Source organism: Nycticebus coucang, chromosome 19, assembly GCF_027406575.1.
Source record: "Nycticebus coucang isolate mNycCou1 chromosome 19, mNycCou1.pri, whole genome shotgun sequence".
In the NCBI taxonomy this organism is placed as follows: domain Eukaryota; kingdom Metazoa; phylum Chordata; class Mammalia; order Primates; family Lorisidae; genus Nycticebus; species Nycticebus coucang.
Genome location: NC_069798.1, coordinates 12,018,587 through 12,074,113, shown reverse-complemented (window position 1 = coordinate 12,074,113; position 55,527 = coordinate 12,018,587). Strand labels below are relative to the sequence as shown.

At 45.5% G+C, this 55,527-nt stretch overlaps 2 protein-coding genes across 4 annotated transcripts; one reads left to right on the top strand and one right to left on the bottom strand.

The window, feature by feature from the left end:
* The first annotated feature begins 9,817 nt into the window (after positions 1-9,817).
* On the top strand, positions 9,818-21,399 carry TYMS (thymidylate synthetase). The gene is made up of 7 exons (XM_053571153.1): positions 9,818-10,127; positions 12,251-12,324; positions 15,347-15,521; positions 17,700-17,801; positions 18,561-18,736; positions 19,110-19,181; positions 20,838-21,399. Exons 1-7 carry the CDS (start codon positions 9,923-9,925, stop codon positions 20,973-20,975), a joined length of 942 nt encoding a protein of 313 aa, XP_053427128.1. The 5' UTR covers positions 9,818-9,922; the 3' UTR covers positions 20,976-21,399.
* Positions 21,400-21,854: 455 nt separating this feature from the next.
* ENOSF1 (enolase superfamily member 1) lies at positions 21,855-54,906 on the bottom strand. Of its 3 annotated transcripts, XM_053571150.1 has the most exons (17): positions 54,734-54,870; positions 50,951-51,058; positions 48,848-48,956; positions 42,920-43,035; positions 41,953-42,039; positions 41,592-41,618; positions 38,870-38,942; positions 38,716-38,754; positions 38,187-38,269; positions 36,450-36,484; positions 33,678-33,765; positions 32,153-32,287; positions 26,520-26,561; positions 25,638-25,767; positions 25,232-25,331; positions 22,793-22,874; positions 21,855-22,377 (listed from the first exon to the last, which is right to left on the bottom strand). In XM_053571150.1, exons 1-17 carry the CDS (start codon positions 54,815-54,817, stop codon positions 22,276-22,278), a joined length of 1,440 nt encoding a protein of 479 aa, XP_053427125.1. In that variant the 5' UTR covers positions 54,818-54,870; the 3' UTR covers positions 21,855-22,275. The 3 variants fall into 3 exon arrangements, with proteins under 3 accessions (XP_053427125.1, XP_053427126.1, XP_053427127.1); XM_053571151.1 differs by lacking the exon at positions 50,951-51,058 and having other exon boundaries at positions 54,734-54,906; XM_053571152.1 differs by lacking the exons at positions 42,920-43,035; positions 50,951-51,058; positions 54,734-54,870 and having other exon boundaries at positions 48,848-48,910.
* Positions 54,907-55,527: the final 621 nt, after the last annotated feature.

Sequence of the window (55,527 nt, the reverse complement as noted above, 5' to 3'; positions counted from 1 at the left end):
CGCCTCTTGCAATTTAACCTTTACCATGTGGCTCTTCCATGAATGTGCATTTTCACCACTGGACCATATACTTCCTGAAGGTGGCAATATTTGAGACTATTTGCTCTCCACTTAATCCCAGAGGCCTAGGATCATGCCTGGCACAGAGCAGAGCCTCAATATCTGTTGAATAAAATTAGTACTGACAAGTGCGGATGAATAGAATGCAACAAGAAAGACAGTGGGTGGAGGTGGAAAGCCAGGCTGGGAGAGGTCGAGAGGACTTTGAACACCAGGTGGTGGAGTTTGAACTTTACTCTGTGGCACTGGTGAGACGCAATAGGTTTTTGAGAAATAAAACAAAATGCTAGTGCTCCTGTGGGTACTGACTATGCATTTGTACCCAAATCAAGATACCAATAAAGTCACCTCTTCACAGATGTTGGAATGATATGGTGCAGTGACACTGGGACATAAGATACTGGGTAATTGAGAGTTTGAGCAAATTATTTACCAATAAGGCAGACAAAGTGATCTTTCACAAAGGCAATACTAATTTTTTCTTTTTAAATTAGCTTTTAAATTCTAAAAGTAACAAAATTACAATCTCCAAAAATTTAGAAGACAAAAATGATTCACCATCTCACCATTGTAACAAAACCATTTCTATCATTTTACTGTTTTCCTTCTTCAGATTGTCCGCTTAGTTTCTCAGATTGGATTCTAAGCAATAGAATTACTTGCTTAAAGGTTATTAACATTTTTTTGTTCTTCATATGTATATAGCCAAATTTAACAACAGCAATGTCTGAAGTGTGAGTTTCTCATGCTAACTAGCATTTCAATTTCTAAAGATCTTCAGTAATGAAAAAAAAAAAATCTTTTTTTGAGACAGAGTCTCACTCTGTTGCCCTGAGTAGAGTGCCATGGAGTCATTATAGCTCACAGCAACCACAAACTCCTAGACTCAAGCGATTCTCTTGCCTCAGCCTCCCAAGTAGTTGGAACTACAGGGGCCCACCACCATGCCCAGCTAGTTTTTGTATTTTTAGTACAGACAGGAGTCTCACTCTTGCTCAGGCTGGTCTTGAACTCCTGAGTTCAAGGGATCCACCTGCCTCGGCCTCCCAGGTGGATTACAAGCATGAGCCACCGAGGCTGGCCAATAATGAAAATTTTGAATCATTGTTATAATTTTATGTTTTTTATTACTCATAAGAATAAACATTTTTCTGAGTTTGCTTACTAACTGAATTTCTTTTTCATATTTATCCTATTCAATATAGTGGATAAAATTTTGTCAGTGTTCTGATGAGATGAATGTATCAGGCTTCCAAATCTGACAAAAAGAGAAAAGATACCAAGGGAAAAAAAAAAAAACCCAGGAAAGATGGTAGAAAAGGTTCACCCTAGCATTTTCAATCATGTAAACATTTGTTAGATGCCCTAGCTTAGCTGCAGGTGTGTAGCTTGCTTAAACATGAACTCCAGTTTTATAGGGTGAAACGTATTTAGAACCATCCTCTGAAATTCTTATCTAGTAGGCCAGCATCCTAAGTGCCTGGGGTTCCTGACTGGTTTGCAATGTGTTTTATTTCCTCACTCCAAACTTTCCCAGCCACCACCCTGGGATCAACAGTTACAGGCTATAACACAGTATTTCGTATGTCCTGAGGATTTAATCAGCTTTTGTTGATGGGTTCTTACCATCATCATCATCATTTTTTTTTCTTTTTGAGACAGAGTATTGCTTTGTCACCCTGGGTGGAGTGCTGTGGCATCATGGCTCACAGCAACCTCAAACTCCTGGGCTCAAGTGATCCTTTTGCCTCAGCCTCCTGAGTAGCTGGGGTTACAGATGCCTGCCACAACGCCTGGCTATTTTTTTAGAGACAGGGTCTTGCTGTTGCTCAGACTGGTCTTGAACTCTTGAGCTCAAGCAATCCACCTGCCTCAGCCTCCCAGAGAGATCATCATCATCGTTATGAAAGGCACACATAAAAAATCTGTTGAACAGAGTAATGAGTCCTGAGTAATGGAAGTTTGGGCAAACACTGTGTGCACACAGAATATAAAATAAACACTTTATTTTCACATAGAGGAAGGGGTCATCTTAGAAGTTCAGAAAACTAGGGAACTGTGAGGATTTCTTCAAATATAATAGCAATGTTAAAGAATATCCACACATGTGGCTTTTCCTCTATTTTGCTGTATACAGTATTAATCTTTCTAAAAGTCAAGGGCATTTTTCTGTTACCCACCCTGGACTTCTATTCCAAGAAAAAAAATATGCTGAATATATTGCTTCTTTTTTTTTTTTTTTTAAGGTAAGAAGAGCTAATGCATCCTGTATCTGGCAAGTAGAATTACCTCTTCAGCTGAGACCTAAAAATCCTGAAATACGTAAGGATTATACAATAAGCATAGCTGCAGAAAAGTATGTTAGTGATGTTTTATAAGGTACTGTTAATTTACTTATTAGAACTCTGATGGTAGTTTAATAGCTACTCAAATTGAGTCAAAATAAAAATTGTTTTTTTTTAATCAAATGTTTTTCTTCAACTGGAGAAAGAAAATAAATAATCATAGGTACTACACTTTATGGTACATTGTGTAGCATATGTTTGAATCTTTGTTCAAAGATCAACATCTTTGAATGTTAAATAAATATCAAATCACCTACATGTCTATGTTCTATCATTTCTACAAACATATCACTTGCTAATTAACAAAAAGTTCTTTCAATTTGCTTTTGCATTTAAAATATAATTGACTTTTGGGGGAAACAATCTGCAATTCTTTCGTTTGTGTAGCAAAAACCAACAGCTTCTGCATAGTTTCTTGGGGGGTGGTAAAATATATACGGCATTAAGTTTATCATTTTAACCATTTTTAAGTGTAGAATTTGTGGCACTACGTACGTTCACATTGTTGCACAAGCATCACCACTATCCACTTCTAGAACGTCCTCCATTTTCCCAAACTAAAACTCTGCACATATGAAGAGCTAGCTGCCTATTTCTCCTGCCCTGCTGTCCCTGGAAAACACCGTCTCCATGAATTTAACTACTCCAGGTACCACATATAAGTGAAATCATACAGTATCCTTTTGTGACTGTCTCATTTCACTTAGCATACTGTCTTCAAGTTTATCCATGTTATTGCGTGTATTGGAATTTCCTTCCTTTTAAAGCTGAGTAACATTTTGTTGCAGGTATGGACCCAATTTTGCTTATCCATTCATCCATTCATGGATGCAATTTGGGTTGCTTCCCCCTTTTGGCTAGTTGGAATAATGGTGCTCTGAATATAGGTGCACTGCACAGGTTCCTTCTTTTTCTTTCATTCTTTTTTTTTTTTTTTGAGGCAGGGTCTTGCTCTGTTGCCCAAGCTGGAGAGGCATCATTATAAATGCTCACCACAACAGTGAAGTTAAGTGATTCTCCTGCTTCAGCTTCCTGAGTAGCAGGGACTACAGTGATGCATCCCCATACCCAGCTCAGTTTTCTATTTTTCGCAGAGACACGGTCTCTTGCTTGGACTGGTCTCTTACTCTGGCCTAGGTGTGAGCCACCGTGGCCAGCATAGTTTCTTTTTAAATTAACACAACAGTGCTCTCTTTCAAAAACTTCCCATATATTTTATGGAAAACTCAAGATAGTGTTGGCTGATACTCACTTAACTTTCATAATTTGGACTTGGTGCAACACAATAATGGGAGAGGTTCTTTGTCAGTATATAGCTCTAAAGACTACATTGAGTAGTCTATACAAGCTACACACACACACACACACGAGAGTCAGTCTCAAATTATATAAGAAATGTAATTAAAGAGAGGACTTTAAACTTTAAAAGAACTTTTCACCAGGTCTTGACCTAGTTGATGGAAGACTTGTAAGAGAAAGTTAGAGTTCGGAGGCAGCCAAGTGAATATAATCAATTCCAAATGAAGACAAAGCTTTTCCTAAATCATAACCAAAGTTCATTAAAAGTTGGGGACTTGCTGAATCTTGGGTTCCTTGGAATACGGTAAATCTCAGACAAATGGAGACTATTTCACCATACATTTCATGTGTGTGTTAGAGAAGGTGACCAAAAATAGGTTTCCCTTAATAGGTTATTAAGGGAAACTGACTATTTTCTATCCAATGAGTTGTGAAAAGCTTGTGAAGTAGAATGAGAGAGGGAGAAGTCAGGCTGGAAGCAGGGAAGGGGTACGAAGGCTGCACGTGGGCTGACCTGGATTTTAATCCTGGCCATTACACTTTTAGGTGTGCAACTTTAGGCAGGGTCCTCGATCTCACTAAACCTCAGTGTCTTCAAGTAAAAAGTGATACAAGTACAGTAGTACCCTCCTTATTCTCAGTGACATGAGGTTAACTGTGGCCTGAAAATATTAAATGGAAAATTCCAAAAATACCTACTTCATAAGTTTTCAATGGTATGCCATTCTGAGTGACGAAATCCTGCTCCCTCCCCCCACCCCGTCCAGCATCTCCCTGCTATCTACACTCCCCACCAGCCATTAGTTCTTTAGGCACCATCTCCATTATCAGATCAGCTACATCCACTGCTCATGTTCAAAGTACACTTACTTGATTTCAGCAAGAACAACAGTAGCGATGCTGGGATATTGTTATACTTGCTCTATTTTATTATTAGTCATTGTTAATCTCTTACTGTGCCTAATTTGTAAATTAAACTTGATCATAGGTATGTATGCATAGGAAAAAAATGAGTATACTGGGTGGCCATAAAGTTTGTGTGCCATTTAAAGACTACTAGTTAACTATTTAAATTACACATGAACTTTATGGCCACCCTGTATATAGGGTTCTATCTACAGCTTCAGGCATCCACTAGGGGTCCTGGAATGTATCCCTTGTGGATAAAGAGTAATTACTGCAAACGTTTTTGTTTTATAGGGCAGTGTGAGAACTACATTAATCCATAATGTGCGGTTCATGATGTTACCTCCCAAACAGAGGGGTTTGTTCACTTGTCAAGTTAATACCCTGTTTCCCCAAAAATAAGACAGTGTATTATATTAATTTTTGCTCCCAAAGATGCGCTAGGTCTTATTTTCAGGGGATGTCTCATTTTTCCATGAAGAAGAATACGGTACACATTTATTGTTAAATGAAAATAAAGGAAATTTATTACCTACATATGATACGGTAGTAGGGTAGTTGTCAACACAAACCAGACAAACTGTGAATCCTACCTTCAGTCATCATGAGGGCGGCCTCAAGCATCAGGCAGTGTCACCAGAGACAGACCAGCACTCACCACCTTCTCCGGGTCCAGTCCGCTCTGATCCTCCTGTTCCTCTACACGCATCTGCAAAAGTCTCCTCCTCTCTCCCACCCGTGCTCACCACTCACTCCGACCTCCGCTCGCCTCCACACAGCAGGGAGGTCAGGACTCCGAGTAACGTCACGGGGTGCTAGGACGCAACCAGTTTACGATAAATTAATTTTCATTCCGAGACGGGGAGCTTATTTTCAGGGGGATGGCTTATATTTCACCCAGAAGAAACCTGTAAGTAGGTCTTATTTTCGGAGGATGTTTTATTTTCGGGGAAACACGGTAGATGCAGCAAAGCTGCTTACAGCAAAGGAGTTTTTATTATTTGTTTTTAGTAATAGCTAGGAGTTTCTATCACATGTAAGGAGCCCACTGGAGATGGGTCCCAAAGTAGGGTGTCCCTGCACAAGGGGGTTGGGCTGGTTTTATAGTCTGAGGATAATCAGGTGTGATCTGATAGAATCTTGTAATGTGACTGGATCCTGCCAGGGGGTGACACCAGGGTTCATCTGATTGGATTCTAGATCCTGCCATGCGGTGTCCATTTCTTAATCTAGTTCTCTGCATCTCAGTCTGAGCACTTAGGTGCTGCTATGGTTGCACACTTGGTTCATCTGGGCATGCTCAGGATACATGACCTTAAACCTGGAGGTCTATGGCAGTTAAAAAACAACTGACAACTTTGTTACATGAAAGTTGAGCCAGATTGGTCTGATGGAGTTACAATGATAAGCATAAGCATCAACCAATGGTAGCGACAATGATAAAAAATTATTATATTATGGAGTATCTGACTCAGTTGACTCGAAAAAAGTTAGTTTGCTTCTCTCCTTTACCTAATTTTACCAACATTTTTGAAAGTTTGTGTAAAGAAACAGAAGATTTTTCTAGACCCATAATCTTCAAATGTTTTTGCTCTCTCATACTCTCTCAAAGGAAACTGAAAAAGTTGCTTATGCTCTTGTGTGTTTTCATTATAAATGATAGAATAACACATTTTTATATTCCATACATTGTAAAATATTAGCAATTAAAAAGGAAAACTTTTTTATATCTCTTTAAAATGTACTTAATGGAAGTCTAACTATTATAGCAATGTGATCACCAGCAATGTGACGACCCAGCATCATCGACCATTTAAAAAAATATAAAAATAAGTGAGAAGCTCAGCACTTGTAGCTCAGCGGCTGGGTGCCAGCCACATACAGACTTGGTACAGTCGAACCCAACCTGGTCCTGCCAAACAACAATGACAACTACAGCCAAAAAAATAAAAAATAAAAAAAACATAGCCGGGTGTTGTGGCAGGCGCTGTAGTCCCATCTACTTGGGAGGCTGAGGCAAGAGAATCACTTAAGCCCAAGAATTCGAGGTTGCTGTGAGCTGTGATGCCACAGTACTCAACCCAGGGCGATAGCCTGAGACTCTGTCTCAAAAAAAAAACTAAGTGAGAAACTTTATTTAATTTTATTTTCTCTGTAAACTCTTATTTTCAATCTACTTCCCTTACAGAATTTTATCCTGATGTAATATAGATTTATGTTTAAACATCTTTTTGTTAGGGTGGGAACTTGCAGCATGGGATGAGAACGAATCCTTGACCCAAAGATTAGGATAGAAGTAAAAGGTTTGTTTTGCTTTCTGAGACAGAGGAAAGGGCATGACAGGAAAGAAGGAAAAGAACTGCCACCCTGAGGGTGGGGGTTTTGGGGGGGTGGTTTGTTGGGGTAAAGAGGAAGAAAAAAGCATAGATATTGCTGCCAGCTGATAGCAGAAGGCAGCTGTGAAATCGCTCCATTTGTTTTTCCATGCGTTGCCCTCTCTTCTCTGTGAGGCTGGCTTATCAGTTTCCTGGGAATGTGGTCTGGCAGGAACTGAGGGCCGCCACTCAGCTTCTGTCTGCTCATTTCTTTCCAAGTGCTATAAAAAACAAACTCCTGGGAGACCGTAAGTTAGGCCACAGATCAAAAAAAGGGGCAGTTATATACTGTGAGTTTTTTCTTCAAAGGGGCAATTATGTGTTGTGAGTTTAGTAGTCTTTCTCTCTTTCAATTTTTTTCTGTTACATAGTTTATTAGCAATCCTGTCCTTTCATCTCTGTTGATCAGTATTAAACATTTTTAAATTAAAAAATTAAATTCTAGGCATCAAATATTCATTCTAGATTGAGTGATCTTTGTAATTATTATTATACATAATTGATCAAAATAACAAATATATTACAAATTTTGATGATTGTTTAAGAGTTCTAAAAGTAAAAAATTGGGGGGCCAGGCACAGTGCCTGTAATCCTACACTCTGAGTGACTGAGACAAGAGGATTGATTGACCTCAGGAATTTGAGCAAGGATGACACCATGTCGCTACTTAAAATAGAAAAATTAGCCAGGCATTGTGGTGAGTGCCTGTAGTCCCAGCTACTGGGGAGGATAACTTGAGCCCAAGAGTTTGAGGTTGCTGTGAGCTATGATGACACCACAGCACTTTAGCCTGGGGAACAGAGTGAGACTCTGTCTCAAAAAAAAAAAAAAGGAGTAAAAATTTTAAAAGAAATATACCTCTTAATGAGAAGGGCTTTTAATTCCCCCAATAAGTTCATGTGTCCATGAATAACTATTATTTCTTCCTAGAATGAGACAGGATTCCGTGTCAATACCATCTCTATTTTTTGTTTTTACAGACACAAGCACTGTGGTGCCTGCTGGCATAAATTCACTCCAACCAGCATTTGCTGATAGGAATGCTCTTTCTCAAGATCTTCTGTTGCTGGTTTCTTTTCAGTGTTCATGTCTCAGTTCAAAAGTGACCTCCTCAATGAGGTCTTGCCTGGTAACCAAACACAAACTATTCTCTACCTAACCCATCTCTAACCTCTTAATGATTAATTTTCTATCATTGCACTTGTCACTATCTTCTAGTAATCTAGTTTGGGCACCTTGTATTATGTGTCTCTGCTATAATATTAGTTCTATGAAGACAGGGACCTTGTCTGTCTTGCTCCTTGTTGATATATAGAAGGCACTGCAATAGAAATGTGTGAAGGAAGGAATGATGTTTGAGAGAACCATACACTCGTGGAGTAGCCACTTTAAAAGGAACCATTCTCTCCCTATTATTATCAAGCAAAGATACTCCAAGTAAGGCAATGGAAGAGGAATCTTTGTGAGCAGGGGAGCCTACTCTTTCCTTGTGTCAGCTGATTTGGCTGGAACAAATGAACCAGGTTCAAAATAATACAAGGATATATAGCTATTACCCAATAATAAAAACTTTTTTTCTTAAGTAACACAAGGAAAATAAACACAGAGGTAGTGTACAGCTGGATAATCTGGGATATTTTCAGCCTGGGATCTTGCTGGTGATTGATAATGTACAGGGACATTTTTTCGGTTGGTAGGGGTGGCGGGGATAGTTGCATTTGGTTGGCTTTCTTCAGGCATGCTAATCCCCTGCAACTCGCAGGACAATCCCACCTAAAGAACAGTCCCACCCAACACTGTGAGAGCACCTATGTGGTCAGTCAACAGTTGATGCCAAAGATTGCCTGCTTGTTGTTTGCAAAACACACTAATTTACATTTAAAACTCATTATCAAATAGTTGCCACTCATCGGTATTAGGGTGACTCAGGCTGAGAAAGAACTCTCCACACAAAGATTAGAATAGAAAGTAGTAAAAAGTTTATTCCCATCCCAAGGATGGGAAGGGCATTGCACAGAGAAGAAAAGAGAAGTGCCAGCAGAGAGAGTAAGGGGTTCAGGGTTTTCATGGGGATAAAGGACAAAAAAATAGTGATTGCTGCCAGCTGGTAGCAAAAGGCAGCCGGGGAGCTGCTGTGTCTGGTTCCCCCCCTCCCCACCCCTTCTCCGTGAGTTTGTTTTATCGGTCTCCTTGCAGCGCTCTTCAAAGCTGGGAAACAAACTCCCACATCAAACAACCAGTGGCTAATTAATCAAAGGACTGCTGTGCTGTGACCTTTCCTGTAAAAGGGGGTAATTATGTGCTCTTAGCTTTCTCCTTTTTCTGATAGTTCACACAATTTATTAGCAAGGCCATCCTATCAACTAGCGTTTACCTTAGAAACACTTAAGTAAAATTGAAAAATATGATGTATTATTTTGAAAAAGTTCTGGCGGTCATTAATCAAGTCGAAAACAAAAAGCTGCATTACTCCACTTACTCCAGCTGGTAGCCTTCAGTGGCGGTGGGGAGAAACAGAAATACAAACCAATTGTTCACATAAACCCCTAGGTGCAGGAAACATCTCAAACAACTGGGCAGTTAAGGCTAATTGCACGAGTATATGAGGAACGTCCAGGCTTTGCCGGCTTAGAGAATGGCGCTGTCAGTCGGAACTTTCCGTCTAGAACTACCCTTCTCGGCCAAGGACCGCGACAGGCTTCCGGACTTCTTTCTAGGCTGAAGGTTGCCGTAGACCCGCGCTCAAGGCCGCCCGGTCGTCGAGCGCGCGCGTCCCCCCGCGCGGTGCCGCTGGCAGGAAGGGGCGGGGCGCGGAGAGGCGGCGGGAAAGCGCGCCCGGAAGGGGCCCGGCCTCCGCGCGCTCCGGTCCCGCAGTCCCCGCCCGCCGCAGTCCGGCGTCCGGCCGCCCCCCTGTGCCCGCCGCGCCCGGTTCCCGCCATGCCCGCCGCCGGCTCCGAGCCCCCGCGCCCGCCGTCGCCGCCCCTAGCGCAGGAGCGGGGCGCCGAGCCGCGGCCGCCTCACGGGGAGCTGCAGTACCTGGGGCAGATCGAACACATCCTCCGCTGCGGCTTCAGGAAGGACGACCGCACGGGCACCGGCACCCTGTCGGTGTTTGGCATGCAGGCGCGCTACAGCCTGAGAGGTGACGGGCGCCGCGGGCCCAGGGACCGCGCCGGGGGCGGACGGGGAGAGCGCGCGGGAGTGCCGGGCGCTGCGCTGCGGGTTAGCCCCAACCTCAGGCCTACGAGCGAGGGGAAGCAGCCTCACCCCCACCTTGCGGACGCCGAAACTGTGAGGCTCGGGTTACGCTCATGGTTTGCACGGGGTCCCACTGGTAGGAGCGACGGCGGGAGGTGAGCCAGGTCCTCGTGGCTCCACAGCCTGGGCTCCTGACTACCCCAGTGACGTGTCTCTAGCAGAGCGGGCATAATCTGGTAAAACTTACCCATCCTGGAGAGCGGGAGAGAGTTGCCTGGGCTTGTCTAGAATTCCGCGCTTTTTCTCCTCCCCTGCCCTCCCACGTTCACCGCTCTGCTTTGCAGAGTTTTCAAAAACTGGAGCGAAAATGCAGTGGGAGGAGCAGCGGCGGCGCGAGAAGGCTGGGGCAGGAACTTGTGTTTCTTGATGGCTTCCCATTCCCTCCTATCTGGGAGGAACCAGCTTTCCTCCTAGACCTTGAAAAGAGGAACTCGAGAGTCTGACTAGAAATTTGGATTTGTTTTTAGACTAAGGTCTCTGTATCTCTGGCTGGAGTGCAGCGGGGTCATTGCTGGTAGTAACCTCTAATTGTGCTCAAGGGATCCTCCTGCCTCAGCCTCCCACGCAGTGGGGACTGCAAGCTTGCACGCCCACTTCCTGTTATGTTTTTAAGTTTTTGTAAGGGGGGAGGGGCTCCTTATGTTGCCCAGGCTGGTGTCCCAAACCCTGGCCTACAGAGATCCTCCCTCCTGGGGCTCCCAGAATGCTAGGGATTACAGGCGCAGTTTCACCTGGCCTCAAGTAGAAGTTGAGAGTTTGATTCCTCCTTTCCTCTTTCCTTTAACACAGGATTGCCCCAGGGAAGAAGAGTCTCCTGCAAGTTGTCAGCCCCCAGGCTTTCTGGGGATAAAGGGGTGAGGTGGGGCTGGCTCTAATTTCAGTTGATCTATCTTGTCATCCCAGATCAAGCCCTGACATAAGGGAGGGGACTTCTCTTACAGCCGTGGCCAGGGGCTGACATTGATCTCTTTCTTTAGATAGAGAGCATCTTGACACTGGTGAAGAGTGGTTCTGAGTGGGGATACCCTCCACCCCATCCCTATACTAGAGACTGAAAAACACACTAGCTGCCATGGCTGCTCCGCCTTGGACAGCTTGGGGAGTTTTGTCAGAGCAGAGGGGTCCACTTTTCTCAGCTCTGAGCCCAGAGGCCTCTGTTGAGTAGCAGACCTAATTTTAACACATCCCCTCTGCTTAGATATCAGGCAAGTTACTTTACCTGTCAGACAGCTTCCCTGTATGTTAAAAATGGAAATACACTCAGTGGGCAATACTGATAAAAGCAGGTGCTTGAAAAATCTTTGTCATGTGAATATTGACTCAAGTGATAATGTGGACTGAACAGGTAATGCATTTTTACTTTTTTTTTTTCTCCATTGTTTGATGCCTCTCCTTTTGTCCCTTAAACTTCTGTATTACACAAAAGTGTCTGTAAAATGGAGATGATGATGGTCCCTCAAGGAGGATGTTTAGGAACATGAAACAGAACTGTTTAAACAGTTGCTGTTTTGGCATTACTCCCACCCCCAAAAAACAGGTTAATTTGCTTTGCAAATATTTAAAAACTATTTTGTTTTAGCCAGTGTGGTATCTGCTATACCGTAATCCTGAGCAAGTTTTCTCTGGCAGGATCATCATGGAATCAGGGGAGCCTTCGAGCTTTGTCCTGGGGCATATGTTGGGTGCTGTCGTCACACCTTTGTGACAGTATTCACACCAACTGGGTAGTGGATGGTAGCTCCTTGCTGTTTCCATGGGGGTGTCTCTGCCCTGCCCACCAGCTTGCTATGTTGACTTACTGTGTCTAGTAATCACCCTGGCTTGGGAGGCCAGTCTCAGCCCAGATTGGGTCACTGACTTGGCTTGTAGCTTGGGAGCTTCACCCTGATTCCATATGCTCTTGTCACTCCAGGGCCTAATGTCTCAAGGCAATTTCCGTCCCCAGAGAATGCTGGATGGCCTGTTCTATCTGCCCATCTTCAAACTGCACGGCAAACTGTTTTTCAGATGAATTTCCTCTGCTAACAACCAAACGTGTGTTCTGGAAGGGTGTTTTGGAGGAGTTGCTGTGGTTTATCAAGGTAAATCAGTTGCTGCTATTGGGAGGCAACAGTTTGTCCTCAAACAGCAGCCTGTGGGACCCTTTTACAAGTCAGATCCTATCACTCCTCAGCCTCCAACCCTTAGTGGCTTCCATTTAGCTCAGTGGGAACCAAGGCCCATGTAGGGCCCCTTTCCAGCTCTGGACTTAGCTGCTGCGCTCATTTTCACCCCTCCCGATCAATCTTTGAGCACCCTGGGATGTTACTCCCTCCCTGGAACCTTCTGCCCCAACATGTAGCATGACTCCCTCACTTCCTGTGCTTTTCTGCTGGGCGAGCCTTCCTAGACCTGATCTAAGACTTGGAGACTTGGATTGTCCCCCAGCCCTTCCTTGTTTTTACTCCCTAGAGAAATCCTCCAGAATGAGGGCAGGAGACAATAAATTGGTGAACTGTGCTGTAAGCTCCATGAGTGCAGAGAATTTCTTTTTCTTGTTCACTGCTGTAGCCCTAGAACAACCTATCACATACAAGGATTCAGTGCGTGTTGATAACTGAATATAGATACCTACTGTGTTCTCATGTCTGTATAAACTACAAAGAGTTTCTTCAGTAACAAGATATGCCTCTTCCAAAGGGCTAAGTAGGTACCTCGGGCAAGGCAAGTGCTGGGATGACAGCCGTCACCATCAGTCATGCCCAAACTCCATGTCCTAGTTCAGAACCTGTGTTCTGTCCACTGCTGGTCAGATGGTGCCTGAGGAGACAGGTTCAGTTCAGGACCATACTGGAAGTTGCGATCCCTTCTGCAGAGTACCTCCTGTGGTGTGCAGAGTCATGGGTCAAGTCAGACCCAAGACTTCCCTCCCTTTTAGAAAGGGATTAGATTTGGATCCAGTACAGCCTGCCTTAATTCTACACTCACGGCTATTTTGTTTTGTGTTGGCCTATCAGCTAATAGTGAGCCTCTGTTTTGAATGAATCATCAGAAATCTCAGAAGAGGATGTTCCTAAACTGGCTAGAGCCTGGTTGGAATGGATAGAAAGGGGAGACTTTTGAAGCAGTATGTGTAAAGTTGAAAAGTCATTTGTTGGGAGCGAAGAAAGTGAAGACAAACTCAGCAATAGAAAGCAAGGAAGGAAGATGGCCCAAAATGCATTCACCTCTTTTAACTTAAAGCTTAAATGCAGGAGTCTATGCAGTCTTCACCAGGAATGTCAGGTTCACCTCTGACAGATGGAGTTATGCCACTGGTGACTCAATCCAGTTCAGGAGTTAGCAGGTACCACTGTCTGGGCAAACAGAAGGAGGGCTGTGCAGTAGCTAGGGTCTGATGAGTGGCAAGCAGTCTGCTTGTGTTACTAATCCTCACAGCAATCATGTGGTGAATACTAATGTTCTTTTTTATAGATGAGGCTGGTGGGGGTGTGAGGTAGGGAGTGGGTCAGAGGAGAATGAAGGTAGAAGGCCCAGGCACCTAGCTCAGGTGTGTGAGACACCAAAGCTTTGCTCCTAACTGGTACAGCACATCATATCCATAGGCACCAAAGGCAGATGGTGTCTGTCATTGACCTGGATTCACGACCAAAATACAGGACAGGATGTCATGAGCCAAATCTGATGGGGTGAAATGTAAGAGAAGTAAACATAATGCTCTGTGCCTGGGGGAAAAAAAACCAATCAGAATAACTTACCTAAATATATAGATTGGGGGTAAATATAACTTCATAGTGACAAAGATAGGAAGTGAGTTAGGGACCAAATTTAGTTCAGTGTGACTACTACATTTGCCAGACAAGCAGATACTGATTAGTCTGATCATTAGAAATATCTTAATTTGCTAGGTATAAGATATGAACAGATTGCAAATGAAGCATCAAATTCATTTTGAGGTATCACACTTACACCCAGAATTTGTTTAAAAAACAGAACTGTGAGGTGGGATGGGCCTACATAAAGGACTTGGAGGTGTTTCATCTGTAAAGTTGAGGGGAATAGGCCAGGTGTGGTGGCTCACACCTGTAATCCTAGCACTTTGGGAGGTGAGGTGGGTGGATCACTTGGGCTCAAGAATTAGAGACCAGGCTGAGCAACAGCAAGACCCTGTCTCTGCTAAAAATAGAAAAATTATCCAGGTGTTGTGGTGGGCACCTGAAATCTCAGCTACTTAGAAGGCTGAGGGAAGAGGGTCACTTAAGCCCAGGAGTCTGAAGTTGCTATGACTTACGATACTGTGGGACTCAACGCCAGGGCGATAGAATGAGACTCTTGTCTCAAATAAAAATAAAGTTGAGGGGAATAGAAGAAAAGAGTTGAGAGGATCCTTCCAAAGAAGGGATCAGATTGTCCAGGAAGCCCTTAAAAAGTTAGGGCTGGGGCAGTGCCTGTGGCTCAGTAGGTAGGGGCGCTGGCCCCATATACCGAGGGTGGCAGGTTCGAACCTGGCCCTGGCCAAACTGCAACAACAAAAAAATAGCCGGGCTTTGTGGCGGAACCCAGCCTCAGGAGGCTGAGGCAAGAGAATCGCCTAAGCCCAGGAGTTGGAGGTTGGCGTGAGCTGTGACGCCATGGCACTCTCCTGAGGGGGATAAAGTGAGACTCTGTCTCTAAAAAAAAAAAAGGGGGGCTGGGAGACTTTACATCCTTCGTATTAACCTGGATGGAAGTGGAAGACATTATTCTTAGTAAAGCATCACAAGAATGGAGAAGCATGAATCCTATGTACTCAATTTTGATATGAGGACAATTAATGACGATTAAGGTTATGGGGAGGGAGCAGAAAGAGGGACGGAGGGAGGGGGTGGGGCCTTGGTGTGTGTCACACTTTATGGGGGCAAGACATGATTGCAAGAGGGACTTTACCTAACAATTGCAATCAGTGTAACCTGGCTTATTGTACCCTCAGTGAATCCCCAACAATAAAAAAAAAAAAGGTCTGGGACCAGCCTGCTTAAAGATGGCATGGGCTGCACGTGGCAGCCTGCTTGTCACATCAGCACAGCTGGAGCGTCAACCCAGATGGCTCGGAATTCAGTGTTCTGTTCAACCCATCTCTTCCAGGGATCTACAAACGCTAAAGAACTATCTTCCAAGGGAGTGAAAATCTGGGATGCCAATGGATCCCGAGACTTTTTGGATAGCTTGGGATTCTCCAAAAGAGAAGAAGGGGACTTGGGCCCAGTTTATGGCTTCCAGTGGAGGCATTTTGGAGCAGAATACAAAGATATGGATTCAGGTAAGGAGACAGATGTCTCCCATTTCCCGAGTGTCTTTCCTAGCGTGAATCTGTTCCATTGTTTCGGATGAAGTCTGAGGGATAAGTCAGTGTCTTGGGTGAAGTTTAACTTGGACGTTGTAAGAGGCTGTGCCAGGTCAAGGTGGAGGAACCACATCTAAACCCAACCCTAACTTCTAGGGGCAAGGTGTGTCACATCTTGGTGATTAGCATTCGTTGGGCCCTTGGCACTTAGTTTCCTTACCTGTGTTGTTGGCAGGTAGCTGCATGGTTGGGAAGGGGGGGAGAGCTCATCCCCGATTCCCTTTCAGCAGTTTCTGAGCTGCCAGCACTCTGTAGGTGGTGCTGGCGTGATAGCACAGGGCCCTAGTCACCCTACTCTTCTGCTGTGGTGGAAGAATAATGAAACATCTCTCTCTGGGCTCCCACCTACCTCTGTTGCTGTCAGTGGCACCACTTGCTGAGTGTCACAGAGCTCAGTCCGTCCTACCTGTCCTTAGAGAAGCAAATGCCCACCTCAGGGTGAGTGTGTGTGTGCAGGAAATAACAGTTTGCTGGCTGGGCGGGAACCAGCAACCTGGAGAGGATGCATCTCATCTAAAGGGACAGTTGCATCTCATCTCCAGCCGGCTGTGGAGGGATTTGGGCCCTGTGTTGTTAGAATTTTTCAATAAAAGGTTAAAGTCTTCATTTTATGTGCAGTTATAGGTCTTTTTTAAATGATGGCAACTGTAGGAAGTTTTAGTGGGTACAGAGTTTTCATAAGGGATAATGAGAAGTTCTGGAGATGAGTGGTGATGTTCGCACAACACTAGGGATGTACTTAGTGCCACTGAATTGCACACATGAAAATGGTTAAAATGGTAAATTTCATGGTACATATACTTTATCACAATGATAAAAAATGTGTGGACCAAACTATTTCTGCAGGTTCTGTAAGGGTTAGTCTGCCCCTGTGTCCTAGGGCATCCTTGGGATATGCGGCCGCTCCTCTGGCTTAATGGTGCCTTTCAATTTTTTCTTATTGCTTACATGGCCTAATAAAATTATGGCCTTGGTTTACAGTTGTACGAATGTTCAACTTTAGATTTTAGTGGGGGAGTTTTTCTTTTGGGTTTTTAAATTTTTATTTTAAAACAATTACAGATTCGCAGGAAATTATTTTTAAAAAAAGGTGCAGAGAAGACTCCTATACCCTTAACCCAGTTTCTTCCAGGGGTAATCCCTTGGGTGACATCTTGGGTAAATTGATATTAGTGTAATGCACAGTTATCAGATTTTGTTAGTTTTACATGCTGTTCTGTGTGTAATTTTCGCCCATGCGTAGATTCATAATTAAGATACAGAACTATTTCATCGCAGTTCATCTTTAAAATCTTTGATATTACCTTTTTTAGAACTATGATTATAAGAGGACTTTCTTTTTTTTTTTTTTTTTTTTGAGGACTATTGAACTAGAACATGGTCTGACAACAATCAGTATAAGTTTAACTAGTGGCGATTGTGCACTGAAGCTCTGCACAAATTAATTCTCAGCTACCAGTTCTATCTCAGAAGGAAGGAAGAAATTAAGGTCCAGAGACCAGAAGTGGGAGAAAAGTACAAGATTGTGTAATCATTATAGAAGTTTCCTGATATTTATGTCAATGGTGTGTTAGAATTGTCATGTAGTTTTAGGTGAGAGTGTTGTAAGCACACTGCCTAGGGCATGGAAAGAATCCCTGTTCCACCCTTAGTCAGAATGTGTCTGGAATGCTGCATTCCACTTCAGATCCAGCGCGCACCATGAAACAAGGACAAAACAGATTGCACATCAAAATTGTGACAATAATGGTGGATGGGCTCAGAGACTAGAAAAATTAAAATTGTTGAAATTGGGACAGGTTAGCACTGCGGGGAGGAAGGAGGTGGCACCATGACAGGCACGTATTTCATGATTGTCATGTAGAAAAGGAAACAGACTCACATGGCTCCAGAGGACGGACCCATGGGCTCAGACAGGCTGTGAACTCAAGCCAGTGAGAGGTGGGAAATTCGCAGAATGCACTGGATGTCTTAGAACCCCAGGTGGAGGGAGGATGTTGGGTGAAAGGTTGTAACAGCCAACCTCTAAGGCCATCTCATGAGGTGCTTTGGCTAATATGTGCACTTTTCTTCTCTTTTTTGACAATTCTACAGATTATTCAGGTCAAGGAGTTGACCAACTGCAGAAAGTGATTGATACCATCAAAACCAACCCTGATGACAGAAGAATCATCATGTGTGCTTGGAACCCAAAAGGTTAGAGACCCAGTCATCTTTATTCTAACCGTGCTATTGGCACGCAGGGAAGCAATATGGTGTTGTGCAGAGGCCCTGGAGGGAGGGGGGGCCATGACTGATGCCCTCAGCACACGGCGAGTTGTGTGACCTTGGGCAAGTCACAGTTTGCTCCATCTTCACCTTTAGATCGTGGGGTTGGGCCCAGATGATCTTAATTGGTGTATTCTCTTATTCTCAAAAGCACTTTAAATTGCCTGTAAAACTACATACAGATAAGGATTTTAACATTTTAAATTGGAGCAGATGAAGTTTTAGGTCACTGCCACCTAGCTGTATTATGAACATTTTTAAAAATTATGTTGTAAAATAAACTTCTCCCAGTGTGTACTAAGTACCCAGAGTGTAATGTTTGTGTCTTTAACAGACACTGTTAATACAGGAGTGGGTACCTAAAGTGCCAATTTCCTGTGACCCCTGTGAGTGAAATGATTCCTGCTGTATTTGTAGTTGGTGCCACAAATCCTTCATTTTGGCTCAGTTGGAAGAACATTGGTTCAATGGTGATTATACATTTGCAGAAATCTCACACTGTGGACAGGCCTATGCCATCACTGTGATGGTGGTGAGGACAGTCTGCAGAGGTGTGGCTGTGGGTGTTGCCACAGCCCAGTGGCTCTCATTGTCTCAAGTTTGGCTTCTGCTTCTCTCCTGGTTACTTTTGCCTTTAGCTGTGTTGTTTCAAACCACCACCTCTTCTCCTCTTCCCTGGTTGCTCAGATCTTCCTCTGATGGCACTGCCTCCATGCCATGCCCTCTGCCAGTTCTACGTGGTGAATGGTGAGCTGTCCTGCCAGCTGTACCAGCGGTCAGGGGACATGGGCCTGGGTGTGCCGTTCAACATCGCCAGCTACTCGCTGCTCACCTACATGATCGCGCACATCACTGGTCTGAAGGTGGGGTGCTCGAGAGGGATGGCTGTTGCCAGCCTGGTGCTCTTCCATTCTTTAACATGGAAAAATGAGTTAAAGAGGACACAGGCTCTAACTAGTTTTAAGATTTGATATATGTAAATGAGATATGAACCAGCTTACTTTGTAACCTTTCATGGAAGTTTCCTGTTCTAGCAGCCTTTATACACTAGCAGGTCTATATAGGTTGTTTGTAATATAACTTACAAACCAACTTACCTCAAAAGCTACACTGGTTAAATTATTTTTTGTAAAGCCTTAGAGCGCCTGCATACCCTATGTGATGTGTTTTTAAATGATGTGTTTTAAAGGAATTGAAATCAAAACATTGTTTTGCTTTTTCCCTTGGCATTTTCAGCCAGGTGACTTTGTACATACTTTGGGAGATGCACATATTTACCTGAATCACGTTGAGCCGCTGAAGATTCAGGTAAGAATTTATCTAACACTCTGGAGTTTGGTACCTTCTCTGGATAAAAGGTTGTGGAACATACCTGTGCAGCAGGCATTTGCTTGATGCTGTTTCCAAGGTTAAGAGAATTTACTCTGACCGTGGGGCTTTAGTTTAGGGAAGATGGTGGGCAGGGATGAGGCAGACCCTTGCCCCAGCCTCCCCAGGCACTTCTCGTGCCTAGTGCTGTAAGGTACTGAGCACCACAGAGAGGAGGGGCCACATCCGGGGACTTGGGCCATCTCAGAAGTGGCAAGTTTTTTTGTTTTGTTTTGTTTTTTTGAGAATAGTCTCAGTGTGTCACCCTCAGTAAAGTGCTGTGGTGTCACAGCAACCTCAAACTCTTGGGCTTAAGCAATTCTCTTGCCTCAGCCTCCCAGGTAGCTGGGACTACAGGCATCTGCCACAATGCCCGGCTATTTTTTGTTGTAGTTGTCTTTGTTTAGCAGGCCCGGGCTGGGTTTGAACCTGCCAGCCCCAGTGTATGTGGCCAGCACCCTAACCACTGAGCTATGGGCACAAAGTCCAGAAGTGGCATTTTAATATAGTATTTAGTTCTGGACTTTCAGAAGTCTTTATCTGGTCAAGTCCCTAAGTTATAGCAGACACCACTCCTTAGTGAGTGCTTTGAGTTACGATAGAAAAGACCTATGTGTCCATCCTTAATAAATTAATACCATCCTTAATAAATTTACCAAGAATAACTGAACTGTATACTTAGACCTGATAAGCCACCAGGCTTCTGATGCTTTGTGATGTCATAAAAATGCTGCACACTTGAATGGATTAATAAATTGTGGTATATGTATACCATGGAATATTATGCAGCCTTATAAAAGATGGAGACTTTATCTCTTTCATGTTTACATGGATGGAGCTGGAACATATTCTTAGCAAAGTATCTCAAGAATGGAAGAAAAAGTATCCAATGTACTCGGCCCTACTATGAAACCAATTTCATATGAAAGCTATAACCCAATTATAGCCCAAGAATATGGGGAGAGGGAAGGGGGGAGGATGGGCAGAGGGAGGGTAATTGGTGGGACCAAACCCACGGTGCATCTTATAAGGGTATATGTGAAATTTACTAAATGTAGAATATAAATGTCTTAACACAATAACTAAGAAAATGCCATGAAGCTATGTTAACTAGTTTGATGAAAATATTTCAAATTAGGGGCGGCGCCTGTGGCTCAAGGGGTAGGGCGCTGGTCCCATATGCCAGAGGTGGTGGGTTTAAACCCAGCCCCGGCCAAAAAAAAAGAAAGTATTTCAAATTGTATATAAAACCAGCACATTGTACCCCATGATTGCATTAATGTACACAGTTATGATTTATTAAAAAAAAAATGCTTCATGCTTGAGAACCAGATGGTTATGGCGTTAGGTAACCAGGGAAAGGTATTATCTTTTTTTTTTGGCCGGGGCTGGGTTTGAACCCGCCACCTCTGGCATATGGGACCAGCGCCCTACTCCTTGAGCCACAGGCGCCGCCCAAGGGAAAGGTATTTACAGAATTACACCCCGTAAGATAATACGTGATCAAATATCGTGTACTTGTTTCATGAGTCCTGAGGTACAGAATTCAAACAGATTATACAAAAAGGAAAAATAATGGTCTTATTTTGTTTTTAGCTTCAGAGAGAACCAAGACCTTTCCCGAAGCTCAAAATCCTTCGAAAGGTTGAGACAATTGATGATTTTAAAGCTGAAGACTTTAAGATTGAAGGTTACAATCCGCATCCAACCATTAAAATGGAAATGGCTGTTTAGAGTGCTTTTGAAGGAGTCCGTCTTCAGGGGTTGGGCCAGATGCCCAGGTATAACTTCTTTTTGTTCTAAATTAAAAAGGAACTTGGTCAAAAATCTGTCAGTGACCCATCAGTCCCTGTTAAGGATATTAAGTTGTAAGGATGTTGCCATTGGCAAAAATGTTTTTTAGTAACAACAGGCCTTAGGTTTGGCTTACTCACTGAGGGTGTATGAAAATGCTGAGATTATAAACAAAGTGAGAAGAATGATAAGCTATTCCTTCAAATTTGAATGAGCTGAGGAACATCACCATACAGTGTAGTTACAGATGCTTAAATTTGTTTGACATATTGTTACAATAAAGAAATGTTCTGCATTTGTCCATGTTTAAAGATGCTTAAATTTGTTTTATATATTGTTACAATAAAGAAATGTTCTGCATTTGTCCATGTTTAAAGATGCTTAAATTTGTTTTATATATTGTTACAATAAAGAAATGTTCTGCATTTGTCCATGTTTAAAGATGCTTAAATTTGTTTTATATATTGTTACAATAAAGAAATGTTCTGCATTTGTTCATGTTTTGTTCATTCTGTATTGCCATTTATCTGCTTAGTTCCTGCCTAAAATAGACTTAACCCTTCTAAGTAAATATGTGGTGTATTCTAGTTTGGATCTATTTTAGAAATACTGACTACTATGTATTTTGCCTTATTTTTCTATGACTCATTCTAGCTGCATTTTACCACTAAAATATAATGACCATACGGGTTATAAAAAAGTCCATGAAATAACATTTTCCCCTTATTAAATGAGCATCAGTGTGGTGTGAATTCTTTAATGCGCTTACCCTGAGCAGGAAAAGGATGCTAACCCACTTCAGGGTTAATCAGTGAAATCTTTTCCCTTTGTTGAATACCAGATACCCCATGGTGCTGCAGAACTATTTTTATTCTGCTAATTTTTGACAAGTATTAATCAGAATAAGGATTGTTCCAACAAATTATGCAACATGTTGCTTGTTTTCAAATTGAAGTACAGCTTAATGTGTGTGTACCAGGACGCAATAGTAACTCTCTAAGAACATCTTCCTGGACTTCAGGCTAGTTAATCTAAACCTGTTAAGGATTAAATAGGAGACTATGTATTGACTTGCTAAAAGAGCCAGGTAATAATGATTACTGAGCTGATTCCTAATGTTTTTAGGACTTTCAGCTGAACTTGACTGGTAGGATGAAATTTTTCTTCTATTTTTGTAAAACTATATCCAAGACATATTAAGCCTTTGCACATAAAAAGGAAAGATGTTAGCACTGAACACTTAATTTTCCTGAGTAGCCAGGAGTTTCTTCCAGACATCACCATCTGGATACTGATGTTTCTTTACAGATTCCTCCTTCATTTCTGTTGAATAGCCAGCATCCTACCAAAAATAAAAAATTAAGTAGTGTTAATAACCACCTGAACAGAACCATGTATTTATTATGTATTTCTGCTGCTCTAAGAGATGCTTTTAAATCTAACCCACAGGCAACTACGTTAAATGGGGTTACTGACTTGCTAGATAGTGCCAGCGGTTTTCTTTTATTCCCTCCCTTTTTCACTAGGAGAGTGTGTTTAGTCTCAGCTAGTGAGGAAAGGCTAGCATTACAGGAGCCTTGTCAGAGGCAATGTAATCTCCAAGCCCTGACTTCAGGCCTTAGAATTTTGATGTTGAGTAACCAAAGAGCCATTTATTTGTAGATACTGGAAAATAAACTCTTAAGGAGCCAAAGCTCTGTGCTTCATAGTCTGGTTCCTGCGACAGGGCACAGTAGGCCCTCAGGCCACAAGCTCACCGTTGGAGGCATGTAGGAAGCCTGGCGGATCTTCACGGGGTACTTGAAATGTTCGTGCAGGTGGTCCACATACTCACACATCCTAGGAGGAAGGAATCAGATGGGGGCAATGATGCCTGAAGTTCGGTCAGAAGGGGCAGCACTGCTGTGAGAAACGGCAGGCTCGGCCAAGGCTTGGCTGTGATGGCTGGTGTGTATTTCTAGGGAGAGCACCCCCATCTCGTATCTTAGGTGCTCTTCATCTGTAAAATGCAGCCCTGTGGACTGAGGGCTTAGATTAAATGAACCATAAAGTCTCTTGCCACTGTGAAGGTTTCAAACTCCACAAATATCTGGGATTACTTGGGTATTGGCCCAAAGTTAGCTATATAGGTTAAAATCACCAAATGAGGTTCCTTCCAGCTATACAAATGAATTAGCGAAGAGCACAAATTTTAGATAAGTTCAATCTGTGTTCAAATTTTAGTTTTGAGGGCTGAGGCAAGTGACCTAACTGCTGCCTGACATCATCCACCTGTTAGTGGACAGCTGTGATAGGCCTATGTGCCCAGCACTAGGGACACATGAAGGAGAGGCCCTCATGGACACAGGCACTGAAGCATTGACTGTGATATGTGTAATTTACCAAAGAACAGGTAAAGGTGAAGGCCCAGCCACGTGGGAGAGGACAGCCTGGCCTTGAAAGATGAACAGGTGGTTGGGCGGCACCTGTGGCTCAGAGGAGTAGAGTGCTGGCCCCATATACCAGAGGTGGCATGTTCAAACCCGGCCCTGGCCAAAAACTGCAACAACAAAAAAGATGAACCAGGTGGTCTACACAGAGAATCCCAAAGCAGGGGACTGAACTCTGACAGTCTGCAGCATCAGGGTCTGGTGCTTTTTCTTGGATAGGGGCACTTCCAAGCAGCCGAGCCTGCATCAGCCACCAGATGCCAGCACCAGCTCAGTGGGTGTCATGGTGTGCTGAGACGCATGGGTGACCCTCTGTCTCACCCCCAAGAACTGCAGGACTTTTCAAGCTTGGCAGAGCTTCCTTTAGTCCTGAAGGCAGGAACAGAAGGGAGAGGGGGTCAAAGCAGGATAACCAGGGGAGGGAGAATGAAGGTGAAGAGGGGCGGAGACTGGTATGCTTTTGGGTGCAGACACAACTACTAGATGGACTCTACCTAACAAATGCAAATATTGTAACCTTGTCCCCTCACATTAATCTGAAATAAAAATAAATACGTAGATCTTAAGTATGTAAAATAAACAAAAGGTAACATCTCCTCCCTCTTACAATGTATGTCCCCTTTTAAAAGTTAATTTGAACCCAGACCCTTTGTCCACTCCCCTATACATTATTCCCTTGGGTCTTACGCAAGAACACCATATGTCATGTGTGAGGACATAGTTTCCCTGACTCCTAAATAATAAATCAACTAATGCTATATTGTAAATGATTGTTGAAACACCATAAAAAGCCTGGTGGGACCTCAGGTCGGGGCAGCATTCTCCCTGCACGTCTTTATGCTGGCGAGAGTGCATGCCTCTTCAAACCTCATCAGTTACTGCCCCGGGGGGGGGGGGGGGAAATGAAAGCAAGATAACCTAGGAATGGTAATTTTCTTCATTGTAGAATCAGATTATTAATTGGAAAAGAAAAGAAAAATGATCTAGTCCCAACCTTTTCCAGATGAATAATGAGATCATGTTAGGAGTGGCAGCTTCAGGATGGAGTGGGCCTAGGTTTTTTTCTTTCCAATCTAAGTTTTTCTTACAATAGAAAATAGTTCAGGCACATTGAAAGGCCGTACCTGTCTGCTCACTACTTACCTGAAGAAAAGAAACCGTTCCAATGAAAGCCCCCATGTACCCTGATGGGTCCCATCTCTCTCCCAGCCCAGAATTTGCTGTTTCCCTTCCCACGCACGTTTTCATGTCTTCCCTGTACACTTGTAATGTTCCTTCTGAACTATATTTAATCCCAAGACAAGAAAAAGCATACTCGAAGCCATATGTCTACAGAAGAATGGAAGACTGACCTCGTGTAAGGCCCCCCTGGGGGATGCTGAGAAATAAGGGGAAACTAAAGAAAGCTGGTGGCCAGACCACAGGGGACTCCAGTGTCAGGAGGAGGGAACTGGACAGGGGTGGAGAATGTACGTATCATGCAAAAGGAGCTGGCTGGGGGAGGAGTCTGGCTGCAAATCCCCTTCCAGGTACTTACAAGGCAAAGCCAGCTACCAGGAACCTACCCTCCTAGAAGGAAAAATAGGCGTCTCTGTTGTTACTGCCCCATGTGTAGAAGTGGAAACAAATGACTTGACCCGGGAGTTATGGGACACGCCAGTGGATAGAGTTCTTGGTGTTTCTGGTCACGAAAGCAGAATTTTAAAAGATCTGGCCCAGACCGAGGGACCCTATTGAAGGAGAAAGTGCTGATGCCACATTGCTGACCTGTTCTCAAGGCTTGCAGAGATGGAGATGTAGTCAAATATAATCAAGTGCTGGACCAGTTCACAGAGGCCAACTCCACCAGCGTGGGGGCAAACAGGAACTAAAAGGAAAGTGTTTCTAGTTAATGCCAAGGGCAGGGCAGAGAGAGGAAGGGCTAAAAAAGAACCTTCTGGCTTTTCTTACTGCCCATGGATGATTAAATCATTTGTTAATATTTAAGGGTGAAATTTCAGGATGAAAAATCATCAAATATTCCCTGATGAGAGCTAAATGAGAGTTAGAGGGGAAAAAAATCAAAATGGCAAACTCCAGACTTATGCGGATTGCAAAGATCATCCAGGGAGCCACAGGCATCCAATGGGCAGAGAAACATAGGTGGAGCGTGCAGCCTCTGCGGCACCCTTACTTTCAAACTTTTTGGCCATCAGTAACACCGAGAGGTTTTCATTGACACTTCCCAGTCTGCAGCTGTCAATCTGGAGGAACTGCAGGGCGTTTGCCTGTAGGAGTTGCTTAAATATCACTCTATTGTGGCACTAGAAACAATGAAAAATAACACAGAATAGTCAGCCTTAGCCCTCAGGCTCTCCACGCCTGGCCACACAGTCGTTCCACGCCAGGCATTACTCATCAGTGACCTTCAGGGAGCCTAGACTGCATTCCTCCCTTGTTCTCACTGGGCACAAGGCGAGCCCCAGTGGCAGTGGCAGGGATCTGTGCTCACCTTTCTGTAAATCTGCTAATGCAACACTGCAAGTTGGGTTAAGTCCCGTTAACTGTCCTGAAGCAGAGCATCAGGATGAAATATGGTGACAGCAAGAAGCAGGTGGCACAGATGACAAAATGGAACCCCACAGAGTGGTGCCGCTCCTTTTGTGAGGAACACTGAGAGTCTGTCCCTGACACCGCTCTCCTCGGGGCTGGAGGCAGCAGGTTTTGGCAGGCTCCTGTGCTGAGTTTACAAGCACAGAAAGTGAGCATGGCCATGTTTACTCATTCTGCAAGCTGGCTCCTTACACCATTTTCTGTCCTTACAATAGCAACTTTAAATTACTGTCTTGTTAATTTTGATTAAACGCTTGAAAAGATACATAACGTTGGTCCTATGAACTGGAAAAGAAGCCACAAACTTTTGACTATATCTCACTCCAGACTCTAATGAAGTGCTGTAAAATGACCCCCACTTTCTAAGATGATGAAAATTTCCTACCTCAGGTGATGGGAGCCTAATGTTTGGCTGTGCCCTCAGTCTGTGGTCATGTTCTGAGCCCAAGGAGGCATCACTTACCTGCTCTCCTGTGGCAACACCAATTCCTAATGGGGCCAATGCCTACAAAATAGAACACAACCCGCTGTTATTTTTCTAAGTTTTAAATAGCAACTCCTACTGTTTACAAAAAAAAAATTTCTGAGTGAAATTTTTTCTGAGTGAAAAGTTTCTGAGTGAAACTCTGTCACCCTGGATAGAATGCCATAGTGTCATAGTTCACGCATAGCAACCTCAAACTCTTGAGCTCAAGCAATCCTCCTGTCTTAGCCTCCTGAGTAGCTGGGACTATAGGTGCCTGCCACAATGCCTGGCTAGTTTTTCTAATTTTAGTAGAGACATGGGCTTACTCTACTCAAGCTGATCTCGAACTCCTCAGCTCAAGTGATCCACCTGCCTTCCAGAGTGCTGGGATTATAGGTGTGAGCCACCATGCCCAGCCCTGTTTAAAAATATTGACAGCTGGCTAGGTGCGGTGGCTCACACCTGTAATCCCAGCACTCCAGGAGGCCAAGGCAGGTGGACTGCCTGAGCTCACAGGTTCTCGAGACCAGACTGAACAGGATCAAGACTGTCTCTAAAAATAGCCGGTCGTTGTGGCGAGTGCCTGTAGTTCCACCTACTTGGAGGCTGACGCAAGAGAATCATTTGGGCCCACGACTTTGAGGTTGCCGTGAACTATGACGTCATGGCACTCTACTGACAAAGTGAGACTCTGTCTCACAAAAAAAAAAAGAAAGAAAGAATACTGACGGAAGGAAACGTCCCTGCTGTTGAGCCATGTTAAGTTTCAAGACTGGCAGAAGGACATCAAGGGGGATGTGTGTGTAGGTGGGAGGCCCTGTGTATCCACAGAGGAAGAGGCGAATGCTGCTCACGTGCTGCCACCGGCCCCTTCCTGGCCATGGGTCTGCAGCATCCTGGCCTGTGCTCCCCCTGGCTCTGCTGTCCAGCGTGAGTGGTCCTCCCTCTCCAGGCCCATGTAGTGGTGTGGGACCAGGAGAAGACTCGGCCACTCAGCAGTGGCTACTCACAGACTCCTGGGGGCCAACTTCTGGCCACTCCTTCCTCTGGGCCACCACTCCCTTTATTCCAGTGGTTCTCAACCTGTGGGTCGCGACCCCTTTGTAACAATGAAAATACATCCTGCATATCAGATATTTACATTACGATTCCTAACAGTAGCAAAATTACATTCATGAAGTAGCAATGAAAATAATTTTATGGTTGGGGGTCACCACAACATGAGGAACTGTATTAAAGGGTCGTGGCATTAGGAAGCATTAGGAAGGCTGGGAACCACTGCTTTGTTTCCTTGTCTCCCTGATAAACCCCCTTTAGTGGCTTTCTAGAGCCCCCTCATGTCAATTCTAAAACCCTCTCCCTTTCAGCTCAGTGGGTGACCTTAGACCAGTGTTTTTTCAACCTTTTTTATCTTATAGCACACTTAAACCTATAGTTAAGTTTCCAAGGCACACTTAAATTATGTTGATTAAAAAAAAAAAAAGAGTAAAAGAAGATTATAATTACTATGCTTTGAACTTCTTTCGAAAATAAATTAATAATCTTTAAAAATGTTCGTAGCACACCTAAGATCCTCTCATGGCACACCACTATGCCGCAGCCATCGGCTGGACATCACTGCCTTAGGGCCTAGTGGGGCGGGTCAGGCCGAGACCGAGGCCAACCTGGAAAAGTCCTCACTTGGGGAGGTGCTGGGCTCTCACCCAAACACAGCCCTTCTGCTCTCTCCTTATGCCTGGCCCTGAAGTTACCTCGCTCACTGCCACGTGGACTAGCCACCCCCGCCCCAGCCTCTGTTGGGACTACTACTCCCCAGTTACTCCCCTCTGGCATCTCTGCATTCTTCCTGTTTTTTTCTTCCCTTTGTTTAATGTAACAATATCAATGACACTTCTGAGCTTTTACTACCTGTCAGGCTCTGTGCAAAACTCTGACTTAAAACGATTCCTATTCTCAACCCAATGGGAGAGAAGCCATCATTACCCTCATTTATAGAAAATGAGAAAACAGGTGCACAGGTTAAAATTACTCCTGGACCACAAAGCTAGACCGTGGCAGAGCAGGCTTTGAACTCCAGGCTGATGCCAGAGCCAGAGGAGGCAGCAGAATCATTAATCTAATCAGTGATTTTCAACTGGCTGCTGTGAGAGATCTCAGGTGTGCTGGGGAAAATTTTAAACATCATTAATTAAATGATTTTCGAAAGAAGTTCAAAGCACTGTAAATATATTCTTTTTTTTTTTTACTTTTTAAAAATCAACATAATTTAAATGTGCCATGGAAGCTTAACTATAGATTCAAGTGTGCTGTGAGATAAAAAAGCTTGAAGGACACTGGTCTAAACTGACTTCTCAGCAGAAAAACCCCTTAGTTTAGGACCCTAAACTTTCCCTAATCCATAATTGTGGTTGTAGAGGACGCCAAGAGCCAAACGACCTCTGAGCAAGATGATTTGCAGCTGGGGGACAGACCCTCGGGCGATTCGTCCGTAGGTGCTCCTTGTGGAGAAAGCCCGAGCCCATGGTGATCCTTAGGCACGCAGTCATTGTCTAACACTCCCCTCACCTGTCTTGTACTGGCTCAATAAAAGTCTACTGCGGAGGTTGCTCGGGACTATCCTGCAATCAAGGTTAGCCCGCCTCCTGCAAGCCTGTACTTCTAATCTGCATCAAGTCTGGTTCCTTCCTGCAGCGATCGAGACCAGGGCCCTAGGGGCCACTAGGGGCCGTGACATGTGGTACTTTCCCTCCCTCTAACAGGAGGCGTGGACTTGGGCCAGTCACACGCGTGGCACCCACAGCCTCGGCCTCCTCACCTGCAGAAGGTCTCAGGGTGAGCAGATGGTCCCCACACTACCTTCTCACGCTCATATTCAGATTTTATGTTTCCTGAAACTTCTAGTTTAAGTACCTTTGGTTCTTTATTTCAAAAAAGAGGGAGAAAAGGAGGAGTGGGAGGAGGGAAGCCTCTACCAATTTTAAAGCTTACTAGTTTCTGACTCGATATACATTCTGTCCTTTTTCAATATTTTGAACCTGCTCCATTCAAGCTGCCCTCTCCCTCCATCTCCCCTAAATGATGGGAAAAGCTCCCCAGCTCCTACCTGCCTTAGTTTCTTCCCTCCCGGTCCTCATTTTCACACACTCCTGGCTCAATGCCCTCTCCCGCGGCTGCAGGTGAATCCTCTGGAATCCCAGCCGTCACCATGCCACTGGAGAAGCTGCAGTGGCTCACTCCACTGGGCGCACCCTCTGAGCAGACAGACCCCACAGCCCGGCCCACATGCCAGCCTTTCCAACACCCCCTTGGCGTGTGCCCAACCTTCCCTCGGGTATCTCCACTGGCCCCTGCCATCTCTGCAGTGGCCCCCATCTTAGGATGCCCCCTGAGGGGAATGGCTTCCCCCCTGTAAGCAAAACTTGGGAGGGTTAGAGCCTAGAAGAGCTTGTGAGGAGTCACCTCAGGTGGGCGAGGTCAGGTCTACACCAGGGCCTGCTGGCACCCTGCAAGGATACCAAAGAGAAAAGGCGGGGGGGACTCAAGGTGAAAGTCTTGTCCACCCATCAGAAGGGTGGGCTTCTGTTTGAATAAAGAAGGCTGTGGGTGCCTGTGGTCCCTCACCCATCCCTCACCGGTGGCTTAGCTGTCCATGTCAACTCTAGCCTCCCACCTTGGGCTGTCCCTGTCCTAGCCCATACTCTCATTCTCCTCTGTGAACTCTGTCCCCCACACACGGCACTTGGTGCCCTGGCTGGCACCCTAGTAGGACCTATGAGTTTACGTAGGTGTCCCTTGTAGAACTCAAAACTAAGGCTCCTCCATCAAAGTTAAACGTTTACGATCAACACACAAGGGAGGACAGTACAGTTATGCAAATTCACCTCAGGAAGAAAAAATAATCCCAGACACGGCTTGAACATAAGCCCAGTGAACGTAGTCACGTGTCTGAATGACAGGGGCATGTTCTGAGAAATGTGTCATTAGGTGGTTTCGTCGTGGTACAGACATCAGGGTGCACTTACACAAAGCCAGACAGTGAAGGTGGCTACACACCTGGGCTACCCAGTGCAGCCCAGGCCTCTAGGCTGCACACCTGTAGAGTGCTAGGTGTTGACTGCTGTAGGAAGTGTAACACATGGTAGGCATTTGTGCATCTAAATGTATTTAGACACAGAAAAGGTGACAAATTGCACTGTGACATTACAATAGCTATGTCACTAGGAGATAGGAATTTTTCAGCTCCATCATAATCTTATGAGACCACAGTTGTATAACTCAGTCCTTCATTGACTAGACATTGCTATGTAGCACATGACTGCACTGACCCAGTTAGTGTGCGGGGGAAAGAGTCATGAGATGAAAATACAAAAGGTGCTTCAGGCTGGGCGCCTGTAGCTCAAGCGGCCAATGCGCCAGCCACATACACCTGAACTGGCGGGTTTGAATCTAGCCTGGGCTCGCAAACAATGCCGGCTGCAACCAAAAAAATAGCCAGGCGCTGTGGCAGGCGCCTGTAGTCCCAGCTACCTGGGAGGCAGAAGAATTGCTTAAGCACAGGAGTTGGAGGTTGCTGTGAGCTGTGATGCCACAGTACTCTACCCAGGGCGACAACTTGAGGCTCTGTCTCAAAAAAAACAAACAAAACAAAACAGGTGCTTCAGAGGCAAATGTTGGCTGGGCCTGTAACCACACGGGAAGGATGAGGCTTTAAGACTGAACGTGGGGGTGGCACCTGCGGCAAAAGGAGTAGGGTGCCGGTCCCATATGCTGGAGGTGGCGGGTTCAAACCCAGCCCCGGCCAAAAATAAACCACACACACACACACACACACACACACACAAGACTGAACGTGTCAGGGGCCAGAAACAGCGTACTGGAGCTTATAGATGGACATATCGGACAGTCGTCACCTGACACCATCACATATTCAAATCCCACAACCAATCCCTGTTCCAATTTCTCATCCAGCAGCCTTTGGCTTACTACAGCTTATGAAGCTTGCTCTGGTCAGAGCAAAAATTTACAAGTTATAGTTCTCTTTACAAATTAACCACTGGCAATCTGGCTTTGTAGACCAGTGCTGTAAATTGGAATAATAGAGTCTGCCCCTGATTCATGGAGTGCTTCTCAGATGTCCTGACGTATCAGGTTCCTTCTAAACCCAAAAGGCAGAGAGACGGCCCTGGTTACAGGGGGTCTGTTTCCAGGACCCTTGGGAAACAGACAGGCATCTCTTCCTGGGAGGCCTGACCTTCACATTAGCTTTTCTTCTGAGGCATCTGGAGAAATCTACACTCTGTTTCATTCTGGGTAAATGAAGTATTTTAATGTCATTCCTATCATTTCTATATTTACAAAGTATGGGCACCATGTCTATTAACCTTCAAATTGCTGACAGTGATTGGCAACTTAACTTTCTCTAAAACAAACAGAAATAAGGGCGGTATGTAAACTGCAGTGGATGAAAGGGTGCCAGGTCTGTAACTTCCACACTGTCACACATTACAATTATTTCAGCTACTTCATCAGGAAAGGTAAGAGGGAACAAGTGAAAGGATTTTAGGATCTATCACCAGGAATCGGGAAAACTAAAAAAACAAAAATACCCGCTGCAGCAGCAGTTTTCCCACCTTGGAGATGGCAGCATGTCCCAGAATGTCATCGGGGGAGGTTGGCTCCTCAATCCACAATGGCTTGAACTCGGCCAGCTTGGACATCCACTCCACTGCCTCGGGCACGTCCCAGCGCTGGTTAGCATCCATCATCTGCAAGGAGAGACCCTTTTTGGTGAGGTCTGTGGCTCCCAGGGAGGAGGTGCTGTCCTTATGCCCTCCACTGCTCAGCAAGAGTCCCTAACATCTCTGCTGAGGCCCCACAGGCCGCCTGAAGCAAAGGAGCCAAACAGCATCCGTGAACCTGGGACTTTGGCTACCCATACTGTCTTTGGAGGAGATGCAAGTTGTCTGTAGAGCCCCTGGGATGTGCGGAAGTGCCCTGGGCTGGGCCATGGGAAGTGCTCCCCAGCCCTGGGGCTCTGGCTCCATCTGCATTTAGGTGTCCCCCAAACACGTGTCCTGCAGTGTCAATTCTGTTTGTAAGAACTGTTGTTTATCATATGCTGAATCATTATGCGGTCAACCCTAGGTTGTTTACTATTGCCCATGATGTGTTTGGCACAATCAGAAGTTGCCCAAACTCCACCATTAATGAAGTACCTACTCCACCGGGTACCTTATGAATTTTGCCAGTTGATTTTTATAATAACTCCGTGAGGCAGTTTATATTGACCCATTTTACAAATGAGAAAACTGACACGCAGAGAAGTAAAGTAACTTGCTCAAGAACAAGACAACAATTAATTCAAGCTCTTGACCCTGGCATTGGCTCTCTGGGTACTGCTCTCCCTCCGAGAAGCCAGGAGCTGGCTATGCTGGATTAAGGATAACCCCTCTGTCCAGCTCTTGTCATGCTTGGAGCAGACAGACACAGACACGGAAATCTCTGTAGAATGTGCTAGGCGGTAGGAACTCCCTCAAGTGACACCATGAGAACCAGAGGACAGTATGCTCAGAATCAATGTTTATCATAAAGTAGCCAGGGTTTGGGTGAGGATGACCTCATAAAACAAAAGCAGCATCAAATCATGTTAAATAATGGAACTTCTGACATTAGGTCAAGGACTGTAAAATTTTAACTTATGAAACAAGCCTCTAAAATTTCATAAAAAGTATCGTTGTGACTTTATGAAAAATATTTTATACACAGTAAGAAATGCTTTGTAAAAACAGAAGCTCAGGAATGACCAGTCCTTACATGCATCTCAGCCAGAGGCTCACATTTCTTCAACGGCTGCCTGATGCCCACCTACCTGCTCTAGGAGGGGAGGTGAAATGATTGATACATCAGGGCACCAATGGGAGACAGGTTTGGTCAGGCAGGCCAGAGTTAGCAAGAAGGCCAGATACCTACCCCTGGTCTTATTTAATTAGTTTTTTTTTTTTTCAACGAATTCACCCACTGCAAAATTATAGAGCTGTACTTCCTCTGACAATAAGTTTTAAAAATCCCAATGTTCTTTAACCCATGCCTGAAAACAGCTGTATGCTGGGCCTGGCCAGAGGCTTGTCTTTCTCAGTGGTGTGCGAGGATAGTTACCAAAGTTTTCTCCGGTCCAATCATGTCTCTGATGAGTTGGCATCTCCGCATGTCATCCTGGACATCAGCACCAACCTTTACTTTAAACCTGTGAAAGACATTGGTTTTGTAATTGAACTCTGTCCTTTGCCTTGGCAGACACCTGGATTTTCTGCACAAGTGGCCATCTCTGTTAAGAATTCACAGGCCGTGTTTTTCTAGTGACCTCTTGCTCTTTTTCTCCATCTTTAGACAAAAATCAACCTGTGAACTTCATCTCTTTATTCAGTGTCTGGGCAGGAACCGGAGAGAGTAGTGAGATCTGTAGTATAACTGAGTTTCTGTTGTACCATGGCAGGAATTAAATAGGAAGAAAGCCACAGAAAAAACAGGCCAACAAGGGGCACCAAGTGGCTGCATTTGTATAGCCCTTTACAGAGAGAGCTTCCTCTTAAATGAACTCAGTGAGAGGAAGGCATAGGAATGGTCTGTTCCCAAGGTGCAGGGGCCCAGGCTGGAGAGGGGAAAGTGACTTGGACACACAGCTGAGCAGCGGGGTGCAGCTTGAGCCTCTGTGACAGACACCACCTCTGGCCACTTGCAAGGAGCTCCTTAGCCTGTTCTGAGTTCAGCTATTCTCTTGGACGTGGGCCCCTACATGCATACCCCATGACTCTGCTGTTGGAAGAGTATGTCGCTGGACTGAGGATGGCACTGGCACGTGGAGGAGGGGTTGCCATCCCGAAAGGCTGGTATCTGCTCCCTCTCACCCCAGCCTCTCCCTGGAACACACTCCGAGTCAAAGGTACCTTTGGGAGCAGTGACCCCGAGGCTCCAAGCAGAGCCTAGGACACTCTGAAAGTGCTGGACCTCTCTGCCTGCGGAGAGACCCGGCTTGAAGAGTGCCCCACACACTTAGCACCTACTGCCGTTCTCTCCTGTGCTCCCCACTAATCTACTAATGACATTTTTTAACAGCTGGAGCTTCTGCTACATGATCTGTGGTGCTCAGAGCGAGCAGGTGGCCACAGGCTCTGAGTGCCAGCCTGCCTTGCTGGGAGGCCCTGGAAATCTCTCCCCAGCCTTTTCCGACTTGCTAGATACAATGCTCAGCCTCCCCTGGGTATGTAGAGGGAGGGCAGGAAGCCGGCACTTTCCGAGTACCTGCTCTGAATCCCACCTGTGCCAGTTTTTGTCAGCTATGGCAACTTTGAGGAGATCCATGCATTACTATTATTTCTATTCATGGAGGAAAAAATGAAGTTCAGAGAGGTTTAGCAATTTTCCCATGATTACACAGCAAGTACTCGCAGGGGATGAGGAGAAAAAGCAAGATTTGATTCTAGTTTCATCAGAGTGAAAATCTCTTTCCAGTACTTCAGGATGCCTCCTTCAAGTTCTCACTCCCAAGCCCAGCATGCCGGCTCAGGCCTGTAATCCTACCACTTTGGGAGCCTGAGGCAGGTGGATCGCCTGAGCTCAGGAGTTGGAGACCAGCCTGAGCAAGAGCAAGAGCCTGTCTCTACTAAAAATAGAAAAATTAGCCAGGCACTGTGGCAGGTGCCTGCAGTCCCAGCTACTTGGGAGGCTGAGGCAAGAGGATCTCTTGAGCTCAGGAGTTTGAAGTTGCTGTGACCTCTGATGCCACAGCACTCTACCCAGGGTGACAGAGTGAGACTCTGTCTCAAAAAAACAGTTCTTACTCCCAGCCAGGTACAGGGGCTCATGCCTTTAATCCTAGAACTTTGGGAGGCCAAGGCAGGAGGATCACTTGAGGCCAGGAGTTCGAGCATGAGCAACATAGCAAGACCCTGTCTCTACAAAAAAACCCAGAAAAGTCCCCCAGGTATGGTGGCACATGCCTATAGTCCCAGCTACTCAGGCAGCTGAGAAAAGAGGATCACTTGGGCCCAGGAGTTTGAGGTTGCTGTGAGCTAGGCTGATGCAATACCACTCTAGCCTGGGAGACAGAGACCCTATCTCAAAAAAAAAAAAAAGTTTTCACTCTTCAATCCTTTGTTTAGCTAAGGCATTAAGAAATTCGGTGTTGCTCAAATTGCACTTCTGACACGCTCCTGACTAATGCTGGATCTCCTATTCCACAGACACATGGAGCACCGCCAGGCAGGCAAGAAGCCTCGTGATATATTGCAGGCAAAAGCGTCACCCTGAGCCGCTCTGCTGGACTCAGTAGCGACTGGCTCTAGAGAGATGGCCCCTTCGTGTCCTGCCCTGTCAGGATTCAGGTCACCGACAATCACAGCTCATCCAGAGGAAGATCCCAGGATGCCTGGGGCTCTCCAACGCCATGAAAGACTACCCAGTGCAGACAGTCAGTCTGGAAAGGAGATGGCCTGGGGCGAGGCAGGAGAAGCCTGGCTCCTGGTAACTCCGCAGAGAAGAGCTGGGACCAGTAAATGGAAGCCACATGTTTCCCAGGTTAAAGACTTTTCTAACACTCAGAGCCCTCACACAATGGAAAGTGTCACAAAGCCAAGTTTGCTGCCTCTGCAGATGTTCAAGCAGAAGCTGAATCGGGGCTTGTCACTGATGGTAAACAGTGGGTTTCTAGTCTAGGTTGGTGCTTGAATCTCCAAGGTCTCTTTCAACTTTGACTACGTGCTAGAGATCTAACAAGGACTCCCGTCTTGTCTTTAGAGAAAGAGTGAGCCTTGGTGGAAAAGTCTCTCATGTGGCCCACGTGCCAGAATGCTTCCAGCCTCGTCAGCATCTTCTGCTCCTCACCTCCTGTCCACTGGCATAGCCAAGGCCATTATCACACGAGTGACTTACCTGGTCCAGCCGTCCTTCAGCGCCTCTGTGCAGAGCTGCGGGGAGAGGAGCATACGCCATCACACGCCGGCCAGCTCCCCATGGCCTGGCCAAGATGGCAGATGTTTCTGGTCTGAGTTTCACAAACATTATGGTCAAAGCATAAAACGGAGGGACAACTAACCATGTGTTGTTGAAATTAAGAGCAGAAACAGCTTGGCCAATAGTTCATAACTCTTTCTGACTTGCTTTCCTCATCCCTGTGGGAACCACTTTTTTAATTGTTACAACACTCCTGGAACAGAAATGTAGCATTAATATCCCTCTTTTTAAAGCAAGAGTGTTCTGTGGTTCCCATAGAATTAACCAATGTTAAGAGTAACTAGCAGAAGCCAGCCTTTCTTCCCCCCGCACTACCCTTCTCCCTCCTCTTCCCCCCCCTTCCGCTCTGCCTTTTCCCCTCCTTGCCTCCCCCTCTCCCTCTCTGCCCCTGTCTCCATCTCCCCTCTCCTTCTCCCTTAGCTCTAGCTGAGAACAGCATGATGAGACGGAGTAACAGACCATCCGGGTGGTGACCCGCATGCCCTGTGCTGGTCACGGTGCTCTGAGCACCACATAACTTATGTTTATCTGAAGCCTCACAACTACCCCATGAGATAGGAATTACTTCCCCATTTCACAGTGAGGAAACTGAGGCTCCACATGGTTAGGTGACTTGCACAATGTTACACAGCTGGCTCCGCCTGGGAGTCAAATCCTAGGCTGTCACCTTCCAGAGCCCAAGGTGGTACTAAGTCACAGGGTTCCTGTGCCCCCAAGGTAAAGTTTTGCTTTTGCTCATGTAGAAGTACTTTCAGATAAGGCCTCTGATCCAAAATGATTTAGAAAGGCTAACAAGAAAATATTAAGTCTCTCTTAGGACTATAATGCCTGTGTGATGTAAGAAATATACATTTGATCTCTGCCCTTGTCCCCACCCTCTGTCCCCCATTTTCTGGCACACAGCTCCCAAAACCCTTGGTGTCTCCTGAGTGGTAAGAGTGTCTTTCATATGAGAATGAGACCTAGGTAGCTTCAAGATGTGGGCTGTCACCAGAAAGACCAAGCCATGATTGTGGGGTTGGAAACTTTAGCCCCATCCCCACAGCGAGGGGAGAGGGGGTGAAGGTTGAGTTGACCCCTGGTGGCCATGATTTAACCAGTCCTGCGCCTGCATAATGAGGTATCCTCAGCAACCCAAAGCTTCAGGGTTGGTGAACATGCAGAGATCCGGGGAGGGTGGTACGCTGTGGGGGACCCAGAAGCTCACCCCTCCCCAGAGGTCACCCTAGGCATCTTCTGCAGTTGGGCTGTTCCTAATATGTATCTTTCATAACACGTGGGTAGACATAATTCTGGCTCCCAAAGGAGGAGGTCATAGGAACCTCAACCTGCAGCTGGTTGGACAGGAACAGGACCATCAGGAGCACAGGTCACCACAGGTCACCACCTTGCAAACGGTGCCTGAGGTGGGTAGCCCTGCAGGACTGAGCCCCTAGCCTGTGGGCTCTGATGCTAGCTTCAGGTAGACAGTGTCAGAGTTGAGTAAAACAGAATGCCCAGTCGGTGTCTACAGAAAAGTGGAGAACTAGCTGGGGTAGGAAAACCCCCCACACATCTGGTGTCGTAAGTGAAGTCATGAGAAGTGGAGTGAATTTAGAAAGGAGAACCATCTTTTCTGTACTCAGCCTGTCTACAAAACCAGTTCCACGTGCCCACCTGCTTCAGCATGTCATCTGAGTACCCCAGCCAGGCACAGGAAGTTGTGTAGGCAGGATAGCCATGTGCCAGCATGTGCTCTTCTGTGAAAACACGACACTCATCAACAGTTCGTACTTTCCAGGGACCTTTGGTGTTAGAACTGCCTGCAGCTAAGCCGCTGCTCTGTGGAGAAACCCGCTGGTCTTCGGACCCCTCACACGCCCAGCCACCAGCCCAGCCACGATCACACTCACAATCGGGAACATTCTGAGGATGTCAGACCCAGGTGACCATGATACCTTCTCCATGCCCCCCTCCTCCAGGGCCCTCCTGGATCCTACAGGATAACCCTACGGCTAAATTCCTTTAGCAGTGGCTGAAGAGAACTCTGCAGTCACAGGTCATACCCAAGAGGCTTCGTCATATGGCCTGAATGTCTATCTGAGGCCCAGCTGCTGGATACAGGGCATTTGGAAGGACAGTGTGCACCCCCAAGGACAGGGCACTCAAATATTAGCAAAAACAAGGACATTTTCTCACAACCTACCTCTTTCTTTTTTACCAACTTGACCTTTCCGCAGTATTTCTGGAAAAGATAAAAAGCATCGCTGGGTGTTTCAGACAGCAAAGTACACCACACGGAGCAGGCACTGTGGGACACACCAGCAAGCCCCCAGCCGCATCCCTCAAGCACAACTCACCACAGGCATCCTCCTCAGTCAGGACATCGGTGATGTACCTGAAATCTATGCAGGAGACCAGCGTCCTGGGGTCCTGGCAGAGCAACAGGGTGGGAAAGGCCCAGGCCAATTCACAGGCAGATTGTGCTTCTGAGAAGCTGCTGACACCTGGGGCTCAGCCTTTCCTGGAAGGGGCCTTTGGGCCTATGTGAGTTGTCAGATTCTGACATTCCTCAGGGCAGAGTCCTCCACAGGCTCGTCATGGCCCCAACAGAGGCCTCAGACTCTCGTGCTCTGACCCGTCACTCCTCTCCTTGCACTGTCCCACCACCATGGCTTCCCAAAGGAGGAGCTGGCACCAGGCAAGCACTTGGAAGGAGGTAAACCAGCAGACGGGGGCCTGCCCCTCTCCCTACACCTCAGGACTGTCTGCCCTGAACCACGAGGGCAGGGGGGTGGGACTCGAGCAGCTCAGCTGAATGGGAAGGATGGCTGCTCTTTGCCAGGCCACCCAAGGGCAGCCCTGAGCCCACTGCTCGCTGTACCACAATGCACCATGACCTTGGGCAATTTCCTCTCCTGTCAAAGGGTGTCATGTGCTTCACTGACAGGAATACAGTAGAGGACCCAGGAGTGCATGCCAGCCCACATGGCAGACGTCTTGGCTGGGCCTCGAGCTGAGACCCTACTCCGCACCCTGATGGAACAGTCAGCTGGAAACTAATCAGTTGCTCCATTCCCACTCAGGTCTGATGCTGTCCAAGAACATGCTACTGTAACTGTCAAAAATGTTTCTTTTTTTTGAGACAAGGTCTTACTGTGTCCCCACCCCTGATAGAATGCAGTGGTGTCACCACAGCTCACTGCAACCTCAAATTCCCCTGCTCAGGTATTCTTCCTGGCTCAGCTTCCTAGTAGGTGCATGCCACCATGTCTGGATAATTTTTCTATTGTCGTATAGAGACAGAGTCTCACTATGCTGCTCAGGCTGTTCTCTAACTCCTGGGCTCAAGTGAAACTCCCACCTCAGACTCCCAAAGTGCTGGGATTACAGGCGTAAGCCACTGTGCTCAGCCTGTCCAAATCTGAAACACTCTTTCAATCCTGACATTCTGCTTCTCTTAAGTAGAGTACTGGCACTGTGGCTCAGCACCTGTAGCTCAGCAGTTAGGGTGCCAGCCACATACACCGGATACGGCGGGTTCAAACCCAGTCTGGGCCAGCCATACAACAATGACAACTATAACCAAAAAACAACAACAAAAAAATAGCCAGGTGTTCTGATGGGCACCTATAGTCCCAGCTACTTGGGAGACTGAGGCAAGAGAATTGCTTAAACCCAAGAGTTCAGGTTGCTGTGAACTGTGACACCATGGCACTCTACCAAGGGCGACATAGTGAGACTCTGTTTCAAAAAAAAAAAAAAAAAAAAAAGAGTATTGGTATTGAAAGAGGGAACAGAATCCTCACAATAGGAAGTCCACAGGTAGGATCTCTGGCACCTTTCTGGTGGCCCTCAAATCATTTCCTTTGGGAGGCCACCTCCTGCACCCCTGTGAACAGCTGATCTTAAGCCTGGATGGTGGCTAAACAGGTCCAATCCTTCTCCTTCAGATGGCCTCATGTCACAGTCATGTCAGAGAGACAATGTGACAATCTCCTGTCTTCACTACCCTCCAGAGGAGGAGCGAGGTCTACTGGTCCAACAGTCTTCAAGGCCATGGTGTTCTTAGCTTTTGCTTAATTTTGCTGTCAAATAATAACAAAGGCCTTCATTTGTGGACCACTAGGGTTTCAGTATCTATCCAAGGCATCATGCTGAAGCAGCTGAAGCTCAGAGTGGGTCAGTCAGAGGCTCAAGGTCACTCAGCTAATCAGTCAGAAGCCCAGATTCAAAGCCAGCTCTGCCTGGGTCTGAAGCTCACTCCCCTTTCACCTGCTCTGAGTTTCTTCCTCCTCAGCAGCCAGGTTGCTCATCCTTGGCATTAACAGGTCAAGGAGAAAGAAAACAACCAAATGTGTTTGCAACTCGGTGTTAAGTCCTTTCCCTGCTGAAACTTTCTGACAGAGACAATGACAGTCCAATCCTGCTTTTATATATATATATTTTTTTAGAGACAGAGTCTTACTTTATCACCTTCGGTAGAGTACCATGGGGTCACAGCTCACAGCAACCTCCAGCTCTTGGGCGTAGGCGATTCTCTTGCCTCAACCTCCCGAGTAGCTGGGACTATAGGTGCCTGCCAGAATGCCCGGCTATTTTTTTGTTGCAGTTTGGCTGGAATTGGGTTTGAACCCACCATCCTCGGTATATGGGGCTGGCACCCTACTTATGGAGGCATATGCGCCACCCGACCAGATGATATCTTAATACTAACATTTTACTTTTCATGCTTTATGAAGCACTTTTCTCAACCGGCTTTAATTCTATGAGGTTCTTAGAGAAGATGTGATGATTCTCTTTTCACAGATAGGAAACAAAGGCTCAGGGAATTTGCATCATAGGTTCCAGATGGGGGAGGGAGGCTTCCCACCAGACAACCTGCATGAGGACAGCCATCTGTAACGTCTAATATTAGAAACGTCATAATGTATTTTACTGGGTTTTGTTTGTTTTTGGCTCTATCACCCCCACAATGCCCAGTAGATAGTCCTGAATATATGTACTGATTATCAAAAGGCAAGCGATGCATGAAACTATTTCATTTACAGAAACATTTGTAATATTAAAGATTCTACTTACCATGTCTACAAGCAACTTCCAGAGAGGCTTGAAGGAAAAAGAAAAAAGATTTGTAGAACCTATGTGTAAAGAACCCATTTTTCTCCTAACAGTAAATGAGCTTGCAACAAACTCTGGCTGCCAGACATCTGGTCCGCCCACCATCTCCAAGGCTGCCCGTGCCTTCCACCGTCCTCCTCTTTTTCCTACACCTACAATTTCCTAACTACTGCCAGTATTTCTCCAGAAAGAAACAAAATTAAAGGAATTCTCTTTATTTCCTTCTGAGGAGCTGCCAGTGTTTGCCTTTCTAGATGGCTGCCTATAGAGAGAGCCAGCCGTGCTGCTCCCCGGAGCCACGGCTGTTTGTGAGACGAGTCACCTTTCCCTCCTGCTTGGCCCACAGGTCCCACACGGCATTGAGCACGGCTGCCGTGGCCAGATGCACCACGCCTTTCTCCGGGCCAATCTGATGGAGAAGCAAAGCACAACGGCACTTCTTAGAAATGGAAAAGACAGTAAGGTCTTCTAGTTAGGGCGATGCAGTTCAAGAATTCAAAGACAGAAATGAACACTCAACGGTTAAGGTTTGAAAAAAACAGTTTCTAAAAAAAAAATAATAATAATAATTTCTAACCTACAGAAGAGTAGCAAAAATAGCAGGAAAAACTCTCTTTTCCTCTCTGTATTTGTTGTACATCTACACTTCTTTTTTCATAACTATTTGAACGTAAAATTGCAATAACATGCTCTTTTTACCCCACATACTTCAATGTGTAGTTCCTAAAAGTGAGGACATGCTCTTACACAACCAGAGTACACCGATGGCCTTCAGGGAGCATAACACTGAGAGAATCCTCACGTGTAGAGGACAGTCGATAAGCAAGCTGCCAGGAACTTGCTTATAAGCAAGGAACGTGGGTTCCTCAGCCACGTACTTTATTCTACCCTGATCTCTCTCATCCAGAATCACACATTGCATTCGGTTGTCATGCCTCTTTTGTCTTTTTACGTAGAATTTTTCTTCTTCTTTTTCAAATGTTATTGACATTTTTAAGGAGTAGAGGCCAGTTGACTCTGACATTCTTCATACATATTGAAGGATGACATAGCTCCTTCAATATGGGTTACTCTGGGATTTCCTTCACGATTAGATTTGGATTATACATTTTTTAGTACAAACACTACATAAGTGATGATGTTATTTTGTTTCATTGTTAGGGTTTTTAACTTTTACCACTTGGGTAAGTTCATTGTTACAAAAGGGCTGTGACCCACAGGTTGAGAACCGCTGCCTTAGACCTCAGTAATGTTACATATAAAAGCATTTTGTAACATAGGGCTCTTACCCATCTGAGCTGCCCATCACTCGTGAGCTGCCTGTAGAAGCCTCTGAAGTCACCAACAATGTCCTTGAGGTCCTTGTTAAGCACATGGTGGGCGAGGGCATTCACAGCACAGACAACTGTTAAAAAAAAGGATTTATTTCTTGTTTATGTTTTCTTAGGAAGTCTGTAAAGTTAGAGATGAAAACACCACAAACTGATGTGAACATTTTATGAAAAAATTTAAATCCAAAAGGTATATGCTTTTTAAAATTTCTCCAGATATGTTTTCTGTGGTTGTCATAACATGTATCACCCAAGTAGAATAGCTGTTAACCCATATATATACTGAGCTAAAATTCCTGAGTAGAGGAAACACATTCTGATTGGTTGTCATTGAAACCCATCCAAAAACACTGATCTGAAAGTTTAAATAATGTTCCCAATTTATCTTCCCATTCACTTTGCAAAGGGTTTGGACAATCAGATCAAAAGCCAAATGATGCTATGTCATTATTCCTAAGGAATAAGATATCTCTGACCTTTTTCTTTTCTTTCTTCAAGAGACAGAGTCTTGCTTTGTCACCCAAATTGGATGACATAGCTCACTGCAACCCTGAACTCCTCGCTTCAAGTGATCTGCTAGCTTTAGCCTCTCAAAGCACTGGGATCACACAGGCATAAGCCACGAGACCCAGCCTGATTTAAAGAATTTTAAAAAAAGAAAAGAATAGGGTGGCGCCTGTGGCTCAAGGAGTAGGACGCCGGTCCCATATGCCGGAGGTGGCGGGTTCAAACCCAGCCCCGGCCAAAAACCACAAAAAAAAAAAAAAAAAAAAAAGAAAAGAATAGAAAATACCATGAATGAACAACATAACAAAGTATTAAAGATTAAATGAAGACAGTCATAATGGCTCACACCTGTAATCCTAGCACTTTGGGAGCTAAGGTGGAGGGACTGCTTGAGGTTGGGACTTTAAGACTAGCCTGAGCAAGAATGAGACCCTGTCTCTACTAAAAATGTGAACTCTAGGTGGGTACAATGTGGGTACAATGGCATAGGCCTTGTAGTCTCAGCTACTTGGGAGGCTGAGGCAGGAGGATCTCTTGAGCCCAGGGAGGGTGCAGTGAGTTTTGATGATGCCACTGCACTCCAGCCCAGGCAACAAAATGAGACCTGGTGTCAAAAGAAACAAAGAAAAGGTTAAATGAAATTTATTTACAATTAGCATAATATTTAAATGTAAAATGTTAAAGTGCATGAGACCATTTTTCATAAACATTACTACTGACTTGTGATATACTATGATGTATTTTTCATAAGTAGTTTGAAGGTTAAACTTAATTTGGGTCAGCATTACTATCAATTATTTTATTTTTGGTGCTTCACTTTTAAAGGCTTTATTGTATTATTTGAGATGAAGATTAAGTAAAAAATAATATGGAAAGAACCTCCGATCCTTTGCCTATTCTAGAAAACATTTAGTCTATGTATAAATGACCAAAATAATTAGATCAAGTCATTGACTTAGCTTCAAAGCAAGAAACATATACAAAACATTTTCAAAACTTGTTTGGTGTTGCCATTCCTTCAATACTAAATTTTTTAGATCATTTAATAGGACAGTTGTAGAGGAGATAGTTTTACTATCAATCAGATCCTTATGAGAACAACATTTTGAAAGTAGAACCACCTGCTCTTAAGGACAGTCCTGGGCTCTGTATGAGACAACTCTCGGATGACTGTCTGAGAGTTGACTTGTTGTAAAATGAAGCATTTGTGGATAAACCAGCCATTCCAGGCTCTCTAGGGCCTTTGTTTATGGGATACACAATCATTCCATTTCAGACATTCATTCCCTAGAATTGGGAATAAATGGAGTCCTCCTTGCTCCTTGATGGTTGATGCTCTTGAATTAAAGAAAACTGAGGAGTCAGTCAGCGACCTAGAGTGAGGTATGTTATTCTCTACATCAAACTTCCATCTCATGGATCTGATTATTGCTATAAATCACCAACTGAGCACACCTTTTTGTTTGCATGGCAGTAACAAGGGCATTGAACACAAGCTAAGGATGATCTCATCTTTGATGACTCTAGGACATCAGGACAAGCAACAATATATTCATCTCTAGAATGTGGGTTTTCCTTGCTCAACATGAGGCTGCTGTAAGAAGTTAACTGAAATTTGCTATATTCAATAGAAATTTGGGTTGTGGTGGTCAGACTCCAGTGTGGAGAGCAGCCCATTTCAGGTCTGCACATGTGATGGGATGGGTGGGAAATCCATCTGGAAAATATTAGCCCTTGAAGGCTTCTTGCTGACTAAATCCAAGAGTCTTCTCCTGTAACTCTAACTGCACAGAGACCCGAATTCACTTGGGCAGTAAAGCCTGTGGATGACCTAGCATGTCTGTGCCTGAAGACTCTTCTGTTGGTCTATTTTAAAATTCTTCATTTTTCATATCTTTCTTTTCTTCCTTTTTTTTTTTTTTGGAGACAGAGTCTCACTTTGTTGCCCTTGGTAGAGTGCTATGGCACCATAGCTCACAGCAACCTCAAACTCTTGGGCTCAAGAGATTCTCTTGCCTCAGCCTCCCAAGTAGCTACAGGTGCCCACCACAACGCCTGGCTATTTTTAGAGATGGGGTCTCGCTCTGCCTCAGGCTGGTCTCGAAATCTGAGCTCAGGCAATCTACCTGCCTAGGCCTCCCAGAGTGCTAGAATTATAGGTGTGACCCACTACGCCCAGCTTTTTTTTTTTTTTTTTTTTTTGACAGAGTCTCAAGCTGTCACCCTGGGTAGAATGCCATGTCCTCATAGCTCATAGCAACTTCCAACTCCGTTTTTCTATTTTTAGTAGAGATGGGGTCTTGCTTTTCCTCAGGCTGGTCTGGAACTCATGAACTCAAGCAATCCACCCTGCTCGGCCTCCCAGAGTGCTGGGATTACAGCTGTGAGTCACTGCTCCCAGCCTTATCTCTTTCTTTTCCTATTATTTAAACTAACTTGGTTTACATTGTACATATCATTATACATGTCCAAACCCACAGAATTTCCAACCCCAAAAGTGAACCATACTGTAAACTACAGACGTGGGGTGATTCTGGTGTGTCAGTGTGGGTTCAGCAGTTGTAACAAATAGCTTGTTCTGTGGGGAGTGTTGATAATATGGGAGGCTGTGCATGTACCCGGACAGGGGTGTATGGGAAATCTAACTTCCACTCAGTTTTGCTGTGACCCTAAAACTTCTCTGAAAAAATATTTTAAAAAAACAAAGAAAGGAGAAAATGAATGATTAGTTAAGAACATTTAATAAAAACATGAGTTGAAAAAAAGGCCCCCAAATGCTACAAAAACCTCCATTGGTCTATTCTATACATTTTCTATACATTTAAAAAACAACCTTCCCCTGGCTCGGCGCCTGTGGCTCAAGTGGCTAAGGCACCAGCTACATACACCTAAGCTGGTAGGTTCGAATCCAGCCTGGGCCCGCCAAACAACAAAAAATAGCCAGGCACGGCGGGCACCTGTAGTCCCAGCTACTTGGGAGGCAGAGGCAGGAGAATCACTTGAGTCCAGGAGTTAGAGGTTGCTGTGAGCTGTGATGCCATGGCACTCTACCCAGGGTGACAGCTTGAGGCTCTGTCTCAAAAAAAAAAAAAAAAAACAACCTTCCCTCTCTTTCTCTCCACAGTAGGGAGGAAAGTGCACTATTTTCTTCTTATTATTATTATTTTTGATCATAATAGAATGATCAGGTCAGTAAGCTCATAAAGCCCACAGGAAAACCAGGATGAGCTAATGGAATTTTTCATCTTTAGCACGAGAGGGCTGAGTAACAGCATCTTTAGTGAGACTCCAGTGAGTAGTAAGGTTAAAGTTAAAATAGGTTCTGTCACGCTGTGGTCTGAAAAAGGCGGAAGCCAACAACATTAGCCCAGAAGAGCCATTATTGGAGTCATGAAGAGATACTGATTTACCCCTGCCAGAGGCGCCCACCAGGACAGCTGGGTGGGGCTGAGGAGGGGAGGAGGGTCAGTGAAGCCCCCAGACCCCAAGCTCAGCTACCATTCCAGAAGAGCTTCCTGTCTGAATGCTCAGGGTCCCTCTGCATGCGTCCAAGTCAGCATATTTCAAAGTATAGGCTGTTGACAGAGAGTGGTTCCTATGGCCTATCTCATAATATCTTTTGTGAGCTCCCTGAGTTTTATGCGGCCTTGGAGGGCCATGCTGTACGGTTTGCAGTATGGAGAAAGGCAACGGCTTCATCAAGTACTCAACTTACAATCAAGGGACAATTAAAGCCACAGAACAGCCTGAAACACAGCTCATGAAGGGATCTTGATCAGCGGTTATTACACTGGGGAACACTTTAACAGTAAATTATTGACTTAATGTGGGGAGGAAGGACTGAATGGCAGCCTGGGCTCCTCCATCTGCCTAACAAATTTCTATTCATTCTTACCTCAAGACACGACCACTGCTCTGAAGCCATCTCTGAGCTTCCTGGACCAAGAGAAGAAATCCCTTCTCTCTGTGTCACTTGTACACACTTTTTAAACACAGCAATTGTTACGCTTCACTATGATCATTAAGTTGTGCTCCTCATACCTCTTAAAATTACTTCTCGGGTGGCTGGCAGAGCCCTGACACATAGGAGCACTCGCAAAGTCTGTGAAGGACTGACCTGCTGGTTGACTCACTGCCAGAGCTGACAGCAGTTGGAACAGTGGCCACCTTGGCGGTATCCACTGAGAGATCAAGAAAGGCTCCCTTGCTGTTGACACACTCACACACACACACACACACACTCACATACGCTTTCCTTATCTGCTCAACATTAAAATCTCTCAGCTGGGTAGATTTTTATTCTACAACCAGTGAGAGGGTAAATACCCATGGGAGAGGTCTCCCATCACCAGCAAAATGAGAGAATCTCTTTCCCTCCTGCCCAGCCCATTACTCTTAATGTATCGTCATTTGGCCTCAGCCGCCAATGGCTTGTTCAAATTGATCTGGCAAAGGTCACCTTGGTGTACTTCTTGAATTTTGCACCATGTGCATGTGTGCATGTGTTATGTATCCAAAAAGCACTGCATTAAAAGTTCTGCTATGAGATCAGACCTTTCACAAGCTTTGTGCTTCTGATAAGCAGGAATCTGGATTTTGAGACCAGAACCTGCCATTTTCCTCCTTTGTCAGCAAAATAATAAATTTCTCTTTCCCTGTCTTCAAACTAAATAAATAATACTGAAGAGAGAGTACTTTGGGCAGTCAGGGAGTTCTGCTGTGACTTGCTAGGGATCTCTAAGAAACAAGAGGGTCCAAGATCACCACTGAGATCACACTCAGCTCCGAGAAAGGTTATATCATATTCAGTGTCTTCTGTTTAAGAAAATAGGAAAAAGAAAAAGAAATATATGTACGTATGTATATATTTGTGAAATATATATATATTTCATATATATATATATATCTATATCACTCAGCATGTAGCCTAACGTCTGAAATTGGGCAGGATCAAAGGTCTTTTCTGCCATGAAAATAAGTGAGGTTGAAACCACTTTGCTGTGAAATACTTTGAAAAGCGGGTAGACTGTGCGCATCACAGTAAGCCCTGCCGTATAAGCTCACACTTCCTCCCTTAAAAGCTCTACAACGGCTGAGGGCTAGAAGCAGGGCAATAACATTGCCACAGTCTTCATCTGACACAGAGAAGCGGGCTGAGAGCCAAGGATTTTTTAGTAGTAGGCTATATCAGACTATGAGGAGAGAGGCCAAATTCTGCCACTTTCAAATTTCTCCCAACAAAACAAATAACAAACCATGAAAACTTGTTTTTATTCACTTTGAGCACTATATAGACCCAGAAAAATAAACGTCAGAATTGAAATCTAAGTAAAAAGTAAGTAAAAAGCATTCTGGAACCACAGGGAATCTTTGACTCACCAACTTCAGTGCCTTTGCCCAGAGTGAAGGTAATTCCATAACCTTTGAGTCCGTCGTCTGCATCTGTCTCTATGATGACGTAGGCAGCTGAGTAGTCAGGGTCTGTGTGCTGTGGGAGAGAGGCCCAGAAGATAACGAGGAGAATGACATGTCCCGAGGACAGACAATGCCACAGGACTCTTCCTCTGATGGAACCCTGATGTACCCCAGAGAGCATAGGGGCTATGAATGAAAGAATGTCTTCCTGCAGGATGCACATTATTTCAACAGGTACTATTAGGTCAAATTTAAGGCTCAATTTTAAATTCCAGAGTTTTTACTCACAGCTGTGCCTTTTTTTTTTTTTTTTTTTTTTGAGACAGAGTCTTACTTTGTTACCTTTAGTAGGGTGCCATGGTGTCACAGCTCACAGCAACCTCAAACTCTCAGGCTCAAGTGATCCTCTTGCCTCAGCCTCCCGAGTAGCTGGGACTACAGGTGCCCACCACATACCCAGCTATTTTCAGAGATGGGGGTCTCACTCTTGCTCAGGCCTCAAACTCCTGACCTCAAGCAATTCACCCACCTCAGCCTCCCAGAGTGCTGGGATTATAGGCATGAGCCATGCATTTGGTCAGTTCTTTGAACAGTTACATTTACAAGCAGCTTCACATTGAACAAACCAAGGTTTCAGAAAGCTTGTCCATACAATTGGATTGATCTCCCTTATAGCACTTTACAGCAGAGCTGGAGATACAATCGCACAAGCTCAGAGGAGACTGGCAAAAAATGAAGGAGTAAAGCCCTGACCCAAAACTCTGTGTTTTTATTTTGTTCTATGCTATTTTAACTTTCTACTATCAAACAGTATTTTGAAAACAAGTGTTTACCAGTCAGTTGTTAGGAAATTCAATGCCACTTACTGATTGGGAGATGCAAAGTTTTTGTTTTGTTTTGTTTTGTTTTTTTTAAGAAATAATAAGAAGTCTGTCTGCAGAGATTTAGCATATAGTGGGGAGAAAAGGTTAACTCACAGAACCAGCTGAGAACAAGCAAAGAGTACCAGGTTCTGAGCAAAACGAAGTGTGGTTGGTTATACGCAGAGCCGATGTTCAAGGGAGACGAAATAGAACTTGAGGGAATTCCTGGGGGGACAAAACCATCTGGATGGCGAAGAGGCGCATGAAAGCATCCAGGAAAGGGAGAGCAATATGACACCCAGGGGCTTTTATGGCACAGAGAAACAAAAGGCACAGGAGGGCACAAAATGGAACAGGTAGTGAGAGGACAGATAACGGAGGTCCCAGAAATCCAGGCAGAAGATCTGAACACGTTAATAACGAAAATAGGATGTGACTACTGAATAATTTTGCCTAAAGCTGTGGCAAAAAAATTATTACTGTGGTTGCTACTATACAATTTGATTTATGCTACGCATACTATTCTATGAGGTTTACACGGTTTAATTTAATCCTCATGACAAAATTATAAAGTAGGCACTATCATCCCTATCTTAGAGATGAGGAAATGAAATGTTTCTTTTTCTTTTTGAGACAGAGTCTCACTATGTCGCCCTTGGTAGAGTGCAGTGGCATCACAGCTCACAGCAACCTCCAACCCTTGGGCTTAAGTGATTCTAGTCCCTCAGCCTCCCAAGCAGCTGGAAGTATAGGCACCTGCCACAACGCCCGGCTAAGAGGAAATGAAATTTTAAGAGGTCTAATGACTTGTCCAAGATCACATCGATGGAGGCAGAATTCAAATCCCTGCCTTTAAGGGTCTGACCTGTGTCTGTGTCAGAGCACAGTGTTGGGAATTCGGTGTCAGGCATTGGTGAGCACCAGCTATGCATCAGAGATGGTGCCATTTGCTGAGGGGGTACAGATAATGCCTGACATTGAGGAAGTCACAGTTGAGAAGCCATGGGTGCAAGAACTCTGATGTAAGGCAGAGCATGCTGGGAAAGATGCAAACTAGGAAAGACAGGTGGAGAATGCTATTGGCTGAACCCACTTGAAGCTGGAAAAGGCTTCATGATGAAGACAGCACCTGATCTAATGGGTCAAAGAGGAGGAGCTTTGTGGCAGTGGGAAGAGACATAAAGGATCTGGGAGGGAAGATTACCTTAGGCAAGGTGGCAGTGCAGTGCAGGCAGAAGAGGGGACTGGGGTGTGCTAAGAGCTGGTGACCACGGGGTTTGGCCCAGCTTCGGCTTCTGAAGCTGAAATGAAGCTGAGAAGGAAACTCCAAAAATTAAGACTTACTGGCAGTTTCTAGGTTACGAGGAGAGGAAGTGATGGCAAAGTGGCCTTTCTGAAGGTCGTGAGGGTCAAAAGGATAAGCTGAGCCCAAAGTGACTTGAAGCTGTCAAGCCCCTATGACTGGCAGATCGATCCTAGAAGGGGCAGGAGGGAGAGAGCGGCAGTGTGTGGAAGATGATGAGTCCCGCAGACGGCCCGAGGTTAGCACGAACGTGAGGAACAGCAGGAAGGGTCCAGGCGGCAGCCAGACTGGAGGTGACACAGCAGATCTACAGATGAGATCTGGGGGTCTCTGGCATAAAGGCAGGCACTTGAAGCCATGAACACGGACACAGGGCCTTGATAGGAGCATTCCAGGAGACAAGAAAGACATGGAGGCCTAGGCTGTGTCAGGAGGAGCAGTGAGAAAGGCAGGGGCCCTGTGGGGGAAGAGACAGTGGGAAGAGGAGGCAGCATAAGCGTAGCCGAGGATGAAGGATGCTGGAAACAGAAATAACAAGGGCAATTCCAAGAGAAGGATGGAAAGAGAAGCCGATTTCAGATTAAGGAGGAAGCAGAGGGAAAGGATGGCAGCAACAGGCACTGAGTTCGGGGAGGAGGGGCAGATACAGAAGGGAGCTAGAGAGGTCTCAGGGATAATTACAGACTAATCCAAAGTGGGAAGCCCTGTCTGTGTGGGAAGGAGAAGGAACTACTGGAAAAGGAGAGACTGGTGAAAACGGTGGAGGAGGGGATGAGAACAGGGGGCCTCTGGAGTTAAGAAGGGGAGGAAGAAGGACCCAGAATAGGTTACCCTTGAAGCAGGGTGTGGCTTAGTGAACAGAGGGAAGGATGACAGCGCAGCTGTCTTCAGCCTTCTCAGTGATGCTTTGGACATCTTCTAACTGCTCAGGGTGCAGGACTAGGAGCTGGAGAGGAGAGAGGTGTCAAAAAGCCACTCCAGGGAGCTCACAGACAATGAGGAAAGAGGAAAAGCATTGCTGAAGGTGGCCATGGGTCAGATGGTAATGGGCTGTGAGCTCATGGTCCTATAGCTCTCTGGAAGCTTGTTCTGTGCCTGGACAAGTGATCAACTTGTAAATACCCACAGGCCTGAGCGCTCCACATTTCTAACAAGAGGGATAAATAGCAGGAACCTTTAGGAGACTCTGAGGACAGTTTCAGAGCTCTTTTATGAAAATAGCCTACTTCTGGGTGGCGCCTGTGGCTCAGTGGGTAGGGCGCCGGCTCCATATACTGAGGGTGGCGGGTTCGAACCTGACCCTGGCTAAACCGCAGCAACAACAACAACAACAAAAAATAGTTGGGCATTGTGGTGGGCGCCTGTACTCCCAAATACTCGGGAGGCTGAGGCAAGAGAATCGCCTAAGCCCAGGAGTTGGAGGTTGCTGCGAGCTGTGACGCCACAGCACTGTACCAAGGGTGATAAAGTGAGTCTCTGTCTCTTAAAAAAAAGAAAGGCGTTGTGGCGGGCGCCTGTAGTCCCAGCTATTCGGGAGGCTGAGGCAAGAGAATCGCTTAGGCCCAGGAATTGGAGGTTGCTGTGAGCTGGGTGAGGCCAGGGCACTCTACCGAGGGCCATAAAGTGAGACTCTGTCTCTACAAAAAAAAAAAAAAAAAGAAACAAAGAAAGAAAATATCCTACTTCTGTTAGGGAGGTTCACTCTATGCTAAGTGCTGAACACAGTCTAACATGTTATGAGGGTACATGAAGCCACCACCTCAGAACTGCAAAGCAGCACATTCTAGCAAGACAGATCTATCTCCCAAAGACAATGCTTAAGTGCTTTTGAGCTTGCAGTACAGGTGACAGATAATCTTCCTTCATCCAGGGGAGAGGCCCATGGACAAATTTCATTTCTTATTCTATAGTCACCCAGGCTATCGTATCACTTCAGAAATTCAAAATCAAGTCTAAGTTAGAGTTCCTTCTGTTTCAATTTCCTCATATGTAAATAGTAATTATAGACAATTCTTATTGAGGGCCTTCTCTGTCTCAGGCTCTTTTTAGGCATCTCACTTACATGAAGATTATTATACTCATTTTATGGAGAGAAACCCTAGCCTTGGAGAGATTACGTGGCTCAGAGAGGCACAGGCAGTTTCACTCGATCAGTTGTTTAGAATTTACAAGTCAGTAAAATTTCAAACATTTGGATTCAAGTGATCCTTTTGCCTCAGACTCCCAAGTCACAGGAACTACAGGTGTGCACCAATACATCTGACTTTTGTTCCCTATTTTTAGTTTTGCTCTTGCTCAGGCTGATCTCAAACTCCTGAGCTCAAACAATCCCCTCACCTCCATTCACCTCGGCCTCCCAGAGAGCTAGGATCACAGGTGTGAGCCACTGCACCTGCCCTCTATTTAGCACATTTTAAGGAGAGGCCTTTATGAAACATTTTAGGTCCACAAAGAGCACAGATAATATAATGGACACCAGCTTGTTATCCATCCACTCAGTTTACAAAGTAAAATATTACAGTGTGAACTAGAGCCCTTGGGGATCCCTCCCTGACCCCACTGCCCCTCCTCCTTACAGGACAATTTTCCTAGCATTTGATGTTTCTCACTCCTTACTGTTTTTCTGCTGTGGCCATCACAGAGGGGCCAGTGGGGTAGAGGCCCCCTTAAGACTCGAAAGTAAGTCTCCTACTATCTTTAGGAACTACGGCACTGGATGTAGGGGTAGGGGAGAGGCCACAGAGGGTCTTTCCAACAATTCTCAGTAAGGGAAAAAAGCTCTTCAGCAAATCTCTAGGAGTCAAAGTCCTGGAGTCAAAGTTACTTTATCACATCTCTTAAGACTGACATTTGCGGGCGGCGCCTGTGGCTCAAGGAGTAGGGTGCGGGTCCCATATGCCGGAGGTGGTGGGTTCAAAAAAAAAAAAAAAGAAAAAAAACACAACAAGACTGACATTTGCGTAACTCTCTCAGTGACAAATCCTTTCCATGTTTGCAGGCAGTTTCACCAGGGCATCCTCTCAGTGACCCAGAGTTATCACTTGCTTGGTGTTATCAGCCTGTGACACCTTCATTTCGTAAATGGGCCCATAGGTCCCGGAGAGGTTTGGGTCTTCTCTAAGTTACTCAGCAAGTGGTACCACCACTCAAAACGCCCAGCCTCGGGCCTTTTGGCTTCCAGCACCACAAATCCCTTCAAGTCCTTGGTACAGAAGCAGTCAGCTCTGTATTTCAGGGTTTCATTGGTGGGGACCCAACAAAACCATTTTGCTGTTGTTGCATATTATGTACTGTACAATTTCCAGCAAAATGGGAGTCATACATGTAAAACCAGGACGTTGTAAACACTGGGAAAGAGATTTAAAAAGTGGGCGGCGCCTGTGGCTCAAAGGAGTAGGGCGCGGGCCCCATACACCGGAGGTGGCGGGTTCAAACCCAGCCCCTGCCAAAAACTGCAAATAAATAAATAAGAGAGAGAGACTTAAAATGTACAGAAAAAAAGAGAACCAAGGAGTATGGACAGTTTCTGGATACTTATACCGTCAATCTTCCCTCACGCCCGCCTCCCACTTCACAGAAACTCGATTTCCAAAGTTGGAAACCTCCCCGGACCCGCTGGGCACCCCCTCAACCCCCGCCTCGCGCGCGCGCCTAAGCGGGCCCGGGTCGTCGGTCGGCGATTACCATGGCGTCCGAGCCGTGGCCCCCAAGCGACGTGGGAAAGCGCACGTCGCTGACCGAGAGCCGAGAGACCCTGCCGCGCACCATAACCGCGCCGTCCGCTCGCGTCCGGGTCCGGCTGCACCAGCGAGCGCGGCAGGACTGACTAGGCGAGCCGGGGCGCGGCGGCGGCGCGGCGGGCGCTGATTGGCCGCGGCGAGGGGGTGTGGCCACTCCAGTTAACTCGGCCGGCCGCGAACTCCAGCCCTTTCTCCCGGCTCCGCTGGACGCCCCCGGCTTTGCCGCTGCGTACACCCAGCACCAGCCAGCGCTGCCCTCTGGCGGATTCGCTCAGGATCTCCGCGGACACTGGGCGAGGAGGACGACCCCGCCTCGGAGGCGCTCCCGCTGGACCCTGCTCCGCCCCGGAGCTGCACCCTGGGAAGCAGCAGGCTCCAACCACGTGCGTTCCCGTGAAGCGGATTCAGGCCAGAGTCTCAGCTCCCGACTGAGTCCTCAGGTCGCAATGCTGAGCGCAGAGGGCTGGACAATCCTAGGTGTCTGTAAATGCCCTCAGCCTCAATTTGCTACAAGATGAAGAAGTAGGTCTCATTCCGGACACCTCAGTTGACGCAGTGCTTTACATGCCTGGCCTCCTATCCGCCCAGCCCTGCCCCTGAGGCCTGTGCTCTTTTAAAAGGGGTAGCCAGGTGCTCACTCCACTTGATGGTGGTCCTGTCAGAATTAGAAGTTTTAAATCTAAATGTCAGTATGAAATATCCTGATTTTTATTTTATTTAGTTTTTTTAATTTTTGGA

Excerpts from the sequence above, each read along its gene's own strand:
- TYMS (XM_053571153.1), top strand. The coding sequence starts at position 9,923 with ATGCCCGCCGCCGGCTCCGAGCCCCCGCGCCCGCCGTCGCCGCCCCTA. Across the intron at positions 10,128-12,250 it reads GGCGCGCTACAGCCTGAGAG|ATGAATTTCCTCTGCTAACA; the intron begins GTGACGGGCGCC and ends ACTGTTTTTCAG. Across the intron at positions 15,522-17,699 it reads ATACAAAGATATGGATTCAG|ATTATTCAGGTCAAGGAGTT; the intron begins GTAAGGAGACAG and ends ACAATTCTACAG.
- ENOSF1 (XM_053571150.1), bottom strand. The coding sequence starts at position 54,817 with ATGGTGCGCGGCAGGGTCTCTCGGCTCTCGGTCAGCGACGTGCGCTTT. Across the intron at positions 42,040-42,919 it reads GTGATGGGCAGCTCAGATGG|ATTGGCCCGGAGAAAGGCGT; the intron begins GTAAGAGCCCTA and ends CTTCTCCATCAG. Across the intron at positions 26,562-32,152 it reads GACATGCTGCCATCTCCAAG|GCATTGGCCCCATTAGGAAT; the intron begins GTGGGAAAACTG and ends TCTATTTTGTAG.